The sequence below is a fragment of the Aplidium turbinatum genome, chromosome 12 (genome assembly GCF_918807975.1).
Source record: "Aplidium turbinatum chromosome 12, kaAplTurb1.1, whole genome shotgun sequence".
NCBI lineage: Eukaryota > Metazoa > Chordata > Ascidiacea > Aplousobranchia > Polyclinidae > Aplidium > Aplidium turbinatum.
This window is the reverse complement of record NC_137483.1, coordinates 12,945,639-13,016,888: the sequence shown is the minus strand read 5'-3', so window position 1 is coordinate 13,016,888 and position 71,250 is coordinate 12,945,639. Positions and strand designations below refer to the sequence as shown.

The window sequence follows — 71,250 nt, the reverse complement described above, 5'->3', positions numbered from 1 at the left end:
GGGGATAAGGAGTTCAAAAAATATATTAAAAAGTGTCTCAGAGCAACAGAAAAAAAGTTATTAAAAAATTGACACAAACAGTCATGCATGAATGATTTTGTCGCAGTCGCTTCATTCCTACAACGAGATGTATTCCTTAGGCACCACAAACGTTAAATGCCTGGAGTCATATACAGTATAGCCTAACGTGGAACCGATCATCTCAATGTAGCTAACATCTGGGTACCCATTGCACTTGATGTTAGAATACACGCTTCATTGCTCGGAAAGAGCTCTGATCAAGTGCAAGATGGTCACGGTCCGCCACAATTTCAATAGCATCTCTCACCCAGCATAATGTAGTCTATGTATCTAAATCATGTGGCAAAAAATGGATTAAGTCAGCTGAACTTAACGATAACCTTCTGTAATGCATTTCAGGTTTCACTATTGATCAGTTAGCATTTTCTACTTGTATCTTGTATGATTATATAACGTATTGTATACACTTCTACTGTGTATACAACAAGACATTTTTACAGATAAATGCAGATTCTCAGTGCAGATTCGACTTAATTTATTGGGAAGATGACATCAGAAGATGATGAGGAGAGTAAGGCTGAGTAAGTCCTGAGGTCGAGTAAGTCCTGAGGTAGATGGCTGAGACTCTGCATTTATCTGAAAAAACGTCTTGTTTATGCATCCGTATCAAAAATTAATAGGTATGTTACTTTAAAAATCATTAGGCTGTTAAGCATACTGGGAATAAACATATATCATACTTTATTACCTTTATTCGATTCTTCAATGCATAATTCTTGAAGCGTTTCAACCTCTTTCTATCAAGGGGTCCAAGAGATGCTGGTTGGTTTGTTTCAAGTAATATAAGAAACTGTATATCTTCTGCTTATCTTCTGGTAGCAATGTTTTGTTTTTGTTAATAAGATTTTCGGCATTCTTAGCAGATATCATAAATCGTGTTGTCAGTGTTTCTCGAAATTTAATTAAGGCAGTTCAGATTCCTTTTCGGCATGTTTGTATTTCTTGTATTCATCAACCAAACGAATAATTTTGTTTTGGATATTTTGTTTTGTCATCAGTGGAATGCAAGCAGGCTGCCATACTTTTGCTAAACATACTGCTGTATCCCAAGCTGCAAGCTTCCCACTCTGGTGGTTACAAGGATTTAATTGAAGATGATATATGTATTTCTGAAGAACATCTCCAGTAGTTGGTCTAAATTGTCCTTCCTTAAAATGTTTTAAAGGCTGCAAATTACCTAGCAAACCACCATTGTTCATTTTACTCCTCCTCAGCTCTATGATGGATACATGAATACACTCGGAATATTGGACAGTAGAAGTGTATACAATACGTTATATAATCATACAAGATACAAGTAGAAAATGCTAACTGATCAATAGTGAAACCTGAAATGCATTACAGAAGGTTATCGTTAAGTTCAGCTGACTTAATCCATTTTTTGCCACATGATTTAGATACATAGACTACATTATGCTGGGTGAGAGATGCTATTGAAATTGTGGCGGACCGTGACCATCTTGCACTTGATCAGAGCTCTTTCCGAGCAATGAAGCGTGTATTCTTACATCAAGTGCAATGGGTACCCAGATGTTAGCTACATTGAGACGATCGGTTCCACGTTATACCGTATATGACTCCAGGCATTTAACGTTTGTGGTGCCTAAGGAATACATCTCGTTGTAGGAATGAAGCGACTGCGACAAAATCATTCATGCATGACTGTTTGTGTCAATTTTTTAATAACTTTTTTTCTGTTGCTCTGAGACACTTTTTAATATATTTTTTGAACTCCTTACCCCCAAAAACCCCTTGACAGCAACTTTCACCATTTTTCTAGTATCATTTGGCAATAAATTAACAAAAATCAGTCATGCGTAATCTGGGTACTTAAACGGTCATAACTCTGGTACCGATTGTCCAATTTTAACATTTTTTTTTTTAAATTCTTCAGCAAAAGAAATGCTTTCAGATAATCTAGATATGAGCATACTAAGTTAAAAGTAAAGGGGTTTTAAAGGGAATTTTTGTCATTTTTATGAAAAGTTGTTGCTAAGCAACAGCGAATAACTTCCCAGACGTAGATTGAAAAAAAATTTTATGCATATTTTTGAAATCAGCATTGAAAACCCATGCAGAAAAGTCACAATATAGATGAAAACAAAAGAAATTCCGGGGATTGGGGAGGTCTATTTCACAGTGCCGACTTTAATGCGCAGGCATAAAATTTAGCCATGGCATTGAACTTTTTATGCTCTTCCGATGATGCAAAGTTCTAGATTTTGTTTCATCGCTTTTGATTGTGTTGCACATATCAAGTACCGTAATCTTCATCATCACGACATGGAATAGATATTCCTGTTTATTGAATAAAACTGTTTTACTTGATTTCAGGCCCAGATTTATGGGGGGGGGGCAGAGGGTGCAGGTGCCCTGGCCCCCCGACTTTTGTAGGGCCCCTCTACATGGACAAAATGTGATTTTGTGTTATTATTTTTTTTCTTTCAGCCTTTGAAGTCTCTGCAAAATGCTGTGCAGTGCAGGATTAATACTATTGTAGACATAGAGGTGGTTTTTTCCGCTGTAGGCGCAAAATTTTTGCATGGGGGCCCCTCAATCTAAAAGTGCCCCGGGCCCCCCATCAGCTAAATCTGGCCCTGCTTGATTTGTGCATACAACTGTGAATATATCTCATGAAACTACAGTTTTCTTTTGTTGTGTTTATCTTCATTTACACCAAGCTATACAATGCAATACTGAAAAAAAAATTACCCTTGAAGCACAATGTAACATATATGTTACATGTCGTAAGGTAAAAACTAAACATATTTTGTGAAAGTTTTTTTTAATTGTTGTTAAATTACCTGCCAACAGTTAAAATACAATGTTCAATGTAAAAAAAATAGTCTCAATCTCTTATGTACTTTAAAGGGTTAAAAGATTTATATAGCCTATGCTAAACCATCACAGCACGCTTGGAACTGTGGTACATTTCTGAGTAAACGTTTTCAAGACTTGTTTTTGAAATACAACACACCAGTACCATTCAGCGCTGCTGTGGAACGCATGTTTTCACTTGGAAAGGGCATTATGCGTCCCAAACGCAGCAGATTATCAGACAAACGTTTTGAAATTCTTGTGTTTCTACAAGGAAATAACTATTAAGCTAAAGCAGCTAATTACACTTCAGTCTCAAAATATAAAACCTGTTCTTTATTCATAGCCGTACGAGCCAGGGGGGCAGCCGCCCCCTGTTGTTTCAAAACGTCGCAAATTCGGGCAAAATCTTGCAATTATTAGGGCAAAAATTGCTATATGAAAAGCTACAAAATTGTATGAATTAAGAAAAACTATAAATTAATATCTTTTACCTATCAAACTATAAGTACACTAGTACAGCCTCTTATTTGCACAAGAAATGTGCCGTAAATTTTTTATTTGGCACACCCGTATTGTATTGCATTGTATTGTATTGCATGGTGATCAAACTGTAGTACGAAATGCATTTAACCAACTGCATCATGCCAATTTGGGCAGCCACCAAAATATGTCTCTAATACTTTTGTGAAACTGCCCAAATCAAAACGCAAAATTTGCTATATAGCTAATTTTATTAATTTTCAAAAATGCATCGTGCTGATTTGGGCAGCTGAAAACATGAAATTATTTGATGAAACTGATTAGTCTGTTTATGCAACTGCCCAAATTAGCGGGAGGCAGTTTCCCCAAAATGAACAAATTCATTAATTTTTCCCATATACATAACTGTATCGTTTAGATTTGGGCAACAAAAAAATATAAAATTATCTGATCATGGTCTATTTAACTGTTAGTTTTTCACTATTATCATGCACCGCATACACTATATTTGGGCAATTTCTATAAAAGCGTGCAGATTTGGGCAAATTTACGTTCTGCCCCTCCAAAATGATTTGGTCTCGTACGGCTATGTCTTTATTTATAGCTATTTTAGCCTAAACTTGGTTGAAATAGTTCCGTTTTGTGAGACCCTGGCTAAAATAGCGCTAGAAATTACCGCTGACGCCGTCAATTTCTTTAAGAGCTGACGCAGTAGGCTACTTTACGCCATAATGTTTTTAGGCAATTCGTGCTGACACTGACGCCGTCAACTTATTTCACTGGATCCAGGGATATCTAGAGAAGGGGGTATGAAGGCTCGCAGCGATTGCCTTATTCTCATGACACTACCAGGGCGTTAGTTTGCAGTGCTTTAAACATGTGGTTCTTTTTAAAATCGTAGAAAGTTTTGTAGTGCAGCTGGTAGGCTATAATGAGCTACAGAAGACAGTTAGCAAATGTTACGTAGAGCAGATTTAAAGAATACTTGTTTACAAAGACAGTTGAAAAGTTACCAGTAAGCTGTTTTTTTTTAACAAAGCCTTTGCAGTCAGTGTTGGGCGCGATAACTCATTTTTTAGTTAAGCGATAACGATATAATCGATAAGCGAAAAATACCTAAAGCGATAAAGATAAATCAAAAAAAAGTTAAGCGATAACGATAAATTATCGCCGATGACGATAAATTTTTTTTTTCTTGACTAGCGCTGCCCCATCCCATGCAGCACGAACTGTTTTCATCAACATGACGAATAATCGAACATGATATAGCCTACTGCAAAGGGACAAAACTTTTTTTATGAATAGAATCGCAACAGCGGCAGTGGGTATCGAATCTTCAACCTCTTGATCCAGAATCAAATCATTGAGGTAATCGCCATGCTTATAATTATACCTTCAGATACCAGTTGGATGCTTTTATCAATTGAGTTACACTGCCGCTTACGTGCAGTAGGCAAGATAATTAAATCAAATGAAAATACCATAAAAAATTCCAAACTTTGTATTTTGCTTTCAGCTTAAAGGGCTGTTAACAGCAAAGTCAGCAATAGTTGAAAAAATTCCAAAAAACGCAAAATGCTTGAAAATTTTTCAGTAGGCCTAATCTTAAGCGTTATTGGTAGTAAAAATGTGCAATGTACAATTGTACATACTGTGAAATCCATCAAGCTTGTCAAATTAGTCGTGTTTGTTTTAGAACAATAACATAATTATCGTGATTTACTGATAATTTCAAATAATTTTTTGTTTTCTTTGTGAACACTATCATTAAAGCAATGGCAGAACGCTGAGTTGAGTTGAGAATTACAATATAGGCACTGTATTATAGTGGGAATAAAAATATTTGATTGAGGTAGGCTATGTCGCATAGGTAAATGAGAAAGGTTATACTGTATTTAGCATAATTTTACCACGCAACTCGATGCGCCTATTGTCATGCAAAAACTACTACAAGATGCAAAAAATGTGATGTCGGTCTGCATGTCAAATGCTTCAAGCAATATCATATTTCGCAATGACTTGTTTCAGTGATGTGTTACTTTGAATTGTTGCATGCATTTCATTGCATTGCAATTTGCAACTCTAAAAATTATTGTGTTGTCAGGGCCGTCGCTGCAGGGGGAGGGGACAACGACTTGTGCACACACACTTCAGGCACTGAAGAAGAACTGCTGGTTTCAATTTTAGTTTCATTAACTAGGTGGCTAGTAAAAATATTACTTTTGATGGTCTTTCCACTTGTGTGTTGATCCAAAATAAAATTTATCGGCGATAATTAAATATTGCCTTTAGCGATAAACGATAACTGAAAAAATAATTGAGCGATAACGATAAGCGATAAAAATTTATCGCCGATAATGCCCATCACTGTTTGCAGTAGGCTAGATGTAAAGCAAATATATAGGTAGCCTAGTTGAATTAACAAGCAACCATGAGCATGCAGTGAATATCCAGGCCTGATGCTAATAGCGCAAAGCAAGTTATCATAACAAGATTTATTAAATTACTATCGGTGCCAATTGTCATTTTACGATAAACACAGATTATTTACGATAAATAAAAGCTCTTCTATTGTCAGACGTAATAAAAGCCTTCGTATCCCCTTCTTTAGATATCCCTGACTGGATCCTTCACAATAGCATTTATTGTTTTCTGCGTCATACGCTTCTTCTTCTCTCGTTTGACTTGTCGGTTTGTTGTCATTAGTCGAATCCAGGGCTCACCACGTGGAGGTTGACAACTTGAGCCCCTGCGTCATACGCTAATGGGCTATTGCAATGTAAGACTGCCATAAAAGTAAGCTCTTATCTATGCTCATCCTGTATACACAGGCTATGCTAACGTGAAGCTTAAAATTTGAATGTTTTTTTGGTTGGTTGGTTTTGAATCTTTATCCTCGGACTGACAAAGCCTTCATAGGTTATTCCTGGTAATTTCGCATAGGCTACTTGTAGAGGCTCTTGAGTCTTGACGCAGGGCCGGATACCAAGATTGGGAGAGTGAAGTTTTCCGATTGTTGAATGAAGCACAGTCTGTGGTTGAAGTGTTGTTGTCGGGAAATTATTCCATTCACTATAGGTGCTGCTGAAAGGAGAGCAGTCTTGAAATGCGCTGCTCAAACGCGCACCCCGAGAGTCGAACCAGCGCCGCGTGATCTTGAGCCGAGCGCGTAACCACTGTATAATGGAAACTGATAGTTTGAGTAGTAGTCAACAAATACAGTCTTTTTGCATATTTTAGATGATTTTTAGCTACGTACTTTTTGTGTTATTAAATGTTAGCCTACCATATAAATAATGGACGAATGACATATTTATCTAATTTTCAGCAAAATAAATCAATCAGCCAACCAAGAACACTTTGGGATTGTGTACGACATAAGGAACACTGGAAAAAATACAAACTGATCATTTAGTAAAGATCTCATCGGTTATGATAGCCTACTCTTGCAGAAATAAAGTTGAGCTAGATTTTGGTACTGTGCTAGTGTGCTTGCTTTGGAAATCCAAAAGCGTCTGGCAACACTAGTTATATGGAAAGATTTGTCATTTTTGCTTTGCACTGATTAGTATGATCAATCTATCATTTTATTTTTCGTCATTAACGAGTCTTGGACGAAAAAGATACTACTATCTACAATAGTCGATATAGAATTATAGACCTACCAGTACCAGCGCGTTAATGAACGGGAAAAGGTGGCAAAGCCTTGAAAGGTTTAAAACGTGCCTGAATAGATCATATAGGCTAGTAGGCTATGGAATAGGCTATGTCTGTAGTTAGCATGGCCACAAAACCCAAAAAACAAACAGCAATCAAAACTATCAATTCAAAGGGAACATAGAAAATTCGGCACTTAGGAGACTGTTCAAGTCGAACCGAGGATGTTGCTTCAAAAGGAAGTGCCTGGCCATTCTTTTGAATACATTCAATTCTCGATTACCCAATCAGAAAATTGGCTCAATCAACCACTTGAAAGTTTGCTGTTTAATGCATCCAACCTTAAAATTTGATGAAGTGATTTCAGTTTGTTGTTGTTAGTATTGAGATCTCTTACAATGTTTATGCCAGGTACATAGCCTATAAGTTTGCAGAGATGTACGTATACCACTTAGAAACATGTCGAGAACTGAAATTAAGCTCTCTAACAAACCATGGATAACAAAAGGCGTTCATAAATCTATTAAAACAAAAAACAGACTATTTAGATATTGGATAAAACATAAAAATGAATCAGCAAAGAGGAAATACAAAGCATATTGCAATAAGCTGAATCATTTGAAACAATCACTGAAAAATCAACATTATAAAAAAAAGTTTAAAGAAACAAAAAGTGACTCCAAGAAAACATGGAAGATCATTCATGAGATGATAGAGGGGAAAAGAAATTCGAATAATAAAAAGCTTCCTTCAACTATGACTATAACTGATAAAAGCTATAAAACAGATTCTAATGAATTCATTAATTTATTAAATAATTACTTCACAAATATTGGAACTTCAATGGCAGCTAAAATTCCAAATTCAAATGTAAATTTTGAATCATTCATGTTAAACAGAAAATGTTCTTCTTTTGGCTTTCCTGATATAAATGAGATAGAAGTATCTGATGCTAAACGGAGCCTCAAAGCAAATAAAGCTTCAGGCATTTTTGAAATACCTTCTAAATTTATCAAAATGGCTAATGTAATTATATGCCCTTTTTTAACAAAAGTACTGAATAAATGTGTCTTGCAAGAAATCTTTCCTGATGTACTCAAAAAGAGTCTGATAATACCTGTACCAAAAGTTAGTTCACCTTTACACTTTACAGATTTGCGACCAATTTCTTTATTGCCAACTTTTGCCAAAATTTTCGAAAAAATTCTATATAAACGGATGATGAATTTTATTGACAAATATAATATTTTAACCCCAGCTCAACATGGTTTTTGTGAAAATGATTCAACAAGCTTAGCATTGACAAAAATTTATGATGATTTACTTTCTAACTTGAATGGTCATAAATACACATGCTCGGTTTTTGTTGATTTAAGTAAAGCCTTCGATACAGTTGATCATGGCATACTTTTAAAAAAACTTCATCATTATGACTTTCGTGGCAAGTTTTTAAACGTTTTAACATCTTATCTAACAAATAGAATGCAAAGTACAAAAATTAACGGTAAGAATTCTAATTTCAATGTTGTTAAATGTGGTGTCCCACAGGGGTCAATCCTTGGTCCCTTGCTTTTTCTTCTTTATGTGAATGATCTTCCAAATGCATCTTCTTTTTCAACTACACTTTTTGCTGATGACTCAAACTTTCATATATGTCAGATAAATGCCTGTCATCTCTCCAAAAAAATGTCAATAGAGAAATAGAAAAAATTGATGTGTGGATGAAATCCAATAAACTTTCATTACATTATAGTAAAACTACTTATATGATCCTCTGCAACAAAAAAAGTGCAGCAGAAAGTTTTAGTCTGTCCATCAGTGGCCGATCCATCAAAAGGAAGAAATGTATAAACTATCTAGGTGTAACTTTGGATGAGCGATTGACATGGGATAGTCATATTATTAATCTTAGAAAGCAGCTTGCAAGGCCTGCGGCATAGCATTTAAGCTGAGATACATTGCCCCTTTAACAGTATTACGGGCTTTATATCATGCTTTGTTGCAATCCAAGATCCAATACTCGATTATAAATTGGGGACGAGCAAACTCTACATTGCTTGCTCCACTACAAGTGTTACAAAACAAGTTCATTCGATCCTGCTTATTTTTGCCGAGGTCAACAAATACAACTGTTCTTTATCACCAATTTAATGTGCTCAGAATTGACGATATTATTAAATTAGAAACTGCAAAATTTATGTACAAATATGTGCACAAAATGCTGCCCCGGGCCTTTGCTGGCTGCTTTATTTTTGTAAATGAAATTCACCATCATAAAACCCGTCAGAACCAAAAAAATGATTTATATTTGCCTTCTACAACGTCAAACTCTGGTAAGAAGATGCTATGTTTTAATGGAGTGAAACTATGGAATCAAGTACCAAAAGAAATAAAAGAAAAGTCTTACAATGTTTTTAAATTTAAATATAAATGTTTATTAAAGAATTTGTACAATGATCACTCCTGAAACGTATCATCCGCTTATTTCTCTACACAATGTTTTTTTATGTTGCCCTGTGTTATTCCATTGTTAATGTATTGTTAATTCCATTGTTAATTTTTACAAATTAAAGTGCTGGTATTGTGCTATATATTATATACCGTATGTGTTAATGTTCTTAATTTTGGGTCTTTTGTTTAAATGTTTGGGTGGCAGCTGACTTTGGTGACCTTTTGGTCTTTCGCTGCCATCTTTGTTGTGCGAATTATTTGTGTTTATTGTGTTTTTGCTTTTTGTGTCTTTCTTTTTCGCCAACAAAAATAAACTGAACTGAACTATACGTCGCAAATTCTACTCGGCATACTTGCGGCGTAGACGGGTGCAACTTAGTTCGTACCTTGAACCATTCGTACAGTCAGTTCGTACCCTGAAAAGATCAAGAGAAAAAATTAAAAAAAAGCTGAAGTCGCTGATCGCAGTTTAATAGCACAAAGCCGAAGTCGCTGATCGGAGTTTCCCCAAACAATTTGAAACAAACTCCAGGGTTAGGGTTAGCGGAAACTGCGGAAAAATGTTTGCGGAAACTGCGATCAGCGAGGGTTAGTGTTAGAGCATAGATTACTCTATGGTTAGAGCACTGGCGCCGACTTACGGGGTGGCCACGCCACCCCATAACCGCTGTGGCGGGGTGGCAGCCACCCCGTTTAGGTTACATTACTTACTGCAAATAAATGTAATTCGAACGGACATTTAAATCTTTTTTTGATCATTGGTTTTCGCTTCAAGTCAACGTAAAGCAAGAGGTGAACCAATACAGTATTGCGAAGAAAATGATTGTTTTTGTCACAAGCATGATACTCGTGTAACATCAAGCAAGCTACGTGAAGATTACGCAACACGTGGCTACGAGTTTTTTCCTTGTTGTTGTTGGGATCGTTTTATTTGTTACTTGTCATAAGTCATTCTTACATTTGTTAGGTTTACAATGGGATTTATTAATCAATAAAATACGATCTTTCCATTGCCTCCCTCAAAAATCTTTTTTGAAAAATTTTAAACTGCTCATAATATTATCACTATAAATTATGACAGCTATAAAATACTTGGAAATAAAATTATCTCGATGATTGATAGCTCCACCCAGGGATTCATAGTATAGGGATCGCCAACTCGGCTGGAAATCCGACAATCGGAGTGTAAAAGTGTTGCCAGATATTTTTATATTTTTAGAAAAAATGTTATTTTGGCATTTTTAAAGATTAGTGGTCGCCCAAAGCTTGTCCGTTTAAAACTAACCTGACGTTTAAAGTTGCACAAGATTGAGTTAAAGTAGTTTGCAGTTGTGTTACTTTGCAATAAGAATGTGCTGAATTTATGTGCAAAACTTAAATAAAACTTGCAGGTTTAAAAAAAATTATACTAACCAGTTAAGAAAAAAAAAATTGAGAAACTTAAAAATACACCTCAGGAATAAAGAGCTTCATGTTTTAAGTGTTGAAGCCGGTAATTATTTTTCAAGTTATATGTTTTATGTACAAGAGAGGTTAAATTTGCCAAAAATATGATAGTTTGATTTGTGAAGAATAAAATTACTTTAGATTAGTTTTAAAATATTTATTTACGGGCAAGTTTTGGGCAACTACTACTTTACAAAATGCCAAAATAATATTTTTTTCTAAAAATATAAAATTTATCTGGCAACACTTTTACACTCCGATTGTCGGATTTCCAGCCGAGTTGGCGATCCCTATAGTATGAATCCCTGGCTCCACCCCCTAAATGAATATCTATTTTCAAATTTCACTAAATAAAATGCAGTTTTTGAAACTTTTGAAGTTTTATTTAAAAAGTGAACTTAGTAATGTAGCAGTTTTAACGTTCTGCAAATTTACACGTTTACATGATTCTATTCGAGGAAAGCTACACCCCCTGCCAATTCCCAATAATAAAAGCAACCTTTTTCAATTACTCAAGATTTTGCATTTTAAATTATTTTCCGATTTCAATTGGAGTGTACTGTCATCTACTTCATGCTTTAATTTCTACTTTGTTATCTACTTCATGCAGTAATATTGCGTGTCAATGCGTGACAAACTGTGAGGCGGGAATTTATTGGTCTGACATAAGAGTTGCTTGTTACATCATAGAAAAAATTACGAAAAGTCGTCCAGTAAAAGTTTTGCCGACCTTCCAGTTTTATTCAGCTTAAAGATGCCAACGAAAAAGCGTTCAAAATTGCAGCCCTCCATTGAGTCATTTTTTGTTGCGTCTAGTCAGGATTTCATCCAGCATGAAAGTGACCAAACATCTGAACGAAACGAAAGTGTGCCACTGCCAAAAGGCATTAGCACGATCAAGGAAGTTTTTAGGTTGCTATATTGTGCTATCCGCCACCCCGTGCAAAAATAAAAGTCGGCGCCTATGGGTTAGAGTTAGGGTAAGCGAAAACTGCGGAAAATTGTTTGCGGAAACTGCGATCAGCGAGGGCTAGAGCATAGATTACTCTATAGTTAGGGTAAAGGTTAGCGAAGACTGCAGAAAAATGTTTGCGAAAACTGCGGAAAAATGTTTGCGGAATTTATTTCCGGAATTTATTATGATTGCATCACGTGATGCAATCATAAGAGTGCTGACTTACGTAAACTTTCCTTCGCCAGGTACTTCAAAGGGCCGTCTTTAAATGTAGCAAACCTAGCAAACTTCGCAAACCTAGCAAACGTAGCTGTTATAGTCGTCATCTACGTTGAATATATGTAACTCGTGACCAGCGTCACTACATAATCACCGTTCAGCGTTTTCTGGTACAGACGTTGGAATTGATTACCACCGCACTGCGCGTGTAATCAATTGAGCGTTCTGTACCACGTTCCTTAGTTGATTGTTTTGCGTTTCTTTCTTACTATATATTGCGTTGATTTTATACACTGAATCAGTAAGTAACAAGAGGTAAATGGTTTTCTCACTTGGTTGGCTATCGCTACAATTATTATTGTTTATTTTATATTAAACGTCTGGAAATACAACAGACATTTAACTGGCGTCGCCGGCAGGATTCTTTACAGAATTTCTACAGGATTTTAGAAACATGGAGAAACTGATCGAAGTCCTGCAACAACAAATTGCCAACCAAGAACGCCAGACGAAGGAGCAAATTGCCAGGCAAGAAGAACGTCACCAAGAACAAGTACAACGTCACCAAGAACAAGTACAACGTCACCAAGAACAAGAACAACGTCATCAAGATCAAATTGCCAACCAAGAAAAGCGCCACCTTGAACAACTACGAGAAATACGAGCCCAAACTTCAAGACCACAACCAACAACAATACAACAACAGGTATCTTTACCTAAGTTCGTAACGTTTGATGCCACCACTGAACTGTGGGCAGACTATTGGAAGAGGTTTAACACCTTTGTAGCAGCACATTCAGTCGCACAAGACAAAATGCCGCAGGTTTTTCTCACCAATCAATCACCTACAATCTACAAAATGTTAACAAATTTGGCTGCGCAGGAAACAAACCCAAAAGAAGTCAACGATCTCACCATGACGGAAATTACAAATTACATGGCTCAACAATTCGACCCAAAACGCTTCATCGTGAGGGAGCGATTCCGTTTCTGGAGCGAAATGAAGCGCAAGCCCGGTGAAACAGCTCAAGAACTAGCCATCCGCATACGCCAGGCAGCTGCCACCTGTGACTTCTCGTCCATTTCAAATCCATTGGACGAAGCTTTACGTACTCGTTTTATTTGTTCAATAGGTAACGAGGCGGTGCTTAAGGCGTTATTCAAAATCAGAGCTGATGAACTTACTTTCAAACGTGCGGTGGAGGTTGCATCAGAAACCGAAGAGGCAGCCAAGGTGGCCAAAGAAACTGTTTACGGCACTCCACCAGCACCAGTTGCGAAAGTAAGGACCATCAGCAAACCTCCAAAAACTAGGCAACTTACAGGTACTTTCTTTTCTTCTAAAAATAAAGAATGCTATCGCTGTGGTAATTCCAACCACAACGCCAATGACTGTAGGTTTAAGAAAGCCACTTGCCATTTCTGCAATATTACGGGACACTTACAGAGTGTTTGTCGAAAGAAAGCTAGACAGTTCAAACCTTCTAAGGTAAATTGTATTAAGGAAATTAACATGCTTTCTAGTTCTTGCAGAAAACCTCGAAATTCAAAGTTGGAAGTACCGATCTCCATTAATTCGGTAACCACACACTTAGAACTGGACACTGCTACAAATGGAAATTTCCTTTCCAGCGACGTCTGGACTCGGGTAGGCGCACCTCAATTGCAAGCACCAGTGTCGCAGTTCCAATCTGCTACCAAGCATCTAGTACCAATCACGGGTTCTTTCACGGCCCAGGTAACTTGTCCTTCCACGGGAAGGTCAGATAATATTCCTTTTGTAGTCACGACAGTCAAAGGACTAAACTTGCTAGGTCGTGATGCAATCTCGTCTTTAGGGATTTCTATCGATAAATTCCTTCTGTCTAACTGTTCTACTTTACAGAGTATCCAGTCATACGACAAGCCTGATAAGAGTCTGGAGAAAGCATGCTCCCTCTTATGTGACGAGTTCAAAGATGTTTTTAAGCCTGAACTCGGGTGCTTACGAGATTATGAACTAGACATAGATTTTAAGTCTGATGCTAAACCTGTTTTTCTAAAACCTAGGCCTGTACCTTTCGCGCTAAAGGAGGACTTAGCACAAGCCTATGATTCGGGCATTGCACGTGGTGTATGGACACCAGTTCAGTTTTGCGATTGGGGCACACCGGTTGTTCCAGTCCGTAAGCCTTCAAACTCTTCAGGAGCGAAGGCCAAGTTACGCATTTGTGGCGATTATTCAGTCACGGTGAACCCTTCCCTGGAGACCCATCGTCACCCGTTACCCTTACCAGAAGACTTAATGCAAAAGTTGGGTGGTGGGTACGGTTTCAGCAAGATAGACTTGGCTGATGCCTACAATCAGATTCGACTTGGTCCTGACAGTCGAAAACGACTTGCATTAAGCACTCACCGTGGCGTACTTTTACAAAATGTTTTACCTTTTGGCATATCTTCTGCTCCAGGTTATTTTCAGAAGATCATGGACGACCTTACAGCCGACCTTCCAGGGGTTGCAGTCTACCTAGACGACATTCTTGTCAGTGGCACTACTGCTGAGGAGCATCTCCAGAATCTTAGACGGCTCCTCGATCGACTTCACTCAAAAGGCCTGAGGTGTAGGAAAGACAAGTGTAAGTTTGCACAACCTCAGGTAGAGTATCTCGGACACATTTTGTCCAGGCAGGGCATCTCCAAAGGTCCCAAGGTAAACGCCGTACTGGAGATGTCTGCCCCCACTGACGTATCTTCTCTTCGTTCGTTTTTAGGTTCCTTACAATTTTATTCGAAGTTTCTACCGTTGAACGCTTCTACTGTAGCAGAACCACTATACCATCTCACGAAAAAGGACATTCCTTGGAGATGGGGAAAACAAGAGGAAAACTCTTTTGCTCAGCTGAAGCATCATCTATCTACTGATGAGGTTCTTACACATTTCAATGCGTCACTTCCGGTAGGTATCGCATGTGATGCTTCTAGTGTGGGCATCGGTGCTACTTTGTTTCACCGTTACCCAGATGGCACAGAACGGCCTATAGCAAACGTTTCAAAGATATTAACAGCTTCGCAGAGAAACTATAGTCAAATTCAGAAAGAGGCTTTGTCGATAATTTTTGCGCTAAAGAAATTCTATCAATATCTTTTTGGTAGATCATTCATTTTGGTCACAGATCATAAACCATTGCTTAGTCTTTTTGGCCCGACTAAATCGACACCTTCTTTGGCAGCAAATCGTTTGGCTCGTTGGGCACTCTTTTTGTCGCAATTTACATACACTATTGAGTACAGGAAGACGAAGGATCATCAAAACGCTGATGCTTTGAGTCGCTTACCAGCAGGAGGGGATAAAGTCTTCGATGAAGAGGAAAGTGCGGATGACATTGATATCGTCTGCGCTATCGATGCTTTGGATTTACAGGTCCAGACCCCAAATGCTGCCTCACTGCGTAAAGAATCTTCTAAAGATCCTACCATTTCCACGGTAATGCGTTTCATTCATGAAGGATGGCCGGCCAAGTCTTCTCCACAAGACCCGGTCGAACCGTTTCGTAAGTACGCAGACTCTCTTTCTACTTGTTACGGATGTCTACTTTACGGTTCCAGAGTGGTCATCCCGTCCAAACTTCGTCCTTCCGTCCTTCAATTGCTTCATGAAGGACATTTCGGCATTGAGAGAATGAAGCAGTTGGCAAGAACGTCCGTCTACTGGCCAAACATTGACCGAGACATAGCGGAACTTTGTCACAAGTGCAGTACCTGTGGCGAATATCAACCGCAATCTGAAACCCAGGTCCAATCATGGACGGTTCCAGAAGCACCGTGGAGTCGCTTACACATAGATCATGCGGTAGAATTCATGGGTTACCATTGGTTACTCAGCATTGATGCTTTTTCTAAATACCCATGTATTCATGCTACTACTTCTTTATCTTCAACAGCTACTATCAACCTGCTAGAAGAAGATTTTGCTCATTTCGCCTATCCCCATACTATAGTTACCGATAATGCTACTACTTTTAAATCCACAGAATTTCAAACTTTCTGTAAGGAGAGGGGTATGGTACACATCACGGGTGCACCTTACCATCCGGAAACCAATGGAGCGGCGGAGCGCCTCGTACGTACGTTCAAGCAAGCACTTCGCAAATCTTCCCTACCCCCGAAGCAGGCCGTCTTGGAATTCCTACAGCAATATCGACGCACGCCCACTCCGAGTGGCTACTCTCCAAGCCAATTACTCAACAATCGTCAGATTCGAACCAAGATCGACACGCTTCTCCCTACACCGTCTCAAGTGGTACCCCGACAAAACCCTCACAACACCGACGCCTCCGAAGGTACCAAACGACATTTCAAACCGGGAGATCCCTGTTACGCGCTATCATTCACTCCACGACGGAGCCAGGATCCTCGTTGGGTTCCAGCCGAGGTGATCAAGCGACAGGGTAGCCGAATCTTCCTGGTACGTTTGCTGCCACATGGTCCGACGTGGAGGCGCCATATGGACCAACTGCAACCTCGCTATGCATCATCGGAGGACCAGGAGCCGGGAGATACTCCTGCACCAACAATCGACTCTTCCGCTGTCTCCACCTCAGCCCGAACGAATTCGGACGACACACCGACTGTACCGGAATTCGGGCCACACAACCCACGAAGGTCGAGCCGTCGCCGCAGACCTCCGGCTCGTTTCGGACTTTGAGTTTTATTGTTAATTCGGTGTCTTGTTCATTTTTTATGTTTGTGTATAAAAATTATCGGGGAGGTGTTATAGTCGTCATCTACGTTGAATATATGTAACTCGTGACCAGCGTCACTACATAATCACCGTTCAGCGTTTTCTGGTACAGACGTTGGAATTGATTACCACCGCACTGCGCGTGTAATCAATTGAGCGTTCTGTACCACGTTCCTTAGTTGATTGTTTTGCGTTTCTTTCTTACTATATATTGCGTTGATTTTATACACTGAATCAGTAAGTAACAAGAGGTAAATGGTTTTCACACTTGGTTGGCTATCGCTACAATTATTATTATTGTTTATTTTATATTAAACGTCTGGAAATACAAACCTCGCAAACGTCGCAAACCTAGCAAACGTAGCAAACCTCGCAAACCACAAGGTTGCCAGATGGTATTTTTTATTGTATTCTTTTAAATTTCTTGGCTTTTTATTTATCGGGTGCATGTTTTTTAAAACCCTTTTGAACAAGTTACTTGTTTAGTGTTGATGTTGCAGAAGTTCTATTCTCATCTATAAAAAGATATCAAAATCTCTGCTTTGTTGGGTATGGTTAGTTTTGATATAAATACATTTAAAGCAATGCCTTTGCGATCAACATTTCTGAGATAGCCTATTGCAAGTTAATATTAACGCAATATTTGGTAGTCAGACATTCGGGAATCAGTACTCCATCCCTTAGTTAGACCATGGTTGGGTGAGTTCACTAATTACTGGTTATCTAAAAACCGGGCTGCAGACGATAAATAAAACTTAACTTTTGCAGACGACCGTACTTCCAGCCCTGGGCTACGCAGTGTGACACAAAACGAATAAGTGCCTAATGACAAGTTTTTGTGTGTGTTTAGAAAGTAAAGGATATTTTGTGAACGAAACCGGTTTTTCCAAGGTTTGGTCATTTGAAGTGTGTTTAAAATACCTATATGCTTTGGCTCTTTTTTTGGCTACTTGCAAAAAAATGGTTTGTTTTTGGGATTGGTTTGAAACGTGTTTTGGTTGGGTAATTTTGTGGAATCTGGCAACTCTGCAAGGTTTGCTTCTTTAAATGTAGCAAACCTAGCAAACCTCGCAAACCTCACAAGGTTTGTACATTTGTACAATTACGGGAAAATATTTTTTGTGTTATGAGGTTTTCTCAGTCGCGAACTCCGAATTCCTCGCAAAGCTTGAGAAGGTTTCTGCATTTGAAAGACTACCGCAATAGGTTTTCATAGTCTCCCTAAAGATGATAGATTTAGACTAGCAGCAAGTAATGATAAGGTTGTCTGTAGTCTAGGCCTATCTATTTGGTGCAAACTATGAACAGTTGAAAACCTCATCGGCCATCAATTGTAGAAACCTTTCTCAAGATTTGCGAGGTTTGCTATATTTAAAGAAGCAAACTTTGTAAAGTTGCCAGATTCCACAAAATTACCCAGCTAAAAACACGTTTCAAACCAATTTTTTTTGCAAGTACCCACAGACCAATAGAGTACGTACCGTAGCCCAAAAAGGAGCCAAAGCATATAGGCATTTTAAACACACTTCAAATGACCAAAACTTTTGGAAAAACCGGTTTCGTTCACAAAATATTCCTTACATTCTAAACACACACAAAAACTTGTCATTAGGAACTTCTTGCTTTTGTGTCACACGGCGTAGCCCAAGAACTACGGTCACCTGCAAAAGTTAAGTTTTATTTATCGTCTGCAGCCCGGTTTTTAGAGAACCACTGATCAGTGAACTCACCCAACCATGGTCTAAAGGATTAAGTACTGATTCTCGAATGTCTGACTACCAAATATAAATTGCGTTAATATTACCTTTCAAGTTTCAACATCTCACAAATGTTGATCGCAAAGGCATTGCTTTAAACGTATTTATATCAAAACTAACCATAACCAACAAAGCAGAGATTTTGATATCTTTTTACTGATAAAAATAAGACATCAACACTAAACAAATAAGATAATCAAAAGGGTTTTAAAAAAATTGCACTCGATAAATAAAACGCCAAGAAATAAAAAAAATACATATAAAAAAAATACCATCTGGCAACCTTGTGATTTGCGAGGTTTGCTAGGTTTGCGAGGTTTGCTACGTTTGCTAGGTTTGCGAGGTTTGCTAGGTTTGCTACATTTAAAGACAGCCCTTCAAAGCAAGGTCTAAAAGCGACGCTTCACACGAGAAACTCCCAAGGCGTCAGCGCCGCCATTTTGAACACTGCGGGAGAATGCTTTAATCGGAGTTCCAACGCCTGGCATCAAACATTTCGCAACACATGTTTCGTGCTATTCGACACAACGGGTTTCTTTTATAGATGAAATAACCTAGGCTACGTTGAGTTGTCTTGTCAACGTCTATGCCAGTTTGTATTTCGCCGTTTGAGCTAATTAACAATATTGCTCTGGTAAAATGACTGTTGGATACTTGCTATGAAAGTTTTTCATATGTAGAAAACAGCCTAGTTTCCGACCAGACGTTCAGAAATACAGATGAAAAAAGCCACTATTTTTATGGAAAGGAACATTTTGAACACTGCGGGAAAATGCTTTGATCGAAGTTCTAACGCCTGGCATCAAATATTTTGCCACACATGTTTCATGCTATTCGACACAACGGGTTTCTAACTTTCTTTGAAGTAGGCTACTTTTACTTGTCAACGTCTATGCAAGTTTGTATTTATGTCTGACTTATGCACTTGTTGTTCCAAGAATGGAGAATTTTTTTGCAATGTGAATAAAGAATAGTAGACAGATAAACACGGTTGCAACTCGACTTCCTTCCACTAAAAGGGTTTCTGTGATTACGTAATGGGCGATTTTGCAATTGCATTTACAAAAGCACACAACCCAGCTAGCAAAATCCGTCGTTTTTACATTGATTCAACGTCTGCAGACGTTGAATCGAAAAAACAAGAAGCAAAAAATATACTAGAGTAGTCTATCACGACCGCACTGTTTGATTTGTTGTGATGTAATAATACCAAAAGTAGCGATACGCACGCTGTTACGTTAATTCACCTTAAATAACTCAGGGGGGGAAAGTAAGTTAATTTTGGGTTAACTTTAAAGTAAGTTAACAGCACAAATCGATTTAAATTTCCTGGAGGGTTATATTGCGTAGGCTACCCAGACAGCAAAAATCATCATTTTACATTGATTCAACGTCTACAGACGTGAAGTCAATGCAAAAATAACGAATTTTGATGCCTGCGTATCAATGCCCAAGAAGAAATTTACGTTTGTTTTACATTAATTTGACATCTAGCGACGTTGAATTATCATAAAATAACATTAATTGTTCAACCAGGTACCGGTAACAAATTAATAGCTCACTGCAAGATGATTGCCTCGATTTACGTTTACACTAACATAATTTCGGCACAATTGAGATACTGCGAGCAAACACAACACGAGTCTGTTTGATAAAGAACTAGCTGTCAGAATCGGAATTATCAGATGCTGTATCGGAGGATGAGCTTGTGGCGTCGTCACTAGAATACTTGAAGACGCAAAACTGCCCGTTCATGAACGCGCGATGCCATATGATCGAAAGCATTACTTTACTGCCAAAGAACCATTTATCGAATTTCGTACTACTTTTTTAACTTGACCCCGTAGCTTTACTAATTCCAATTTGTTTCCGTCATAAAATTCTTTACAAATTTTGCGAAATACCACACTAACTTTTCCTTCTGTTTGATAATCTATAGCAGGTAAATTCTACTTTTTAACTGTATCTTCTTTCACCATGATTTATATTCGCAACGACACCGGTAAACAATAAGCATTCGATGAAAAAATAACTTTTGCGTAACAGTAAGCCGGTATTTAAAAGGTTGCAAACTTTTTGCAGTTCACAAGAGCATTGTCAGCGCATAAAATAGCTTGCGTGATGCTCTGGGCTACCGCCGTGTGACACGCGATGAAGAAATTCGTTTGATTAAACATTAAAGCATACGGCAATTGCCGCCGTAATCCAAGGTTTGTTGATTTGGCAAGGGTCATGATTTTGCATACAAGCTAATTTCGAGGGCTGTATACATGTCCGGTAGGTACATAACTTAGCGCTTGATACTCCTTTGCAATCACTCAACCAGCGTGCGATTAAAAACTAAAGTAAGTGACTCTGATACCACCAACTTGTGCGGTAACTCGAGGCCAAATGCTTATAATCTGACTCTTGTGACGTCATATTACTATTCGACAAACAAACGCAGAATTTTTGGTCGTTCGACAAGAAAGAAAAAATCGCAGCCCTGAGCCTAACCTATCCGAGTTAGACTAACCTTCAACTATTTTTAAAGTAGGCCTAATGATAGCTTTATTGCATTAAAGGTTGCAATGTATAGAGTTAATTACAAAGTTAATTACTTTCGCGCAGCCACTTCGAATAATAATATTGCTTTTTTTTTTGCTTGCCAGCCTGCTCAATATAAAGATAGCGATGACTGATATGCATGATATTGATAGAACAGAAATGACTTCTGGTGGTGCTAATGCTTTAAATATTGAAGAGCTTGCGCCTTCATATTTTGTTCCTTCCAATTTTTTCACTGTAAAAGGAAAAGGTTCAAGCAAAGGAAACTAAACTGGATATATGCATGCAAGCGTTGCTTCAATAAAGACATAATCAGGACATCATCCACCAGCTCATCCATTCCATCACCCAGTGGCGGCTCGTGACCTTTGGTGATGGGGGTGCTGCAAATTTAGATGGCAAGTATGACATCATAATGTAACAGGAAAAGACAAGCGCCAAAGGCGCGAGCCTCCTAGGGGGGTCTGGGGGCATGCCCCCCCAGAAAATTTTGCACTTTTATATGCTCTAAAATGCCATTCCTGGTGTTTTCAGGACAAAAAAATGAAAATTTTGAGCAGTTGAAAATGTGGACTTTTAGAACTTTGAAATAAAAAAATTGCTTTTTCTTAAAGGTTGGTGCAAAATAGGAAATCTGAAGTAATAGATGAGAACATTTTGCTCATAACATGAATATCAGTAAATCATTTTATTTTTTGTCATTAACGCATCCGAGACCAAAAAGATACTACTAACTACAATAGTCGATAGCCTATAGGCCTACCAGCACGTTAATGAATGGGAAAAGGTGGCAAAATCTTGAAAGGTTTAAAACGTGCCTGAATAGAAAATCATGTAGTAGGCTATGTCTGGTTAGCACGGCCACAAAACCCAAAAAACAAACAGTAAACAATAAAACATAAACAAGCACAAATGTAGTAATGAATGACATCCTAATGAAAAGTGTTGTGGATTGAATTTGTCAGTTCCAATATTGATGTGGATGAGCACTCAGCAGTAATCATAATAATAATAAGATGGAGAAAGAAAACCGGACATAAAAGAAACCCATCCTCAGGCAAAAGCCTGTTTCGATATGGCCCAGGAGAGCAGATGTTGAGCTCTTTCTATGGTCAAACTGCACACCACACAGTAGCCTACGACGATTGAGGTTTGAGATCCAGTTTAAGTTATTGTTTCTTGTCCTGGTGGGTGATGGAATGGATGAGCTGGTAGATGATGATGTCCTGATGGTGTTGATGAAGCTCTCATCTCCTTTGGTGTCGTGTTAGTTATGGAGTGTTGCGTTTGCTGTTAATATCTACAAACATAAAAGTACAGCACAAGCAGTCAACATTATTGTTAGGTAGGCCTAATCTTTTGTAAAGTATTTCGGATTTCAACTGGAATCTTCATAAGAATGCAAAAACAGCCTTTCTACGTTGTCTTTCTATTGTGTATCCGACCGTTTTGTTTGCTTAAATGAACATTGCTTTAGTTTGTGGACAAAAAGTGACTTTGTATCACTCTTTCTAATTGAAGAAGGAAATTCGTTCCATGTTTTTGCACCTGTGAATTCTATTGAATGCTGAATTACAAGCGTTTTTGAGAAGTATGGAATGTTTAGAGTATCATTATCATGGTTTCTTGTACACATGCTGTGAACCTCTTTGACATATTTAAAACAGTTGGAGAAGCAATCTGGTAGTAAATTGTTGTGAAATTTAAACACGAAACACCATTTTCCAGTTTGAACACAATTGCCCAATTGATATCGGGATCTTGCTACAACTATCATTGTTGGGGCAAAAAATACGATGAATTCAAAGCAGCCTTTTTCTCCTAATTAACAAGTAACAAGGAAGTGTCCAACATGAGAGTGACAATCTAGCCTATACAATATACATTGGTTAAAATTATTTGCAGTATCATATATATAATATACATATAAGCACTGTTTTGTAAATAGTTACCAGTTTTAACCAATTAGATAGGCTATTAATAGGCCTAACCCAAAACATTAAAAGATTAACTAATCAGTACATACTTAACTTTAGGATGTCTTCTGAAGATTTGATTATGTGTGTCTGAATAAATAAATACAAAACTGTTGCCATTGATTGTCCAGACATTTCTTTTCCCAAATTGGTGTTTTGCATCATTGATGAGTTGAACTCTCCACTAAGTAGTGAGTTACTCAGTCAAGGCCATGGATGATCCAGCAAAGTTTTTTTTTTGCTGAAATACAAGATTTCTTGTGGGTTGTCTGACAAATTTTATTATGATGGGTTATTTCATCACTATGAATAACAAATAAACAAAAGACACAAAGTTCCTACAGTGGATGCTGCACATGCACTATAACTAGGGTGGATACAACTTAGGTAAACAGTGGGATAAACTACAAAACATAAGTTACTTATATACAAATAAACTGCTCCATATCAACTGGAACCAAGCTTATTTATAGACAAAATCCACTCTTCTTGTTTTCTTTTGAGAATGACTTTGTCGTTAATGTCTGGGAGATGAAAAAATTGTTCTCCATTGAAATGACGGCAAGAGCATTTAGTGATTAGAGCCTTTCTTGATTGATGGTACTCCTCAGAAAAGTTTTGATTCTTTTTAATGTTGAAAAGCAGCGTTCAAGCTCTGCTGTGGTCCGGAATGGCCCGTTTCGGTGAGTCCGATTCGGTGAGTCCGATTCGGTGAGTCCGATCACCCGCTGTGGTCATAGGAATGGTCAGGGGGAATTTTTACCAGTTTGGAAATTTCACTGAGAGCATCATTTAAATTACTTTTCTGAATAAATGTCAACAATTCAAATAACGCGGAATATTCATGCATGTCCGACCTGCTGCAGAATACTGCAAGTTCAGTTTCAAACTTTTTTTTTTCTATGATGATGATGGGATATGCTTCAATAGTTACTGCCACCTCATGTATGGGCAGTTTATTCTTAAAGCTATTGAAGCTTCTCTTGTTGAACAATTTCGCAGCTACTAATTGTTTGGTGAAGGAATATCTAGCCATTATGTCAACGCATATGCAGTCACACACCTCCTTCGCTTCAGCCATAAGTGTTTTTGAAGAATTCTCACAGTATTATACTTTTGAGTTTCTTATCACAGAAATTGCACTTTTGAAATTGCTTATATATTCATGTACTTTCAACACATCAATATCTCGAGATTGCATTTGGTTGATTGATGAAACAGCTGCAACCAACAGAGCAATTTTTTGTTGGTAAGTTAATGCAAAATACCTGTTGCTTCTGAAATGGTATGATCAGTGGTTGATGTAGACTGTATTTCATCAAGGCAGAATTTTAAGGGTTCCAAATGTTTGTGAACTTTATTAACTGTTCGTATATCAAAGTTCACATTGACAGCACCACGTTGCAGCCTCCCATGTCATAACCTATCCTTCTACCAGTCTACAACTTGCTGCACAAGTAGACTAGCACTTATAAACCATCAACACACAGCCTGAAAATAACAATGCGATGTGGAATTAATGTAAATATGGCAGACCCTGCTCAGCAAAATGCTGATAAAAAATCTAGCCAATTAAGAAGTTGCGTTGTTCTTACAGTTACACCCCTAGATTTTTCACCTTAACTTATTATCACAAATAAACAATGAACCTAGCTTAAATTTAATTAAGTAAGAACGATAATGATAACCTAGTCTAAGCTTTATCTTTTAGTGCAGAAAGCAAAGCACATTAGTCTAACAATGTAACAGCATCAGTCGCAGCCACCTAACATTGTGTTTGAAAACGATCAAGTATACTTGCAACAAAAGCTAGCCTGACAGGCAACTGCAAAATTTGCAGTTCGGAATTGTGCAGTTTTGAAGCAACCTCAGCCAAATATGACGTCACCATTCCTGTTTGTTCTTCTTTTATAAGATTGCAACTGCAGAGCTTGCAGTTTAGAGCTTCCAAAAATAAAAATTTAATAAAATATATAAATTTTTAAAATTCAGAAATTATGAAACTTCTAGTCGGTAGGATCTATAGAGAAAATAAAAAAAACGTAAAATTAATAAAAAAAATAAATTCTGAAATGTGCAGGGGGTGCTGCAGTTCTGCAGTTTCTATAGACGAGCCGCCACTGCCATCACCCACCAGGACAAGAAACAATAACTTAAACTGGATATCAAACCTCAATCGTCTTAGGCTACTGTGTGATGTGCAGTCTAACCATAGACAGAGCTCAACACCTGCTCTCCTGGGCCACATTGAAACGGGCTTTTGCCTGAGGCTGGGTTTCTTTTATGTCCGGTTTTCTTTCTCCATCCTATTATTATTATTATTATGACTGCTCATCCACATCAATATTGGGACTGGCAAATTCAATCCACAACACTTTTCATTAGGCTGTTATTCATTACTACATGTGTGCTTCTCTGTTTTTGTTTTATTTTGTGCTATTTGTTTTTTTGGGTTTTGTGGCCGTGCTAACTACTGATATATATAGCCTACTACATAATTTTTCATTCAGGCACGTTTTAAACCTTTCAAGGTTTTGCCACCTTTTCCCGTTCGTTAACGTGCTGGTAGGTTTATATCGATTTTTGTAGTTAGTATCTTTTTCGTCCCGGACGCGTTAATGACGAAAAATAAAATGATTGATTGATTGGTTGATGTTAAAGGCATACTAAAGGAAAATTTCAAACCGGAATTAAGCATTAAAATGAGTAAACTGAACATTCAAGAATACATTTCAAAAACAATTACCCAAAAAAATTTGTTTTCAATGGCGCTGGCAAGGCCCAAAGTCCAGTGTTTCATTTATTTTCATTTTTTTCAAAATGACCAAAACGTGCAAACACAGCTCAAGAATACGTCATAAAGTCCAGCAATAACAAAAGCCACGTTACCAATCTGATGTTTTGAGCAAACTGTCTGCTGTTTTGATGTTAAAATGTGCTGTTTTGATGTAAATACATACATAGCCTACAGTCAAATCGCCCGCAGTAACAATTATTGCGTGATCGGTTGATTGCTAGACTTTATGACGTAGACTTTATGACGTTCTTTACAGTCGCACGCTTCGTTGCTCAGGCCAATCTCGTTTTGAAAGCTCTGACAAAAGCACGCGCACAATGGTGGTCAGACCGCAATGGGGCAAAATTTTATTGAAAATCGTTTTATGGTAGCATGTTAAACACAAAGAACGTGGAAAATCGCCAAGTCAGGTTTTTCCTTTAATACCCCTTTAAAAGCAAGCATATTGGTGCACTATTGATGATGATGAATTACCGAAGGATTTGTACAAGCCCTTCATAATGTACAATACAACATTGCCTTCATCGGCACCTGTAAAAAGACTGCTTTCTTTGGGTAAGAGGGTGTTGAGCCCAACACGTACTCAACCCTCTGATTCCAACTTTGAGAAAATGGTAATGCTTGCTTCAGCAGTTGGGCACATTGCATGACTGCATTTAAAACTGTGTTTGTGACTCTTCTCAAAAGGATTATTATTGCATGGCTGCATTTAAAACTATGTTTTGTTACTCCTAGCCCTTTGAGTGGGAAGTATTTTTCACTTCTTTGAATTTTTTTCGATTTGTTATTGCCTTGAGCATTCAGAAAGAGTGGTGGAATAATTTTTTTTTTCAATATCGATTACTACATTCTTTATTCTTTACTTTTTTTTCTAGTATCGAAATTGGTTATATAATTCTTTACTTTTTTTTGGCACTATCAAATATCGGCATATTCTTTACTTTTTCACTATCGACTCCCATGCCTGCCTGGGTCTTAAATTGGTGAAATGCATGTTTTCGTTGTGAAAATCATTCTTGAATGAATTAACTTGAAGGGTAAAGAGTTATTGCCAAAAAATGAAGGCACAAAATGAAAAATTGGATATGCTCAGCTCCCAAAATCTACTAGTGGCAAAAAATTCAAAGTGCTCTATCTCGGCATCCAATCAAAATATTTCAATTTTTTTTTGCAATTTTTATCATTTTTTAGTATGTACAAAACATGTCAAAATAAGCAAAATCTGTGACTAGTGGTTACAAGGGGTGGAATTACCCATGTTTATTCAGCTTGAGGCGCCATTGTTGCATGTAGGAAGATAAAATGTCCTTTTCCTTAGTCAAGTTGTTTTGTATAAATTCTTATTTTACTTCACATCAACTGATATTTATTTTAAAGGATAGACATACGGTAATAGGTTAAGTTGTGGATACTTGAAAGTTGTTTGGACATTGGCCATCATGTCTTCATTAAGATTGATTACTCGTAATATTAGTGAGTATACAAGTTAATGCATTTAAACTTTATAATGTTCCAATGTATGTTTTGCCTATTATGATTTTTTTTTAAAGATAGCCTACACACTGGTAAAGTTTTGAAATTAAAAGAAAATGTTGTGTTCTTTGATTAACTTTTATAACTTTTTTATCATGAAGCAAGACAGGCAGTTAAATTTGAAGACAGATGAATCGATACGGTATATTTTATATAATTTTTGGTAACCATTTATAGAAATTTTTCAAATGAGGACTTCAAGAGGCAAAGCCGACTGGTACAAGCCAAAGTTTGCTGGTGGATTAGCTCAACCTCATGGTAAAATTTCTGCTTTATAAACTTAGGCTATTGTTGAACATTTTTAGTGTGTATACTGGTCGATGTTTATTTTATACTCAGTATTCAGCTATCTGCTTTGGAAAACTTATCAGTTACCCAATACCCATTGTAGTTTTTGTGTTTATTAATGCAAAGATGTTTTGAAATTCAAATATATTTTACATGCACTAACGAAACATTTCGATCTTGATTTGAAACATATATTTTAAACAAAAATGTTTTCTACAGTAGAGTTAGTTGACTAATGACATGCTAGCTTGCCATCTTTACACTGCATGCTAGCATTTTGATCATTTGATATATAATACATGTATTTTAGCTTACAACCTTTCTCAGATATGGCTGAAGACAGCACAAAAGCTTTCGTTACTTTTTTTGCTTATGCACTCATTTATTTTACTTTGCTATTTTTTGTCCTTGAAGGAAGCTGCTATCAATATACAGTTGATGATTTCATATTTTTAAAGCTGTAATCATAATCTGCTGTGTCTAAGAATCCTGCCATTATAAATGCATTGTGGTGGTAATGTAGGTGGTTGCATATTAATTTATGTATATTTTACACCCAATTTATATTGATCAGAGATTGGACGTTACTTGAGGCAGCTCATGTATACAGATGGAGAGAAAGTTGTTGCATTTACTCTTTGCTTTACACGTGAGTGTTTTGTTACTTCTGCCAAGTATTTTGATGATATGCTGCAGGTTTATAGTATAATTTCGAATCTGTAAATTTTATATTATGAATATGGGTGATGTAGCCATTTGCATACACCTTAGTTCACATTTTTCTTCTGGCCACTACAGCAATGACAATACATGTCAAACATGGCAGTGGCCTGAAAGAGCCTAGAGAGGTCAAGAAAACAAGATGAATGTGTATCATTTTCAATTATTCGTTTTCTTTAGCTCAATCAATCGACATTCAGCTCTGCAACTGAAGAAAGGATAGGGTTAAGCAAAGTTTGATATTGAGGTTGTTAGCAGCATTCTTCAACGGCTCTCAGTTCAGACACATACATATTTGCTTGAATAGTTTGTTAGCAAATACATAACAATGCGCTGTCAACTTCAACAATTAGATTTTGTCTGTTGCACAACCAGTCAACCATGTCCAATTGTCTATACATAATTGCTTGGATTACGGTAGGTCCAGGAGAGGCTTTCTAAGTCAAAGGATTACCTCACCCACAGTGAATCCATTCATACCTGAACAGATACATAGTACCGTAGCCTCCGTAGGCATGCATTTTAAAACCTAGTTACAGTGATATCTGCTTTATAAACAACCGTAACAGTAGTTTATTTTTAACCCTTCCCGTGAATGTAGGCTTGGAAAGTGAGATTATTGTACCGTACCGTACGGTACAGTATAATATGTTGCATGTTGTGTTCAAGAAACTTGTGAGCACCTATTGAGGCTTACCTGAACTATTGCACACAATCTTAGTTGAAATTTCTTGATATTTTTCTGATATTCTGAAAATATGACTATAAGATTACTTGTTGCTTGACTTTATTCGAAACTACCAGGAATCTCCTCCTGTCAAGGCTTTGTAATTCCGAGGATAAAGATTCAAAACCAATCACATGACGTGCTAATTTTGAAAATGTGGTTTCATTTTTTGGAAGGGGCTTAAAATGTAAATTGCAGCTTGTTATATAATCAACTGTTGTTCTTTGTGCGCAAAAATGCAAATTGCAAATGGTGCTACCCAACCAGGGATTCATGTACCCAACATATTAGATTTTTGGGAACATAACACAAGGTCTCTGGAGTAACCATGACATTCATTTTTTGCAGTTCCTTTTGTTATAACAGCACTTTACTTGAACGATGGTTGGTATAAAAGGAGATATGACATGTGTGAAAAAAATATAAAAACGTGCATGCATTACCCAAGTAAGTTCTTTTTTTTCAATTGGAGATTGTCTTGTTGACTATTGTGTTCAGTTTTCAAAGAGTCATTAAACATACAGTAAAATGTTTATAACATCCCAAACATGGTGACTTAAGACTATGAGGATCAACTCTTTCTGAGAAGCAGGTCACGGTGAAACCTGTTCTTACATAATACATATGCTGCTCGCAAATCAGTGAAAGTTGTCTTTTTGTATCTTTAACGACGTTGCAGTGATGTAAAAAGGCAACTTTTGCGGGTTGAATTGGTCCGATAAATTGTCGCGCTCCTCTTTATACCGATACAATACAAGTGATACGTTTCACTTAATCCAGCGAGCAAATCAGTGTTTGCTTGTGGGGTTGTAATCAGTGACGTACCCAGAAACTCTTTATGGGTGAGACCGTGAGGGTGTAAAAAAAATTTGCATGAGTTTGCGTTAAACCATGATAACTTAAGTCAGTGGTTTTCAACCTTTTTGGTGGAACGGAACCCAATGAAACATTCCAATAGCTCGAGGAACCCCTGTTCAATAATTTAATTGCCTTATGCAAAAAACATCGTTTGATTAATAAAATAAAATTAAAATACTCATGTTCAGATTATTTATGTAGGCTACGATAAAAATACAAACTAAAAAATTACATTTATTCTCATAAAATTTTTATTATTTCTCGGATTTGAATGTAAACTTGCGGAACCCCTAGACTTACTGGCGGAACTTTAGGGTTCCGCGGAACCCTGGTTGAAAGCTACTGACTTAAGTTTACTCTAGAACAGAAACGATAAAACTAAGCCTACGGTAAGTCAAAAGATGTAGGCCTTATCAACTGCACCGTTGCTATTGGTCATGGCTATAACATTGGCGAGTAAATCTAATCGATGTTACATTTTTGGTTAAAAAAATCGAAATTTTGATGATTTTGTATGTAATTGCAATGTAGTCAAGATTATGAATGTAGTGCACATGCGCTGCATACGACATGTGTTGTAGAGCTTACGTGTACAGCACGCGATGTTTTCTGTGGCTGGATTAAGATTTCATTTTTTTGACAAGTTTTACGGTATTATGTTTGAAACACCCTTTAGCGATAATAGCTCGCATGGCCTGTGGTGGCCAAGCGCTTTATGCACAAAACGCTTTATTTCATTTGTGTTATAAAAAAAAAAAAAGAGCAAAGACTTTTGTGGAAAATGAAATGTTTTGAAAACTTCTCAATTTTCGAATTCTTCTCTTCCGCCCCGTTAGCTCTGTGGCTACGGACTCAAGATCAAGCGGCACTGGTTCGACTTTCGGGGTGTGCGATATTACTGCTGGTTGCAATATTACCCAACCGCAGTGACGTTCGGTGGCTTAAACCGTTGGGAAAGCAACTTGGAAATATGCTGCAGCAAGGTAGTAGGCACGAAGGGCGTAACCGTCGGGCGAAGCCCGAAGGCAACACTTCCAGCGGGGGGTCTGGGGGGCCTCCCCCAGAAATTTTTGAAAAACACTTCCAATTTGGTGCGCTCTGAGAGCATTTCCAAAACAAATCAAAAATAAAAATCTGTCAAATTGTGCTTCGCCTATGTCGTGATCATACATCCATTTAATGTTTAGAAGTCATGAACAATCTTAATTTTAACGTTGCAGGACCAAAATCCTGTGTTAGACATGGAATAATAGTTGTCTAAATGTTTAATTCGTCATGAATGTTCATTCTCAGATATTCAGTTAAGCCTACACTACAAAAACTAACACTTAGGCCTAAACATTACAACCGCAAGCAATTTGTACAAAAAGCTGGATAAGTTTGCCTCCTGCGTATAGAAGCTTAACAAACTAAATATTGCATCCGCACCTGAACGTTCATTGGCGAAGTAACGTTATATCAACGCTGTAAAAAGGGCAAAGGCATGGCTATGAAAGCTAGTACAGTAGGCTAAAGTACATGGCGAGGAGACATCAAAAAACAGCAACAAGCTTGTTGGCATTATGATGCTGTGCGTGTACCGTGACGAGAGGCCATTCTGACGAGTTAGTCTAGTCGCTCCAGCGAATGTACGCATTGACGTCACTGGGAAAGCACAACTAACCTACCATAACCATAACACATCTGATTGGCTAAGCAGCTGGTGACGTTTTGCAAAACGATCGAGGATTGGATGAAACGAAGGCGTTTTTTGACATTTTTGAACCTGGGAAAGCAACTTTGATAGTTGCTTCCCTGGAGCTTCAGTAGTTGTTTCTGACAGAAGCGTTTGCGTCAGTTGGCATTTATAGGCAAGACATGCGGTTTGGTGGGGACTAAGACTACTCACAAGCGTTGCGAGTAATTCTAGTCACGAATACAGTAATTTTCAAGTTAAAATAGACGTGATAAAGATAATAAGAAGTTAAACCTAGAATTCAGTCATTATATTTTGCATAGTTTTTGCTAAGGTAAGCACTGCTTTCCTTGCTTTCCCTCACCGATCGTCACTGCCCAACCGTCATGCGAGCATTTTCTGAATGAAAGAACATTTTATCGTTGACGATTGGTAGACTATTGTATGCGCTTGAAAATTATTTGTTACGGTGAAAAGTAACTGGATTTTTAAAGAATTTAGTATAATAATACCTTAATAAAATATTATTATTAATAAAACGTGCAATGTTATTTTATTATTATAAATTATTAATAAAACGTTCAATGTTATTTTCAGCTGCTACACGAGACGAAGACTAAAGACAAATCCAGATGACTTATTGTTTGCTTATTATTTGTGTGTTTTTCTCTAGAATATTGAAAATAAACTGTTACCCTTTAGTGTTTTATGCTCGCTGTTTCGTTGTCTTTATTAGCCTTAGCAAGCAGCTGTTGGCCAAAAAGGAAGTAGGCTAATATCGTTTTTCTTATGTGAAAATATTCATCATCGGGCTTGGAAAGCTTTTTAAGAAGCTCCATCTTGGTAGTTTTGCATACCGTAAAGACTTTCCATCTTTGACGCAGACTTGGTCACCCAGGTTGACATGGCCTTCAAACGTTCTGTTGAAGTATTGTGGTTCGATTTATTTCATCCACGGTGTGTCGCTGAAGAGCTGCCCTTGAAATGCGTTGCTCAAGCGCACTTCGCTTGATCTTTTTCCGAGTCCGGCGCTTACCTCACAATCACATATAATGTTATTGCCACTTTCCGTAGCTTTTTTTTGTATGAGGGTGGCAGCTGATTTAGTTGACCCTGGCCTGTGGTCCTTCGCTGTCATCCTATTATCAGCACCACATTTATATATGTATGCACTGCAGGGTGAACACAAAGTCCCTGGACCAACTTATAAACGATTTACTGGGTATAAATTGATGTAGGCTACGTGCTGTTGTGCTGAACCAAAATAAAAAAGATTCTGAATCGATCCAGATTTGGGACATATTTCATTTCGATTTTGAAATGTGCACAAATCTGTAAGGGTTAAAATTTGCAGCCTTCTATAGAGGTATCACTGTCCAACTTTTGAGTTCTTTGTGTGGGCACAATCCAGCAAGTTTGTGTGAAGCTCGCAACTTGCAAGACATATGTGAAATTCCGCCAGGGCTTCTTGATTTTCGTGAATTTGGCAAACGTGTTTTGAAAGGTTATTTGTATTAAAATTAGGTTACAGTTACTAGCCTACTACAAACTTGTAAACTACAATAGGATTGAGATATTTATCGCAGCAAATTCGAGGTCATGACTCATGAAAGTACAGTTCATCATGCGAAGGCGTGTGTCATAGCCTACTGTATAATAATGAGCAATGGAGAAACGGTGAAATAATAGAAGCGTTGCATGAGTTTTCACTGGAAGCATATAAAAAATTGGGAGCCCAAATTGGATGTTTGCATCGGGCCCCAACTGACAAGGTTACGACCCTGGCTTACTCATTCTGGCCTGTTCGAAATAATAGTTTACCTCGCTTGAATACTAAACTCTTCGTTTTAGTTTTGTTTTCAAAGAAAACCAATTTCGTTTCGATTAATAATATGACGTGTTTGCGAAGAGTCCAAAATATTCGAATGTGTCAGCAAATTGTTTGATCAAAATTAGTTGCATTTAATTTAAAACTACTGTGCCAGATGATTCAATCAGTGAGTAAACATTAGATATTCGCTGACGAGGATATTATCGGGTTTGACAAACTTGTTTTGAAGATTTAACTCTTCGAGTGCTTTTTTAGTTAAGCTTAAACCTACACTAACGTTTGTTTGTTATACTAGCTATTATAGCGACGTCCACGTACTAGCCTACCTTTTTTCTGTAGGCGACGACTCTGTTGCGCGTATTGTTAGCCTGTGGCGCGACAGCGCTGCAACAATTGCCTGCTTGCGAGTGGAATGCAGACTGCCTACAACACAGCGAACTTTACTCTGAAAAAGAAGAAATATTGTCAATGGCCGAACTGAGCTTGTGGTTTAAGATTCAAACAAATAGCCAAAAAATATTACATTTTCATCAGTTATAATATTTTAGAACAGGTAGTTCACTGGCTGCTTTTCCTAGTTCAATGTTTGTGGTCGGAAGATGTGATTTAGGATCAGATGCACCAACAGCACATTTTATCAAGCTAACCGTCTAGCTCTAAACAGTTAACAGAGAGTCAGTTTGTGCGTACTGGTAATTCATCTATCAATCAGTAGGCCTATAGGCGAATTGAGGTTTGTGCATAAGAGAAAAAATAGATTAGGCCATTAGGCCTACAATTAAACTTCTTAATCGGTCGATATGGGTCGATTTGCTTTATTCGTAAATAATCCACTGTTGGAGCATTTATTCCTTAGTTGCTATTGGTGCATTGCGTAGTCTCCTGACAGCTTAATCTGACGTATCTAAACTTTTTGTTTAGTAAACTTAAAAATGATGGAGTTTGATTTAATTCTGAGCAAGTTAGGCCAAGGAAAATATCAAATTTTAGTGTTTCTTGCCTTTTGTTATTATAATATATCGTTTGGATTCAACGGATTAGCGACTGTTTTCATCGCATATCAGCCAGATTATAGGTGAGTAGGCAACTAAATAAGCCTACAGTAGCTTTCAAGGCCCAATACATTCATAGGCGTTATGAAAATCCATTGTAGGCCTAATAGTGGTCTGCAGCTAAACAAGTTAGACTACGTTGGTGGCCCACTAGCCTACATCGATTCAGCAATTAACTAAAAATAACTTTTGCTCTACAAGTTACCAATGCAAGGTTTCCTAAAAGTTACTGTTATGAGAGAATTTGACAACGGCGGAATGATTGTGATAGCCCCTTATTGCGTCATTGATTGATTGAGGGAATCTTTATTCTCGGACTGAAAAGGCAGTTTTGCATACTTACACAGGCTTTGAACCACTGTCGCAGGCACCGATATTTGTTAGAGTGAAGTTTCCGATTGTTGAAGTGTTGTGGTCTGTGAGTCATTTCATCCACTACGTCTACGCGCCACTGAATGAAGAGCTGTCCTTGATATACATTTGCTCAAGCGCACATTCCAAGCGTCCAGCGCCGCTTGAGCTTGAAGTTTCTTCGTTCATGAAGTCAATCGCTTAACCAACTGAGCTATCTGGGCGGACATGATTTGTTAGCATTTTCGCTTTTTTAAAAATACCGTGGAAACAGCGATGATTTCCTTGTACCGTACGCTTTTCTTAAATCTATAAATTGTCGTTCAGTTTCCATCAACTGTCGTTTGACCAACATTCGTTAGACAAACTGCCGCTTGATGAACTGTCATTCGACCAACTGCAGGATCTTGATCCTCATCAGCAACAAATTGCTCTTCTTTTTTTAAGATGCAATGTTTCACCACTAGACGACAAAAATGAATATCCAAACTTGACTGAGGCTGACATTTTAAACTTCACCACCCCACACGAAGATGCTTCGACAGAAATTTACGATGGATGCTACAGGTTATTTTAAGTGCAATGAGTTGACCTATTCAAAGTAGCCTAGCCTATATAACATAAATTTTACTAATTGAGGTAGAAAGTTTCATATCAAGCCAAATGTAACCAGGTTTCAAGCCCAAAACCGCATAGTCTGCCTTTGGATTTTACAGTTGGCCTACAACGAAAGTTAAATTCAATAAAAGCAATTATGAACTATAAGCATACGAAGCCCATTAACGCAATCAGATTCAACATGTTTCAGTTTATTATAGTAAAATTTACAAAAAACAAACAATTACATTGAAACAAATCTCAAACATTTTCGACATCCCATTTAATGCAGTGACCTTTGAGATTCTCGTGTAAATTGTTGAGCGTTGAGTCGAAAACGTTTGGAATTTGTTTCAATCTACTTTTTTATTTTTGTTTTCTGTAAACATTGCTATAAGAAACCGAAATATGTTAAATCTCGCTACGTTACACGGCTCTGTTGTCTATGGTTCAACAAGACAAACTCTCTACCAAAGCTCTAAAAACAATGATAATAAAAGTCAAAGGATGTCAAAACCCGTAGCTTTGTGGAAGTTTTCAAAAAGAAACGGGTGCAACCATAGTTAATAAATATACCGGTGCAACCAACAACCAAGGTGGAATAAAAAATTATTTTGTTGCTAACTTGTGTCATAACAAATTGGGCGTTATGGTAGCCTATACTTTATTTACGCAGTAAGCCTAGACTACATAACACCCAGAAAATAAACCGACAAACATTGCAGATATGGTTATAACTTGAGCATTTGCGAAGTGGACACATCTTGTGTTAACACATCAAGTCAGTCGATTGTTTGTGATCAAGGATATCACTACGATCGCTCACTATTTACTGAAACTGTTATTACGGAGGTAAGTGCTGTAGCTTACACATTCATTAATCTAAATAGGCTGCAGTTTTAAACAAAGTGCATCGTTGCATTTTCATTAAGCTTATTGACTTACAGTGCCGGGATATCTAGGCCAGACTGCCCAGATTGCAAAAATTTGTCATTTTTGCATTGATACAACGTCTGCACACGTTGAATCAATGTAAAAATGACGGATTTTGCGGTCTGGGTGGCCAGCGATTTTCAAACGTTTTTGTACTAAGCCACATTTAAGAATTTCGGAATTTATCGCGGCACATTGACTTACTTAGTCAATCTTTTTTTTCGAAGTATTGCTTTTCACTGACTTTTTGATTGAAACTGCTACGTTGAAGCATGGCTCCAGAGATGTCTGTAGAAACTATATAGGCCCTACTAGCCTATCCATTTCAGCATTATGGAAAAACGTGTTATATACAACTCTGACGTTATTAATGAAAATAAGATAACATAAAAGCGCAATTCGAAAATAAGGACATTTCTTAAAAACACGGACAGTAATATTTTCTAAGATGTAGTTCTTCAAGGACAAATCTCATAAATAAGGCATGGTAGCCTTGCTCATAAAGCTTTCTTTAAAAAGATGCAGAAAGCGATATTCTATTGTTGGAACACATCAGAAAAGCGTAGCGTGGCATGAATGTCATTGTCTTCACTTTTTTGCTGCCACTGTGATTAAGGTATCGCGTTTTTTTTTCTTATTAGGCCTACACACTTTTCTTTTAATATTATCAAACAAGAAACAACTGGCTTATAGACTAAAGGGGCAATTGCTTGCTCGCCATGTAGGCCTAGGCCTACTTAAGCCTACTTGTAGCCTGCAGACTGAACTTTTTTATAAAAAAAAAACAAAAAAAAAACATAAATGCAACAAAATAGCATCAAATTGTACAAAAACGTATCAGGTCAACCAAGAGTGTGGTAAACACAAGTTTGTAGGCTAGCTATTGTAGCTAATCGTTTATTGCCCATTGGGAGAGCGTATTTTTTCCGGTACCCGGTCAGTTGGTCGACAGGACAATTGGTCGACAGACAATTGGTCGACAAGACAGTTGGTCGACAAGACAGTTGGTCGACAGGACGTTACGTCGACAGAACGATTCATTTTAGGGTTAGGGTTAGTTAACTAACTTTAACCCTAACCTAACTCTAACTCTAACCCTAACCCTAACCCTAACCCTAAAATGAATCATCGTCGACCTAACGTCCTGTCGACCAACTGTCTTGTCGACCAATTGTCCTGTCGACCAAATGTCTGTCGACCAATCGACCGTGCACCTTTTTTCCATCCTCACATAATTGGAAAAACACATACGAAACTTATGTTACAGTTTGACATGGTATGTGACAAAAGTTACTTGAATTCCCTGTCTACATCAATGTATTACGTGGGAATGTTGATCGGGTCTGTCATATTTGGGAATATATGCGATGCGTAAGTCATTTTACTCTGCTTTGAACAATAGCCTACACGTTTTTGTGAACTACATAGTACATATGTAAAAATCGTAGATATTTAAGATTGTGTATAGAAAATAATATATCAATATACCTACGCTTTGCCAAAAAGGTTATAGTTATCTCTTTCTGCTACCATTATTTCTTATTGCTGATTGTGCTGTTATCCGATCTAGGCGCAAATTTGTAGATTGCAGGTGGACAGACTCAGTAGTAGTAGAGAATTTAAGCAAACTATTCTCTTCAAAGCAAATTCTTCTCCTAAAAACTTTTTTTTATCATGTTCTTGTTTTCAATATCCAAAGCAGAGGCCTGATCTATTGGAACGGTTGGGGGCAATCGCCCTCCTACAGCATAGAAAAGTAACTGGAACTATCGTGTTTTTTGTAAGGTTGTATTAATGTAGCCCGTATTATTATTTTGTTTTGGTAAAATCGCCACCCCCTTAAAAATACTTACTGGATGAGCCCTTGATTTAAACTAAATTAGTTTGAATCAGATTTGTTGAGGAAAGGGCAGGATCGGATTTAGATAAAGAGAGGCCCAAGGGTATTCTCCTTTTGAGACTCTTCCCTTCACCTTAGCAGCCATGGAGACGAGTATTTTAAACAACCACCACGAATAATACAGTAGGCCAGAGGTTCTCAACCTTTTGAGATTCAAGGACCACTTAAAAAATTGTGTCTCAGTCACGGACCACTACTCCCCTTCCTCCTCCCCTTGTAACGAACAAATGACACTTATTGCTTGCTAAGTCATAAACAGTAGCTAGTATTAGAAAGAATGCTAAATTTAGAGCTAGCCTTGAGCTTGCACATTTGAGCACAGCATACATCCAAACGAGGAGTAATACGTAAAGACTCAATCGGAGTTCATCTTCGACTTTAAGTCGTGAACGATACTTTGTTTTTATTGTAACCAGTGCAGAAAATCCGCATTTCACAAAGATAAGATGTCGCAAAAGGTAAAATTATTTTCATAGCTTTCTGAGACAGTTGTGGATGCTCGTGTGAAGTTTCAGCTTGTATCCATAATTTCATCAAGCTCATTCTCGGATGCAACATATTCAAAGTAGTGTCACAGGTCAGTTCAATGAATTGGTTCAGTTCTAATGTTGATAAGTTTAATGAATCAATGTGTGCAAGAAACAGACTGGAAACTCACGAAAAATTCTGAGCGTTGAAATCACCAAAGTAAAAGTTAAATTGATCTTGCAGTGACTGACTATGGTCAGAAATAAAATTCATCTAACAGTTGTTTATTCATTTCAGCATTTTGTGGTTTCTCAGTGAATTCGTACAAATTCAATTGATCAAACATGTCAAAGTTACATTGCAATAATCTTGTCTTCCAAAGATCAAGTTTTTTCGTAAAAGCAGACAATTTTTCATTGAGGGTAATTAAATTTGTCTGCTTTCCTTGAAGCGACGAATTAAGTTTATTCAGTTGTTAAAAATGTCAGCTCGGTAAGCCAGAACAGCAACCCAAAAGCTATCGTTGAAATGAGCAACAAGCTTGGATTTTCTTTTCTAAGAAACTCTCTCACAGCATCACGTAACTCAAACAGTCTGACACTTTTCCCCTTGAAAACCAGCGAACTTGAGTATGCATCACAGCTGTTCATGATCAAGATCCTTATTCGAACATGATGAAGCAAAGAAACGACAATTCAGTGGATGAGCCTTGATAAAATTAACAACTTTGATGACCTGATCAAAAATAGATTTGAAGGGTTAAAAAACAACGATTTCAGACTTTGCACGCGGACTACCAGGCAAATGTCCGCGGACCACTAGTGGTCCGCGGACCGCAGGTTGAGAACCGCTGCAGTAGGCTATAGTGAATTAGTGATGGTGGCACATTGCACACAAGTGTCCTTTATGTGACAAACGTCAAGAACCGGCAATTTACGATCAGACCATGGTTCAAACCAGTAGCGTAGCCAGGAATTTTGAAAGGAGGGGGGGGGGTTGCCGACCCAGCGGCGTCAAAGAAATCCTCCCCTCCGAAAATTTTGAAAAATTACTTTGAATTTGGTGCATTCTGAGAGCATTTTCAACAAAAATGTGGGTATGAATACTCCTGCAAAATGGTGCTGTCCGGTGGCATAGCAAAAGAATAAGATCATGTTTTCTTCGGCATTTTTCGGAAATAAAGCTAAGTCTCTATGTTTTCTTGTTGCTAATTCCTGGCTGAGATGTTGGAATGTTTGGTATTGGCAAAACTCGCTCTTTTAATGCAGTTTTGTTTAAAATTGGGCAATTTTTTTTTTAGACTGAAAGCATCATTCTCAAGCATAGAGAGACTAAAAGCATCATTCTCAATATCGTGACGTCACACGCGTGCCAAAGGGGGGGTTGTAACCCCCAAAACCCCCCCTTGGCTACGCCACTGGTTCAAACTAAAGATAGGCAGATGCCTAAAACATTAAAAGACGAAAAAACTGTGCTGTGTAGCCATACTCATGTAAAATCCTTATTTTGCTATCTGTTGTATCATGACAGAATCGGCCGCAAGCCAACATGCATTATCACGTATGCACTGACATTGGCTTGCATGTGCGGCTTGAGCTTTATCCATTCAGTTGAACTGTATATTGTCTTAAGAATGGGCACTGCATTATTCGGTTTTGGGACATCTATCGCTGCCTTTGTATACAGTAAGTCAAATTAATGCTAAGTATTAATAATAACACTTCACAAAAACGGTGCTAAACAGATCTCATAGTCATGAGGCTATTTTGTGTAGTTTTCTATTTTTAATGCTTAGGCTATGTGGCAATGTTGAGGTTGAGCTGGTTAAAAGTGTGATTACTGTTCTACTTTACATAAGTTCATTCTCTAACTGTTGTATTTACTGTGTGTTCTTTTGATGTTCTGTAGATAAATTCTATCGTTGTTATTCTTGGTGTGGACACGATAATGTGTTGAAAGCGTGCAATGTAAATTTTTTAGTAATTTAGTATTTGTGCATGTTTGAAAATGAATGTGTTGAAGCCGCTGAGGTTTGGATTTATATACTTGTGATATCAGACGGTACAACCCTCTGCCAAACTTTATCTACCCTATTACAAAAGATGCTTTGGAAAAACAAATGCTCTGAAAAATATATCTAGCCTACTGCACATACTGATAGGCCTACATAACATAGCCTACTAACATATCTGCAACTCAAAGTTAACATATAAAAAGCAACTTATTACCTAAAACAATCCAGCGTTTTATTATAAACGTACACGTAATCATTCCTCAGCTGAAAAGACTTTCTTTTTGTATTCAGCAATGGAAATAGTCACCGGTAAGTGGAGAACAATCTGTGGATTAAGTTTTCAAGCGACCTTTGCAGTTGGCTATATGATCATGGGAGGAATTGCTTACCACTGGAGAAATTGGCATGAAATAATGGCAAGTTACTTATTTAGAATTAGATCATAATTAATTAATCAATTCATCGTCTAGGGCTAGGCTACGTATAACAATTATGTGGTTGGCTTTTGTTTGCACCTTTATTAATGTGAATTTTTTTAAATTTGATGTCAAGGTTTTTATAATTTTTTTATCTACTTTCCATATTTAATCTTTTCCAGCTCATATGCACCATCGTTGTATCTCCTTTTCTTCTATTTGCAAGTATCATCCCCGAGTCCCCTCGCTGGTTGTTTAATAAAAATAAACTCAAAAAAGGAAAGAAAGTAGTCAAAGTGATGGAACGAATGAATGGCGTTGACCTCGATGACAATACATGGAAGGAAGTATTGAAAACAGAAAGCGTTGTAAGTGAATGCAACTAAACAAGAAAATGGCGTTTAAACAACCAAGTTAGCCAACTTAGGGTGGAACTTTTCTATTTTTTTAACAACTTATATGTTTGACATAGACTTCATGGTTTATGAGCACTGATATAGCCAAAACGTTATAGGTACCACGAATTGAAAGAAAGTCATAGTTTCCAGACTTGCTATGGTAGGCACTTAAACATAAAAACTTTTGGTAAGACAAATGAATCATTGGACCAATCATAAGTTACAGGTAAAACACAGGAAAAACGCAAACTTTTCTGATAGAAAGCTAAATCAGTGAGCGTTGCGCCATAGCCAGCGTGTTCTAGTGGGTTAAGGCTAGCTAGAACTGAGCGTTGCGCGAAAAAAAAAGAAATTATGGCTAGTGGATGCATTTCAATGACGTGGGTTCGATTCCCATCTCTGTCATAAGTATTTTTTCTTCTCTAATTACCAAACAAAGTTCAAACTAGGATCAACTCTCTGGCTGAATGCTAGAGTGGTCACAACTCACGATTGAACGGTAGTCACTTAAACATATCTTCTAATTGGTTGGCGGTGTCTTACAGGGAATTGTCATGTTTAAGTGGTTACCCAATTGCTATCGTATACCATGTGACAGAGAAGAAAATCCGTTCGACCAGCAAATAAAAACTACGTTTTTATTATCTTCCGCCCCGTTAGCTTAGCGGTTGAGCGCCCGGCTTAAGATCAAGTGGCGCTGGTTCGGCTTTCGGGGTGTGCGCTTGAACACCTCATGTTAGGACTGCTCTTCATACAGCGGCACCTGGTGGATGAAATAGTTCAGACAACAACACTTTAAACTACGATGGAAATTTCACTCTGCCAATCGCATTATAATTCGGCCTACGCTTGTTTTCTGAGTAAAGCCATCTTACTTGCAATTGGGTCGTACACCGTCGTAGCAAGAATTTCTAGATGTTCTTTAAGGAATTTCTCAGGAACTTCTCAGGAATTTCTAGATTGCCGCCCCAATAGCTCAATTGGTTAGCGCGTCACTTCTGGAACGAAGAAGCTTCAAGATCAAGCGGCTCTGGTTCCACTCTCGGGGTGTGCGCTTGAGCAACGCACGTTAAGGACTGCTCTCCATTCAGCGGCATCTAATGGATGGAATAGTTCCCCGGCAACAAGACTTCAACAATCGGAAACTTCACTCTGTCAATCTCGGTGACCGGGCCTGCGCCAGTGATTCAAAGCCCCTACAAGTATGCGAAACTGCCAGGATTAAGCTCTGCAAGAAGCTTTCCCAGTCTGAGGATAAAGATTCAATCAATCAATCTTGATTTCCCTGAGTCATAGCTTTCTAGCATAATAAGCGATACGGTGACATATACTTTTTGTTTTGCTGTTGATACCATGATATACTACTGCTAGTAGGCTATATATGTTATCAATACCTACACGATTTGCAGGAAAAAGTGGAAAACACCAGAACGCACAGTTCCATCGACTTGTTCAAAACAAAAGAAATAATGATAATTACGCTGAAAATCATGTTCAACTGGTGAGTTGCGCAACCAGATTGTTAACATTGCTTGCGTGACAAAACAAACTAGCTTACCGTACGTAATATCATCAAATACCAGAATAGTAGCATAACCGATAAAGTCAGAAGAGCAGTTTTTTCCATGAAAAGTGAAATACAACATTTGAGTAATAGAGTTCTCCTTTTGCTCATATTTTACTTTTAAAGTAGAAAATTTGCACAGACCATTTGCTTCGTGTATGATAGCCTACCTGGTAGGTTTATTTCTGCTACTTTTGCTTCTTTGTACAAATTTTATTAGTTTAGCCCCGAGGTGCCAAAGTGCGGCCCGTGGTTACAAATTTTTTGACACCCCTGGTTTAGCCAGTAGTTCTCAAAGTTGTTTTGATGCGACGCTTGTAGAAAATACGTTTGGTCTTGCGAAGCATAAGCAATGAGTTTTCAAGACTCATATATTAGGCCAGGGACTGATTACAAATTAGCTAAGCAATTGCGTCCTGACAACCCAGATGTTAGCGATAAACTTATAAAAATGACGCTGGTAAACTTTCATTCGACAAGGAATAAAGAAAGTTGCATGGAAACAACACTATGGGCGACTTCTTAAAGTAGAATTCCTTTGGAACCTTGACGATCTCTGGAAAGAACTTGTCTTTCAGGATCCTAGTGTAATCATCAGTGAGATGCTCGAAAATGCTGTCATTAAATTGCGGGTCAGAAAAGTTACTGAATCATCAAAAATAGTGTAATAGATGCTCAAGCCCACAGGCAAGAAATACCGATTATTTGAGATCTTGCGAAAGCCACAGTTCTGAATGGCCTTATGCCAGCAGACTGAGAAGAAATATACGTCATCAACATCTTTAAAGGAAAGGGGAATAGGGGCAATAACAGAGACCCAAAGCTGTTCAATCAGACTATGAAAACACTTGAGAGGTGATGGAGAAACTGATTAAGCAACAATTGCGCATCGACGACCTAGTTAGGTTTCATGCCAGGCCGAGGTACAACAGACGCCATCTTCATCATCCGTCAGCTCCAAGAAAAACACACATCTGGGGAGAAAATTCTTTATATACGGTACAGTAGCTTTTGTAGAACTCAAAAACGCCTTTAATCGAGTGTCAAAGAAGATGATCTGGTGGGCCATGCAAAAGCTGAATGTTGAGAAATGGTTAGTAGTAGTACGGACCGTAGGCTACAATTAAAGTAGGCTACGGTATTTAGATGCTATAAGAGCCGTGTGCGTGTAAGAGATAGATAGGCTACAGTACGGTAACGCTTTCAAAGTGGAAGTAGGTGATTTTAGATGCGCATTAGGACTTTATAGCATATTGAACCCACTGCCCTTTATCATTGCTCTGGAAGCTCTCTCACTGGAGCTGCACATTGGCTGCCTTTGGGAGCTGTTGTACGTTGATACTCTTTCCATCATAAACACGTCAATTGAGATATTAGTTGACAGAATTATCATCTAGAAGAAGAGCATGGAAGCAAAGAGTCTAAGAGTGAACATGAAAAAGACCAAGGTAATAACTTAACCTTTTAAACTCTCTGAGAAGACCAGGAAAGCATACTTGTACAGTATATGCCTAAGTTGAACAGGAAAAAACTCCACCAAATGCTTTTGCTGGGTCAGCAAGAACTGTAGTGGAGTCTAATGGTTCTCTCAAACAGTCCCACGATACTCATGCCCACGCAGTAAGGGCACAGCAAGACCAATAGACTGTACGCCAGAAAGCCAGTTTAAGGTTAAAGGTGACATACTTGACGTGGTAAGCTGACTTCTGTTACATTGTAGTCAAGATACTATGTTTTACAGTGGGAGTGTGAACTGGCAACCATAACACGGTACAGGTGAACCTAAAAAAGTTTAAAGGATTCATCCTCACAAACAAGCAACTTCCTGGTTAAATCAGAGATCAAGTTTACTCCAGCTGTGTGAGGAGTGTCATGTTCTATAGTTCTGAAATATGTGCAACACTAACGGACACAGTCAATCTCCTACAACGTAACGAGAAGGCCATGATAAGATGGACCTGCCTGGTAAAGCCTGGAGATAACATCTAGTTTGAGACTCTTATATAATAGCTCAAAATAAAAGACATTAAGCTACCGAAATCCTCCAATTGGGCGGACTAAAATGGCTTGGACCCGCTCATCGCAGCACAGACTTGATGTTGCAGGTGAAATGTAGCCTATGACTTTTACTGCACAGCAAGATCAATCCTGGCCAAAGCTCTCTTGAAAAGAACCCATGATGATTTTGTACTGGTTTTGGACTCCACCTACCCAGTCCCACTACCAATAGCCTACACTAGATCGCAAGCCTTGAAGAGTAAGACTTTGTTCTCGACTGACAGATAGGCCACACCATCGACAGGAAGATTAACTCATGGTCTGTAATTTGTATAATCAAAAACGGGTTAATGACGATGATGATAAACTTTCGTTAAACGTTCTAGGTTTGTCAACAGCTTGGTGTATTACGGAGTATCGTTGAATGCTGGAGCTTTAGCTGGGGATCTTTTTGTCAATAATACTCTGAGTAAGCAGTTTTCATTAAAAGTCGCTTTGGTAGGCTACACCTACAAACTTCTCAATGTCTGTCTATAACAGTGGTTCCCAACCTGGGGTTCGCGGTCCCCTTGGGGGTCCGTGAGAAAGCATTTGGAGGTCCGCGATTACCTTGATGAATTTCGAAAAAAAAAAAAAACGAAAAGCGACCTTTTTACTTTCATTTCTTTCTTTAAATGCAAATGTGTCAAGCTCAAGCCCTCGAGGATAAACTGTACCGGTATGCATTAAAATAAATCTGCTGCTGCCTACAGTGTGTACATTGACCTTAAACTTACCACAACGCATGTCGATTACAGTCAAATCAGGATTAGCTCGTCTATTACGTTCCGTAATAGAAAGCAGAGAGAAAAATTTTGCGCACATTTGGAAACCCTGCAAATCTCATTTCATCGTTATTTTAATTTAGAACACCTGCCGAACGAAGTTGAAACATGGATTCGAAATCCTTTTCTTTTTGACTTAAACAACATTAGCGATGACGATCTCAGTAAAGATGACCTAATTGATTTCAGATCAAAAAAGTTATTACGCATTGAATTTCATTCAATAACTGTGTTTTGGTGCTCACAACTGCAAACCTACCCATTCTTGGCAAAGCAAGCGATTGTAGTTTTGTTACCATTCATAACCACTTACCTTTGCGAGGCAGGATTCTCAGCTCTTGTTACAATAAAAACTAAACATCGAAATCACTTGGACGTTGAAGATGACATGCGTGTTGCATTGTCAAAAACTCAACCACATTTCAGTCGTTTAGTTCAGGAAAGGCAACAACAGCCTTCTCATTAAATTTGCTTAGCCTACGTTGAAAAAGTTTCGGCATGGCACTTTGGGTCACCTTAATATTCAAATACTGCTGACATTTCTTGAACAATTCATTTATTTTCTTATTTGAGCAACAGTTTAACCTGATGTTTGCCGCAGCAGGAGTCATAGCGGCAATGCAATATGACACAGTACAGTAGTTGAGTAGCATAATTATTACAATAGTCAATAGTATGTTAATTGAGTTTCAGGAAAAATTTAGGTAGGGGTCCGCAGAATTAATAATTTGTCCAAAGGGGTCCGTGACAACAAAAAGGTTGGGAACCACTGGTCTATAACAACAACCATTCAGCATATTATACCATCAATATAGAACTCTCAGCTTGTTTAAAATAGAACTATAAATAGGTTATAGTCATTTGAACAATAATTATTTTGCATATAGGTTGTTTGCCTATATTGCAAATGATGCTTTGTTTGTGATCAAATCACGAAATAAAATTTTATTAATTTTGCAGTGAAATGTGCTTCCAATAAGCTATAGTTTTTTTTATATTATTATTGATACGTTAATTGTTAATTCAAAGATAAGCCTATCTTTCATAAGAATATTTTGATAGAACAGGTTCAACAACACGATGTTTATTTTTCAGATGGTGTATTTGAAATTGCAGCTTACGGCTTTTGCATCCTAATAATGGATAAAACAGGAAGAAGACTGCTATTATCCGCACTTATGCTGGTGGCCGGAATCGGGTTATTGGCAAGCGTTATTGTCAATGTTTATGCTGCAGAGAATCAAAGTATATAAGCCTACTGTTAAATCAAATTTATATATTTACCGTAGCCCAGTGGCGTAGCCAGAAAAAAAAATTGGGAAGGGAGCAAATATTTGATGAAGTGAAGAAAACGACAAAATGTTTGATTTAAGATATCGCCACCTGATGTGCAGTCGCGTATCCTGGTGGGTTGAGTTAGGAAAGCAATAAAAGTGGTGAGAGGTTAGAGTGTGCCTTCGGCACGCGTATTCTAGGGGGTGCGGGGGCATGCTCCCCCGGAAAATTTTTGCACTTAAATAATGGATTATAGCGCTTTCTGGAAACACTTTTAGGGTAATATTTGTATGAAATTTATTAGCAGATAAACAGCTACTAACTTATTAAAGGTAGCTCTTACACACGAACGGGCAAAAACTGCGGCTAAAATTAGAGAACACCAAAAACTCAGCTACACAAAAGCTCAAAAACTACACAAAAACCCAACAGAGTAAGCGACTCTGAAATTGCTTTCACAAATTAGTTAAAAGAAGCGTAGGCCTAAATCGCGTAGACTTTGCACGATTTACGATTTGCAAAATTTATTGGTGTTTTTCTGTGTATCTAAAACAAGTCCTGGGGGGTGTTAATAGCCAGATGTCTTGGAAAACCATATAAATTTCTACAAATTTTATTATATTTTCAACAAAGGGCTCAACTTCGGAATCCAAACTTTGAAAAATTTGGGGGGCATGGCCCCTTTCGCCCCCCTGGCTACGCCAATGCCGTGGCTTACTGTTGGGCCTGGCCCACCCACTTTTGAAAGCCAAATTTCTTTGAAAAACTAGCGAAAACAGAAAATCAGAGAGGGAGTTTCAAAAAAAATGCCTTCACTCATTTGATACACACTATAGTTTGATTAACTTTGATAGCTCAATAATGAAGTCCAATCTTAAAACTTTTCTGTTGAGCCCACTATTTATGGGCAGCAATTTAACAATTTTGTGATTTTTTTGGCCAAATTGGGTCCACAAATGAAAATTTTTCGCTTGTTGGCACGAAAAGCAATCATGAAAACACAATTGTATAAACGGTTTAAAGTATTAGGAATGCAACAATGTTATAGGGAGTGTGGGGGCTTTTCCCCCCAGATGTTGGATTGACTTTGACTGCTGCGCCTCTGGGCCCACCTACTTTTAAATTGGTTCCTCCATGCCTGGTTCACAGTGAACGTAATTGTTTTTTTCTAATGTAATGTCATGTGACAAAAAATGTGTGTTGAATTAAAGCTATAGGTCTGTAGTATTTGTAGCTTATGCTAACACTGGGATTGCCTTGTTGATTTGATTTGTCAATAGGAATAACTTTACCAAACCACGGTTACACAAGTTACAAAATGTTCACATTTTAGCACTTATCACTCTTGGAGTCGTGTTTGCTTTCATTGCTAAGTTTGGAATTTCTGGATCGTTTGCTGTTATTTATAACTTCACAACAGAGTTATATCCCACCGTGGTGAGGTGAGATATAGTTTGCTTTAACTTAGGTAGGGTAGGCCTAGTAGCCTAGTTTATTTTTCATAACATTTCATAAGTGTCATTGCAATTCATACTTTTTTGGTGGAGTAGGCTAGAACCATCACAACCGTAAATGTTAAGGAAATAATTTATTACAAATCAATTCCCATTTTTGCATTTATGCAAAGATTCCGAGTTAAATGCTTAGAGTTTCTTGATTATTATTAACAACTTCAACTTCGTATTTAGCCTACCGGTACCATAATTTGAAATCTCCCGAAGTGAAAATAAAAGTTCATTAGGCCTATTATAAGAATTAGAAAGAGGTTTATAAGAGAAGCTACTGATTTTTTAATTCTAAGAAGCTGATAATTTTCTCTTGTTGGCTAAAAAATCGGTTTAGTTTGTTTTTATTTTTAACCATCACAACGGAAAACATTGTGTGCCAAACAGTAGCGTATTTAGGGGGGATGATAAAGGGCGATGACCTCCCCCTAATGATCAAAAAATAAGTATAATTTTAACCCAAGTAGACAAAATTTGAACCAATTAGCAGCCATTTTCACCAAATTTGAGCTTTCTGTGTACTACCGTTGAGACTACCCCGTGTGTAGGTACTACCCCTAGACCACCATTGGCCTCCAGCCGCCAGTCCACCGCTACGCGGCTGACTGACACAATGTCTTTCCCCTCCCCCCCCCTAACAAACTTTCTAAATACGCCACTGGTGCCATAGCTGAGGTCTAGAAAAAAGATAAAACGACAGAACGCGGACGTTATAACATGCATGATACCAAAGCAGGACAATCAGTTTAAAATATGGCTCGTTGGCAACACCTCAGTAGAATTTAGAAAATTTAGAAAAAACAAACAAAGAGAAAAAAGGCAAGTGAATTTTTTATTTATTTATGAATAAAAAAAGTAATAAACAAGACAAAATAGAAAAACATAGACAAAATAGATAGCTTAATTAATGCAGACTAATCAGCTTGTATCCACTGTAGTCTGTAGATCTCTTATCTTTTGTGATGGGCTAACCCGACAAACTTTTGAAGACATAACCTTTACCCTCTTCCCAGACAACTACTTTATCCGGCAAAGATCTGGTCAGAACCGCATCCATATCGTGGCGTAGGAAAATAAAATTTGTTCAACTTTTGTGTTTGCAAATACGCAATACTTTTAACAAACAATTTACAATTTTCTCAAATAACTGAACATTTTCCCAATTTTGCAACACTTTTTGATTGATTGCCATAATCATCGTAATGTTGAGAAATTGGTATTGCAGAAGCAACGGAGTCGGCTTGGGTTCACTAGCAGCAAGAATCGCTGGAATTGTGGCTCCTTATATTATTTCGTTGCAGGATTACACGAAATGGCTTCCCAACACCATTTTTGGAGTTTTAGGTCAGATATTGATCATTTCTTTGACCTTTGGACCGATGCAAAGCCAAGTTGAATAACACATAGGCTAAACAATTATTATTTGTGGCCCCACGGGCAATAAATTTTAACAGTGAGTTACAAATTTAAAGTTAGGCTACTAGGCTATTCACGCTAACTTATTTGTATTAACAGAAGTTTTCCTGTCTAAAAGTTCAGTTCACGGGCACTTTGTTTACCAAATGTAATTACAAATGCATAGAATTTACTTTGAAAGCCTTTTGTACTGCTTAGCTATTGTAAATCGAACAAAAATTTTGCAATTGCAAAGTCTTAAATTTTACTTGCAGGTGCTTGCTGATGTAGCGATCCATTATTTCAACATATAAGTTTTCCTGCCTTTTACTAAAGTTTCTGTAATTTTCCATGCAACTGCTCCCAAAGAAAATAGAAAAAAGGGCGCACACAATAAAATGGTTTGTTCGTCCTTTGACGAGAGCTCTAACATATCAAACCAGCTCAATTAGACAAAGAGCTCTATCAAATCGGACCAGCTCAAGCAGAGCTCAGTTAGACCAGTTCAGCTCTCAGAAAAACATTAAATTGTTTGTTTAATTAAAATGTAATAACTCGTGATAATGTTTCACGATCATGTAATTTCATTATTCTGTACTGTTTAAATTCAAATTGTGTTATAGACCTACAACATTATACGAACACCTTCTGATAACTTAAAATTATAATTCGAATAACAATTGTGTGGAAATTAGATAATGGAGTCAGATAGCCAAACTAGCTAAATTAGATAAATATAAATTTCATCAGGCAGTTAGACAGCCTTAATAACAAACCATTCTCATACTTAAACATAAACCATCCTTGTACGTTAAATAATAACCTAAATAAAATGTTACCACACTGACAGCTCAACAGTTTGGTGGAACGGACAAATCAATAACGATTTTCGTTTTGCATTAATTTGTAGGTCTTGTAGCCGGAGTGTTAGCTTTGCGATTTCCGGAAACAAATGGCCATTGCATGATGGAAACTATTCCTGAAGCTGAAGAATTCTACATGAATGGAAATAAAAAGGATAAAATAATAAAGTACGGTATCCAAGTGTTAGCTATTAATCTTTACTTAAAGTGTTGCCAATCTTCTTTCTCGCACATCTTATTTTTTATTACCGTACATAAAAATTTATTGGCCATTATTTATTTTAAGAAAAGCAACAACCACAGAGCATTAAAATGATATGGCTCCAGTATTAAGTTATTCTATGGACGATGCTGTAGCCTGTAGTAGGCTATAACTTTTGTTGTTTTTCTTGCATACTTTTTGTGAATTTGGAGTGATTACATTGTACTTTTTCAATTGCAGAAATACTTCGTCCGGTTTTTCCAATGGACAAGATAACAAAACCTTTGAAAAAACGCCTTCAGTGGTGTGTGCTGAACACGCGTTTTGAAGATAACTGCAGTGCAAAGCTCTAATCATGAACTTAGGCTACTGTTGTAACCTATACGTTGTGGTGATTTTTTGGGTTGCTAGACATCAATGAAACGTTGAAAAATGCTTTTCAAACGATTGTCCCAAAATGATGTCAGGTTTTAACCAATTTTTAACTGTGTCGATGTTTTGCTTTTAAAGCGCTCTGTTTTAATTGAGCATTCTGTCCTAATTGAGGATTGGGCCATTAACAATGCCAATCCAAATATTACAGTAGCCTATGATTGAATTGATGTCAATAAAACTAACGTTGTATATATAAAAAATTTAATGCAAAATTTATGTAGAAAAATGCATACGGTACTGGGTTTATTTCGCATCCTGGAATGAACTTAATTGGCCTAAGGCCCTAACACAATGGGCTAATTTAAGGACCAATGATTGTTTTGTTTTTTGTCCAATTTCGATTGCTTTGTCAAATGCTACAATGCGACTGAAAAAAAAAAGAGAAACAGATGATGATTGTGTGCCGAATCTCACACAGACTTTGGCGATCAGGGTCGATCCAGGTCTTTCGATTATGTGGCATCCCTATGTATAAAATGATTGATTTTATTTGTAAATTGTGTTTGGAGCGATTTCGCACATAAATAAAGTGCAATAGTTTTTTGCGTTTGAAGAATTTTTCATATCTTGGATTACAGGTCTATGCAATAAAAGTTTCGGCTAAAAATCAAAACAAATTTATTTATTAGATTTAGCCCAAGAAGGTTTTGCTGTTCCTTTAACTTTCTTCAATAGGGATAAACTTTAACGAGATCATAAAAATGCTTCCACACAATATGATGGAAATTGTTTACAATTGAGATGCTAGAATAACGGACTCAACTTTTCTCTTTTTGTTGAGCTATTGTGACTGCATGTTGGAAAAACGCTTTTTACAAAATAATAATCATGCTTTTATTTGCGCGTATTGCGATAACATAGGCCACAGTTGGTCACAGCGGAAAACCATATCTTCGTGGGAAAGTTGTAATATAGGCTAAAAGTCCCGAATCCTTTCGTCTGTATGCAATAACACCGAAAAAATACTCTTCTGAAAACGTTATTTTACGAATTGTATTTCAAGAAAGAATATCCACAGACTGTCGAAAAAGGAGACGCAACACCGTAGCCTACCCCCTAAAACTTGTCACCACAATACAGATCAGCCTACTGAGGATAAAAGACGGAAATTTCGTCTAGTTGGTAAGCACAAGCAAAACAGTTTTAATATTCGACCAACCTTTCTAACGAAAATTCTAAAAATGACGAATTGATTGCGATATTTCAAATGCACGTAACCAGCTTCTGTGACGTAGGCCTAATAGTAGCCTACACATGCATTGTTATGCAATTTTACATGTGTTCAAAAGGGTTGTGCAATGTTTTACAGGTGTTACGAAAGGATGATGAAATCTCTGCTCATTATTTAGTAATATTCGATGACGTAAGACGCCAGGTTAAGTAGACCTGAAAGGTTTTATGTGACGTTTGATTTGGGGAACGATTTAGGCTAGTCTTAGAGTTAGCTGCTCCTCTTATTTTGGCTTGCCATTATGTGTCTTTGCCGAGATACAGCCGCCGCGTGCTTTGGAGAGGTGCCAAGCCCACGTCCTTTCGAACGTCGCGCAGACGTTCTCATTTTCTACATTGAGGGCATGGAAAGCAGCTGATTCGATGGCCGATATGGTCTTTCGCTGCTTCCGATCGGTGGTGGAATTTAAATTGATATGGTGCCATTTATTCGTATTGTTTATGATTGTACCGTACTATTTTCGCAACAAAAAAAATAAAAGTTTTCTCTCTTTCGCTCTCTTTGCACAATGCAATAAAAATTGCACTATTCAAAAGATGTAGAAGGAATCCCCTTTCAAGCGGTAGTTTACATCTCGTAACAGTTGAGTGCACTTGTTGTCAAAGAGAAACTACGCTAAGTGCTAACGGCTCTTCTGGTACAGGCAGCTTTGAATTTTTAAAGTATTTTGTTTCAGCTGAGCTAGTGAACTGCAGTTTGTTTGTTGTTTTCAGAATGATTAAAAAATCTTTGAAATAATCAGCATAATCCTTTTAAAATATGCCTTGACTGCTATCTTTCAAATTTTTTGGAATTGATATGTTTATGTTTTGATATGACATGCAATATCTATCTTTCAAAGAAGGTGTGTCCTATCATTTATTTTGTCATTAACGCGTCAGGACGAAAAAGATAACTACTAGTTACAATAGTCAATATACCAGTACGTCAACAAACAGGAAAAGGTGGCAAAATCTTTAACGGTTTAAAATGTGCCTTATGGTACAAGTATATGTCTATAGCCTAGTTAGCAAGGCCACAAAACCTAAACAACAAAGAGAAGCACATATGTCCATTGTCCCATCTATTGAACTGGCTCAATAAGAGATTCTTAAGATTGAAACATTGGCCATTGTCTGCAATTATTAGCGTAATGTTTATTTAGACATTTTCTTTAAACCAATAAAGAAGAGTTAAAAGTCAGGTAATTTTCAGAAGCTACATGCACTTTCATTTGGTGTTTTGCAAGATTATGTAATCGCACAAAGTGTTCTATGGCTTAGAAAAAGTTAAAAAGATGTATGTGTAAATAACTGCAGACAGAACGTCACAATTTCGACCGTAAGGCCCTACAGCCGCCGGTCGAAATTGTAGGGTCTCCTCAGTGCAGTAAATCGTACACTAGACAGGAACGCCTTAGTACTATGTAGGTAATGCAGCATGGGATTTTTCCATTTGTGTTATGCAAGGAACCACATTTAAGTTCTTTCACCCATCTTGCCAGACTGCTCAAACTGCCGGAGCGGTGAGCTATGCGCAATGCAACAGCAAGATGTGTATAAAAAAAGTTAGAAATAATGAATAAGTTAAATCATGTACATAATGTGCATGAGAAAGTAGAAAATTCAATCACTTTTAAATGTTTTGCAAATTTACTACACTATGCTTTGTTTCTAGTTAACATATTATTAGAGTTTCCCTTGTATTTCTATATGAAATACAGTAGAAATCGCCTATAACGGCACCTCTAGGGGATTTGCAAAAACTGACGTTATTGCCGAATTGACGTTATAGACGAACTACCGCAAACTATTCCACAACTGTCTTTTGATTAAAGAAAGAGGTGTATAATCCAATCAGGGTTACTGTGTACCACCAAACTGACAAAAGGCAAGCAGAAAATACAGTAAACAAGGAAATTGTTTAAAAAAAATAACCTACAGCGAAAGGTACAGGAAATTTGCGCAATACAGCTCGTTACATACAGTAGTAGGAAAGTTCATTGTTTATTAGCAAAAAAGGCATTGATCTTGAGCTGTTTCGGTTTTGACACGGATTTGACACAGCTGTAGAGCTGCTTTTTACACGTGATAGTTTTTCACGCGAGAAAAAAAAAAGTTAATTGGTTTATAGGCCTACAATACTGCACGTAGGCTACATTGTACAACTGTTGCTTTGAGTTGTTTAAAGGTCAGCTGTAGAGCTGCTTTTTACACGTGATAGTTTTTCACGCGGGAAAAAAGTGAATTCAGTTAAAGTCCCTGCTCAAACGACGTAGGAAATAAAGGGAAGACATTTTGCAAGCAGCAGCGCTAACTGGATTAAAAGACTGACCGTTCGTGGTGAAGGTGATGGCTTAAAGGGACGTTATAAACGAACAAAAGACGTCTGGGGACCAATAAAGGATGCTGTTACATGCGAATTGACGTTATAGGCGATGCTGTTGTAGCCAAACTACAATGTATGTAAAAGATAGGAATTCTGCCGGGACCGAGCGAAATGTGACGTAATAGGCGAATTGATGTTATAAATGAAGCCGTTATAGGCGAATTCTACTGTAATAAAGTTTGTGTTTTTTCTTGAGAAAATTTTTCTTTAGGTCAAATTATAATTAAAATAATGAGTTTTTTAAGAAGAATTATTTTTTGCATTTTTATATAAGTTAAATACACTGTTAAAAATCAAAGTCCAACTATTGTTTGAACTTTTCTTGTAGTGGCCAAACTATGTTATATTTTTTTAAAAGAATACTTGATAGGCTAACTACTCTATTCTATATTTTAGCAATAACAATTTTGTTAAGTGAAAATTTTTTTTTACTCTTAACATGTAAATCCCTTTAAGTAGTCACTATGGATGACTTAAAAGCTGTGATATTGCCTACTAAGTCCATGCAAAAAATTGTCACTGCAATTGCAACCAAGGTGACTTTTGTAATTTAGTTTTCTAATTAGTTTTTCTGTATTGTCTTGAATGTACTTACTGAATTAGTATTTAAAGTAACTCTTCCATTGATTTTGGTTTTTAGATCTTGTTTGCAATTTAGTACCACCTTTATTATTTGAGATGAGGAGTGTTTAATACTTCAAAGTTCAAATTATTTATCTTTTTTGGCATCACATGACTTATTTATTTATTAATTAATCAAGCATATTTAATATGTCCGCCTCGTTAGCTCAGTGGTTACGCGCCCGGCTCAAGATCACGAGGCGCAAGTTTGACTTTCGAGGTGTGCGCTTGAGCAACAAATTTCAGGACTGCTCTCCATTCAGTGGCACCTAGTGAATGGAATGATTCCCCGGCAATAGCACTTCAACAATCGGAAAAATTTCACTCTGCAATCTCGGTAACCGGCCCTGTGTCAAGAGCCTCTACAAGTATGCAAAACTACCAGGAATAACCAATCAAGGCTTTGTCAGTCCGAGGATAAATATTCAAAAACAAACAAACCAATATCTAATTTCTTGTATTTCAAATTGAATAATGCACTTTATATCAAATTGTAAAACTTGCAATGGTACTGTCAGTTGAAATATATCACCAATTATTATTACACAGTATAGGCTACCATGCTACATTATTAAACCACAATAAGCTGATAACATTGATTAATTTGTTTTAAATGCCAAAATGCACTCCTCAGCTTAGCAGTTGCAGCTTACAAGTTTTGTGTTAGTGACATTCACAACAACTTTTGAAGCTGGTGCACAAGTCTCCGCCCTGGTTAGTGACGTTAATATACATCAAAGATTGGAATCAACCAAGACATACCGGTATAGGGTGAAGTGTATGACGGTGTGGTGTTTTGATCAAGGTAGAGACTTGTATACCAGATCCCAACTTTTGTTTTTGATAACTTGTCAAATCGATTCTGTTTTAGCTCTGAAGTTCTTTTTCTATTCAAGGTCATCCATCTGCTGATTTCCTCCTCAGGGGTAGATGATACCAACCCAATTGAATCAGCAACGCATAATGAAACATTATTTTCTGGACTTGTTGCATCATCAGAAGCTACATTACTAGCTCTGAAAGAATTAGTCAAGGTTAGAAGGATGTTGCTATGCAACTGCTTGATAAGATTATGGCCACAAAGCCTGATTTATTTGTATAAACAAATTATACAGTATGTTAGAGTACTGCAGTTGAATAAAACCACAACATGAAACATTTCACAATTGATCTTTTCATTTTATAATTTTCACTTAAAGCTTATTTATTGGCAGTAGTGGGTCATAATATTTGAATAACAATGTTACATTGAGCAACATTAGTGGTGGAAGCTCCATAACTTGCAAGTGACAACTGTGCGACACAGGTTTGCAGTGGTGTTTAGGAAGCTTATCACCTCACTAAAAGTTTGTGCGCAATAAAACATACTTAAAAGTAACTCAGCATGAAGTTATTAGTTATTTGTATAAAATGATGAAAAATTGTAATAATAATTTGGAACCAGACAAAAATAGTACGATTAAATGGGTTTGCCTACATTATGACAAACATCATTTGTGTAATTTTGGAATTTATCATTATTCAGATTTAGAATTAAGCAAACATACACTTGACATGTATAGCATCTTTTTTGATCATTCCCTGTTAAAAGTGCTGTGACATTTATAGAATATTGTACAATGCTGATAGCTTTAAAGCGATCAAGCGAATTTTATGGTATATACAAAATTTTGAAACACATGTTGTTTATTGTTTGGAAAGACCAACTTCATAAAACTTGTTAAATGAAGGTTACAAGTCGGACAGTGACTTCTGAGTATTCAGATGATGAGCACATTGTTGAGGAAGTTGACATTGCTGCACAAAATCTTTTAGTCGCTGGAGAGAATCTTGTACTTTGTTGTCAGGTATTTTTTCTTTGGAGAGCCTTTTTTGAAGCTCAATCAGTTCTGCTAATTTTGGACCACTGATGTAGACTCGGTGATGGGTTTAAATTCAGTTCTGGCCTGAGTTTTAAAGTACCCCTAAAAATCGTGTATTGAAATGAAAATTGTTTGGTACAGTACAGTTCTCTTTATAGAATATATTTTTTGTGTATATAATGTTTGTGTTTGTTTGTGTCTGTATCTTCTCGAATGTAGGTACTGGCTTCTACTGGTGGCTCTGTAGATCAATCTTCTGGTCATCATGACTTGCCATCATCTATCTCCAAGTGCTTTCAGGTACAAGATTTTACTTCGTTTCTATGGAGAAGGTAGCTTATGTAAGAGTATTTTGATAGTACATGTTAAGAGTACTATGGCTAATATGATGTGCAATTTTGCATTGCAGTATGCTAAACTATACTCAACCAAAGCAGCCTGTCTAAATAGAGAGTAACTTGACTATCATGTATATCGTTGAAGAGCTTGCCAATTGCTGGTAAATCTTGATTTGAAGTGTGTTTGTAAATTATTACAACTTTTAAATGGAAGTCTGTTTTTTGCATCTATAGTGTCTTGTGATCCTTCTTCTCTGCGTGGACAATGCGGAAGTCCGACGTCTTGTAAACCTTCACAACATCACATTGGATCGGTTAAATCAACTTTTCTCATCAAATACTTTGGAAAAACTTGTCGGTAATGTGCCATATACTACGCCACTGTCACTGCGGCAACTTCTCTGACATGAGTGATCGTTGCCGAACATAAAATCGCTATTGTTTTGTGGATGAACGACACCGACTATCATAGCCGTTGTAATCCGCTATGTTGAAGTATCGATTTCCTGATGTGTGTTCGTGCGTATTGAATCTCTTGTAGCCAATCTTCAGCATTTTTTCCTAACCCATCTCGGGATTTTTCTAAGAGTTGATTTACAAATCGGTAAAAGCTGGTGGCGCTTTTAAACAGGCAGGCAATTTCTACCAAAACTCATTTCAATTTCATGTTTGTTTCAAAGAAATTTATTCTGACATTTCAGAGCATTTCAATTCATTTGCAATTGCGGTGCATAACTTCCACACTAGAGCCACCCGTAGATGTGATGACCTTTTATCTTCCACGAATCACAATAACATGATAAAAGGTTTAACAACACTAAAGCATTCCATGCCAATGCTAACAACGGCATTCAGTCTTGCTATCAAGTACCCAAAAAATGAAGAAGCGGTTTCGTCAAAAATATTTGCTTCTCAACAAGTATGTTGTTCGTACAGTTAAAGTTTTTCACGTATTGAAAGTTGGTGTATGGATTTAAATACATTTTTCTACTCATCCAGCATTAAATTTTTGAAACTCCTGATAAATTATTAGTGCGGTTGCGTGGCGTTGTAGCTTTTGCTTTTATTTTTCTCGACATGATTTTTAACTGCGTCTGGTACAGCTAAGAATACAATTCGAGTTTTTCTAACGATTTTTGACTTCATAAATTGTAATAGGTTGTTGATTGTTGAATGAGTGATCAATCGTTTTAGGTGGAAAAAACTATTAAAGACATAGTTGCTATAATCAAAGCAAGGTCGGACGAGCTCGACTTTGGAGGAAAGGAGAAAATAGGTCTCTTTGCTTCTCACATCCAGTCCATTGAAAATGTGCTGCATCCACAAAACAGATATGATTTGGTGGCTTTGGAATTGGAAACGGTTGTCCAGTCATTGGTACAACGGCTTATGGCTTTGTCTGTTTTTGTCACGAAAAAGTAAGTATCTTATTGGTTCAGTGTTGAGAGGAACCATTATCTTCTACCAGGCCCAACCCAAGTTGTGTCTGTGATTAACGCGATACAAGCGAGCAAAGACAGGCCTTAATTTCGATTGGAACGATTTTGAATGCTTTTAGACTTGGCAATTATCACAGTGTTCTGGTGGTTCCGGAAGTTTTTAAGCTTTGACAGTTATATAATTTATTCAGTCAATTGTGAAAATTTTTATTCTCGAAATGAGAAATACTTTGTGTAAGCTTCATCCTTGCAGCTTTGCATGTTTTGGAGACTTTGAACCACTGACGCAGACTCTGGCATCGTGACTGGTAGAGGGAAGTATCCGCTTGTTGTTGAGATGTTGCTGTATAATGTTAATGTATATGAATTATTCTATCCATAAAGTACCGCTCAATGGAGAGCTGTCCTTTAAGTGCGTTAAGCGCACACTTTCACAGCTGAGCCATCGTTGCTTGAATCTTCCCGTTTCTTTGTTTGCAAAGTCGGGTGCTTAATTTTTAACTTAAAGCTGCAAAATCGGTTGGTAAAACTTGGTTGAAATGCGCTGGATAAGCGACTAACATTCGATTTAGGAAGTCAGGCAATTAAAAATTAATCGCTGGGTTAAGTTATACTGCTGAAGTTATATCGCTTACTATGAATGTTGTTTAGTGCACCCCAATTTTCAAAGAAGTCAAACTATTTGGTGAAAGACTGTCGAAAGCTGATTGAATTGGTTTGCATTGTTGTGAAAATGGTGCCCTGCAAGGCGGCGGCGTCGTCAGATCAGGCCGTTCATCCACTTCTTGCTCATGCTGAAGACACTTCCGAATACGGTTCTGTATGTCGAGTGGCGCGGGGAAAGTTGAAAAGCCTCACCAAAAGCACCCACTCCATTGTGATCTCGCTTCTGTCTCACTTTCTCACCATTACCACCGAACCTTTGGTAGAGTTGAAGAGGGTGTACCTCTCTTGGCAACGTAATACGAATCCAAACTCGTTGCTCAAACTGAAATCGTGCGTCGGGTGTTTTGAAACCCATTTCAAAGACATTGTGCAAGTGGCAAGGTTCATCGGTATGTGCTGCGATAATTCCTTTGTTTACAAGGAGTTAGAAACATGCATTGTGGACTTCAACGAATTGTCCAGTCAACTTATTGAGCTTTGTGCTGCATCTTTCTCTCAATCTGACGACGAGTTTGATGATTCCAAAAAAGAAGTCACTTTTGCACAGTTGGTAAACGATTGGCCGGGACTCTTGAAGGCGCTTTTGCACTGCTGTGTGTTGTCATTAGAAATACCCCAACTCACAAGCGGAATTGAAAGCGACGTTTTGAGGTAAATGGAGCGGAACTTTGTTTAAAAACGGCTTTTGTACCAAGTGTGATTATTATCTAGAGTTTGGCTGCATAGCCGAGTGGTGAGAGCCCTTGTGTGGCACTCGAAAGGGCGCCGGTTCGACACCGCTCAAGGGCATGTGCGCTGTTTTTGGCAAGATACTTAAAGGCATGCCTGAAGGTGGGCACGAAGATTAGCTTTTTTGCTTATCCGTTTACTAAATCTAAATCTTCAACTACCAGGCGTAAGCCTAGATATGACAACAAACAACAACATATCTTGACTTAAATGAAATAACATCTTCGAAACATTGCAGCGAGTTTGACAAATGCCACGAAGAAATAGTCAATCTAGACGAAGTTTCTTTATCGCGGCACGTCATAAACGCCACAGGAAAGGCTAAGCTGCTGGCCACGGTGGGAGACAGTGTGGTTGCCGGAAGCTCAGACCCTGTGTACAGAAACGGAGTCCTCTCTCATATCAAACAGTTAAATGATGTGAGTTAGTTTTGTAGCAATGGATATTGCCATTTTCATGCAAGCCTACGTTTATCAACAGACTGGAAAATTGGCTCACTTTTGATCACAACTGGTATACTTCATATGTCAACTTCAAATAGAAAATACAAATAGATATTTTGTTTATAGGCAATTGCTCACGTCATCGCCAGTGCTAATTTATTGATTGAGGACACTGCAAGATTGGCTGCTCAGGAAGCGTTTCTTGCTGCTGCCTCTTCCCTGAAGAGTAGAGTAGGCGATGTATGCGTTGCTCTCGTATCAAAGTCTAACCATCCGCAATTGACAAGCGAGGAAAGAAAAGGTTTAAGAGACTTTTCTGACCCACAGAAAATATCAGGTAAGCTTGAGAATTTCTTTTTGTTTGTTTGTCAAAATTTGAATCTTATTTTGTTACTTGACTTTTTATCGATTCTCCCATCTCTGCTGTATCACAGCATGTATTGAAACCTGCAGTTTATACATTTAATAAAAGGAATCTTTACAACACAATTCAATCAAGCTATAAGCAGCTCTTTCAAACCTTCCAAAGTCATTAGTTTTCTCACAAAAAGCAAACACGTTTTTCATCATCACCGAAGTTGTACTTGGTTTCAAACAGCATCAGTTGTACTTTCGCGAAGCTGAAACCAAATTTTAGTTGACAATACCTCACTTAAGCTTGTATTACAGGGATGATCAAGCAAATGCATTCTCTAAATCAAAAACTAGCCAACTTGGGATTCGAACCAAATACCTCCCCGATTCAATTTTCTCCACAATCACAAAATGCATCATTCACAGAAGACATTGATGAAGTGCTTGGAACGTCTGGGTAACTGTTGTGAGAACTCAATGATTTGTTTGCGTCCGTTTTTGATCATATGTGTTTGTGACAATGCTTAATTTTACCTTCTGTCACATTTATTCTAAATCAAATTCCTCTGATAATAATGGTCCTATTTAAGCCGAAAGCGTTCGTGTTATTTGTTTGTTTTGTCATTTTGCTGTAATGAATTAAGATATCGGTAATCCTGAAACGTTTCTTAGATGTATCATTCGAATAATGGTAATGTTGATAATAAATATATGTTGGTGTATAAAAACATACGCTAACACTGGTTGCCGATTTTTGACCAAAACCCAATGTGTAACAAGAACGAGTCTAACTCGACTGACAAGCGTCTTCTGCAATACGTTATCTTGTGTTGAAAACATTTTTTTTTGTGTTTGTATTTTCAAGTCCTCCAGTCAACATTGACAACATTGAAGGAAAATTATGCAAAGAAAATGTCGTGTCATTTCAACAAGGTACGCACCCGCTTATAGAGAAGTTGCTGGAAGTTTGTGGCAAGCCGAAAAAAGATTGCAAACTAGTGCTGGAAAGCTTATCTGATGTGAGTATCCGACAGATTTTTGGAGAGATCAAACCTGCACTAGTGCTTGCCGGAAACAACCTAGCTACGTCGTTTAGTAGAAAAAACAGGTTTACTCGAGACATTTCAACACATTTGCTCGAGTCGATTAATATCCTTGCTTAAATATACTTACTCGATTTAATTTAATCACGCCTCTAAATAAGTTATTGACTCCTTTGAGGTGAGATTGTTTATTGTACTGTAGTCTACACAGTACCGCACGTTTGAACTGACTCGACAAGTGTGTTGAGCTGACTCGAGCTAATATGATACACAAAATCACATACAAACTGATGACGTTAAACTGGAGATGGAAAACAACTTTAAAAACTCGGTTGCTATGATGTAACTCCGGTGCTATTGAATATTCTTCCAGTACCGACTGTACCTAAATTTTGAAAAACACATGTGGCTTTGGATTGTAGGGATTTTTGAAAGTTTCGTGGTTTTGTAGGTGAAACGAATAGATAATTTTCCTTTGGTTAATTGATTTGTTTGAAACGTTTTGCACATTTTGGCAAACTATTTCACATGATTTTCAGGTTCAGAAGATGACGCGTTGTCTGAACGACATTCTTGATGATTCTGAATCCCTTTTCACTTCATCGTCTTTAAGTGTGGCTGATGTTCTGACTTTCCCAGTATTTGTGAATACAAAGGTAAGATGTGAATGTTGCATGGTTGAAAATTATGAAGAATTGGTGTGTTAATAAAATAAGGTTGTGCTATTTTCCAAACTATTCAACTTAACGCGGTTTTCTAGTCCGTTTCTGAACCGTACGGCTTGTTACCTTTCATGTAGAAGCGAAACTTTTCTTTGAGTGTGGAGTGAGAAGACTTCGTAAAGTGTCTTGTTCAAGAGCAGAACGAAAGGTACCGAGCAAGGAATTAAGCACGAGACGTTTCGATTTAAAGCTCCATGCTGGTCAAATATGCAACTCTTCAAAGTAATGGGAGTGAAAACATTTTTGAATTTAAGATAATTGTTTAGGAAAATGAGACGGAGACGTTTCCCATTCCCGAAGTTGTTTCTACCTGGAGGAAAAATCTGAATGAATCCTGCAGTTTGATAGAAGGATGCATTGAAGACGACGACAATTTTGAGCTTGAAATGTTCAAGTCTCTGTGTGAGACCTGGTCAAAATCTTGCAGAATTCTGAACGGCTGTTGCGTAAAAGTCTTAAAAATATTTTCAATTTGTGTACGAAAATACATCTCCGTATCCGAATCTCCATGCGAATCAGTTGATGAGAATTCCTCCACAACGTCATCGGAAGAAGACTGCAGTTCGTCCCCTGAGATCCATTTCCCCATGGATAAATCTCACGGAGATCTTCTCATGCTTGGTCGAATCAACGAAACCCTGTCCGTTCTTTTGTCAGATGTTATCACTCTGTACAAACGAGAAATAGACAACAGTTACACCAAAGAGAAATCTACGCCTTTCGCGACACGACTCGATGTTCTACTGACTCGCTCAAGAAAACTCTCCACAGATCTTACTGCAGCGAGAGAAGTAAGTTTTCATTGAATTCAGGAAACGTGTTTATGACTTCCACATGGCTTTTGTGTTCACTGGTTCCCTTTATTTTTAGCTTTAGTACAATACTTGGTTATATTTTACGAATGGAATTCATTTTTTCTTTTTAGAATCTAAAGCAAAAGACCCAAAAACTTGACAGTGGCATTTCCCTTGAAAAGTATGACGTATCATGGCTACACGTACACTCTCTCGTTACAGCATCTAAGGTATTTTATAATTGTAATAGCTTCTTTATAATGGCTCAGAGCTAATATTGCATTTATCGTTCAAAAGACTGTTGTGTGAAAAGGTCCACTGTAAGTGTAATGGTTTCTGCTTAAGCGTGTTCAGCATTTCCAAACATGTCAGATGAGATAATTGGATTATTACCAGACGGTTAGTCCATTTATTAGAGATTTACATGTTTGTTCATTTTTAAAATTTTTATTGGTTTGGGTAGGACCCAAACCGTTGTTCGATTTTATGGACAATAACGTCACTGACGCTTTGCCAATCAATCTCAAATTCATGGAAATCAGAAAATAAAATCTATTTTCACTGGCAGCTCTATGCTTTGTCTTCCATCGTGGAAACAGTGATGAAGATGGTGATTGGAGTAAGAAGCGTCTTTTTTCCGATCGATTATTTTCTCAAAGGAGACTCGAAGAACCTTCAACTGTTGCGTAAATACAAAGAAAAAATGGGCTCTCTGGCCGAGACTACAGTCGACAAAGCTAACCGAGCGCTGAAGAAACACAATCTCGAAGCCGAAGAAATGACTAAAGTATGAACTTTTCGTTGTGCTTTGTAGACATTTTCCTTTACTCGACCGATAATGATACATTTTTAATCACGGCTTTTTTTTAAATCTATCGTAGGTAGGTATGCAACTCACACGCATTACAAATTTTTATACTTCACCAAAATCAGCAGCGATTGCAAAATTGTTGAAGTCGAGTGTGATTGTTCAATGTTCATACAGGACGCCGCCAACAAAACTAACTTCTGGCGCACAGGTTAAAAATACGGCGTCTAGTTTAGGGATATTTGCAGCACGAAACAGTGAGCACCCGCTTCTTGGAGCGGGGCTTGCTCATCAAGGGCCAACTTTTCGAATGAAGTTGTGAGGGCAACAAGATTCTTAGTGACTTTTTTTCACTGCCAATTTAATCTTTTGTGATTGTTTCCAGCTATGTGTGGCGGAGCGTGGCCGATTAATACGGGAACTGGACCCGAATTCCAACGACTGCATAATCTACCTGCTCCTTTTCAATAACAAATAAAAACTTGTCACTTGTGGCACTGCATACACGTTGTACACATTTTTTTCACAGGTTCACAAAATTCGAGATCGGATCGAGGCATCGCGTCAAAGCATAGAGAAGGTTTTAGAATTTATTCTCGCTCAAAAGTAACTTTTTGAGTTATTCACTCAGATAATTTCCTATTTTATATATTTTTCTTTTTTATAAAGCTCGACTTAGTCATTTGTTTATAAATTTGCATTTTTAAAATTAAACTATTTCAATAATGCTTCTCGTTACTTTGGCTAATCCTCTGAGAACCATTGTAAGTTCTTGCTAATGGCATCAAGTTTAAAAAGGATGTGCGTGTTTACTGTTTATGCTTAACGCTCTGTTCAGCGCGTAGGCGAAGCTGAGAAAATAACGATTGATATTGTCATAGATCTATATTTTCAACAGGGAGTGCCAAGTAGTACCGAAAAGCCATAGCCTAAAAGCTTTATTGACATTGCATCTATCGATGTAGCCTAGATACTGGCACGTTGTTCAGTTCACAACACCAACAATCCAGCTACATTTGGCTTACACGATTCAAAACTTACGCGATTGTTTCTCGTAGGTTTTCTGAAATACTCCTCAAACATCATGGATTTTTGATCTGCCACCTTATTTTTCTACATCAACGATTTTCCCTGGAAGTAGCTAGAATATTGCTCGTAATCAAGGCCTTGGCTCTTCTCTCTGCATCGGACTCGGACCAGAAAAATCAAGGTTTGAACATCTTTGCCACAATTTATCATCGGCCTATTTGTGCTGTGCAGAATACGACGTGATCACAGTTATCAAAAAGGGTGAACTTTCATGTTAGTTTAATCTGGAGAAACTTCCAGCGAAAATTATGGCTTACCGTATAACGAATTACGGTACGGTACTCCGTTTAGACACCGATACATAATCAGTTCCAAAAATTACATTTCAACTGTACTGTTATTTAATGCATTTTCTAATGGGAAGTAAGAAAACATATTTCAATGTATGCTTGACATGAGCTATGTAGACGGCACTACACTTCTGCTGTTGAGAATGGAAAAGTGCCATCGATAAGACCAGTATTTTTGTTTTTAAAAAAACGAACACCCCTTTAAGGTGCATTATTTTTATTTAATGTCTGTAATAAAGAGAAAGTCACCGAGACTACGCGACATAGCCTACCAAACGCAAACATTCTAACACCCAAATGAAGACTTGCTGGAGTAGGCTTCATGTAAGAGGAATGAAGCTAAATACTGCGTTATTTTCAGCCATCGTCTACTCATCATTTCCAACAGTTAAAGACGGCAAAGCTCCAGGTAAGATGAGTGCCACCTGCAGTGCTCAAGTAGCAGCTTTACTCACTCTGTGCTCCTTGCTTCTGCGTTGTAATAGGAATCCCCTCTAGAGCATCGTTCACACCTGCATTGCCGATTCGTTGCAGAAATCTACAGCCCGATGAAAGTGGAATCGTTTTCAGAGCGACTGGCGGAGTTGACAAAGCAGCGGAAAGAACGGGAAAAGGATTTATTTTACCTCCTTTCCGACATCGACAATTTTCCGATAGAACCAAAAAAAGGTTTGACACGAGGAGACTCATAAAATACATTTGAATTTTACCAGTGAGCCAATGCGTGCGTCGGCAGCTTAAAATAAATGTCCTACAAGAACAAGATGTACTGCCTTTCGTGAATTTATTTCTATCCGTATTCCGTAGCCTTCATCTCTATCATATAGTAATTCCTTTAAGGGTGGAGAGATTTTACTGTCAAAAGTAGGCTACAGAACTAACATGGTAATTGTGCAAAAACCCATCTTCAAAATACCGGGTTCCTCCACACGATAAACTGATGCTTTGTGATTATGTGTATTTTTGTTTTTCAGCTCAAATCTCTCTACCGCGTTTGAATGACAGTGAGTGCTGACTTCAAGAATATGCATTAAACAAAAACCGTCCTGCAAGAAGAGATGATATCAATTCAACATTAATTTTCCATGAACCATACACTAACAACGTCATAGCAATTGAATGTAACTACCGGTACTGTGCTAATTGAATGATAAATCAGGGATACAAATGGATGGTGGAGTAGAAAAAACTGTACTTTACTGTTGCAGATGAACTGTAGGTGGTTGAAAAGTGAAGTTATGCAACTCATCATTTCGATAACAGTCGGTTCCATAGAAATGCCATCTTATTCAGCTTATCACAGACGTATTTTAGATTACGCACACCATGTTTTTGACCCACCCGGCCGCGTACTTGTAATCTGTAGATCGCTGCAGCAGATGGGGTGTTTTGACAGGTAGACATTTTAACATATTTTCCTATGAACCAATCATTGTCACCCTTTTAGCACTCAGCCAGAGAGTTGATTCTTGCTTTAAGCTTTGTTTGGTAATTACATAAGAAAAAACAGTAATGGAAGGGATGGTAATCCAACCCAAATGACTACTTCCCTCACCCTCAAACCGCTAGGCCACGTTGCCGACGGCGAAACGTTCACTTATTTTACTTTCTAACGTGCATGAGTCTAATCTTGTCTTCTGATTGGTTAAATGGTTAGTGATGTGCGCCATTCGTTTCCGAAGATGGCCAATGAGACTGAAATCAAGCTTTTTTAGTGTGGGCTATGATCAGTGTAGGCTACATGAGTGCGAAGATGACTGTGCGGTGAAACTTCTACTTGTGAAGGATGGTTGGCTAGGATTCTTGTTTAAGATTGGTTTATAAACCTCATGCAACGACATGCAGTTTACAAATACGCTACCTGGTCACCATGCACGGCAGTCATATTGTAGATTGCGTGAAAACGTGCAAAGGTGTAACTGGAACTCATTTTGCTATAATGATGCAGTAAAAAAGTCGTCGACTCCAACACTTGATTCCTAGCATCGGGGATCAAAAGACCAGGTTCTCGTTACAGGCCACTCAGTTTTTAGTACCCTACCAACGAGAGTAGGATGGCCAGTTCCTTTATCTTGGCAATTACGTCCACGTACTCAAACATCCCGGGTAGAAGTGAGTGGCGATTTTTCGACCAACTTAAAGTAACCCGGAGTCGAATCAGGACATGATAAGAAAGCGTTATCCGTTGTGTCATGGCACCGCAATGCTGCTGTAGTGCTGTACCTACTTATTTTCATCTTTCGATTGTATGCTTTATTATGTAATGTTCAAAGACAATTATGCGATGTCAGTCATTTGAATTCAAATTATATGCTTGCTGTCAGTAGCGTTGACAAGGGTTACCCGGGCCCGAAACCTTGACACCACCGCGTATTCTTTGGATATAATGCTTTTGAGAAGAAGTGTCATGATTTGGGGCCCGAGGATCTCATTGGTACTGGGCCCAACATGTCTTTATGACCGTGCTTGCTGTACTGTACATAAAAATTAATCTATCGTCAGTGATCAAACTAGGCTGTGTAAAGTATTTGAAGAGTTTTAATTCAAGTGAAGCTGAATCTGGCCTGTTCACCTTTTGATGACTGTATGCTACCAACCTGCCACAAGAACGTGACTAAAATATTTTCAAGAGATCAATTTACAAATGATCATAGAATATCACTGAGTATTTTCACAGTGACTACTACCGCTGACACGAGGCGTGTGTTGGGAAACAGAACCTTACAAAATGCTTTCTCAGTTCAAGAATAACCAATTTCCCCGTCGGTTGTGCCATTGGAGGTGGGTAAGTTATAAAATTGTCAAATGAAGTCGTTTTCATGCTGTTTACCTCTCCCCACACTGCTATGACGTTTTTCTTGTGACCTGCATTGAGCGAAATAGCGCTTCTCAGTGTTAGGTCGCGTCGTCAACCAATAGCTGTCAGTCGCAGCAACGACGGATATGTGCCAGAATAAGTTGCTTCGTAACGCTCGAGTTATCGCAGAAACGGGCATTATCAACTCATCATATTTTTACACGTTAATTCACTGATTTAAATACGAAAATTTTTCGCACTCACGACTTACCTAAAGGAATGGATTCTAATTGCAGAAATAGGTTGCAAGACTTACAAAAACATGACAAATAGAAGTATGCATTACACAAGACATGCATTTTCTAACAAAGATAAATACAGTAGCAGCTTGCCGTATGTTAAACTTGGTGGTTCATTGAGGACTTATTATACAGGTTAAAATTACGTCACAGGCAGTACAGTATTTGCTAACTAGGCATACAAAACTTGCAGTAATTGAGAGCGTAATACAGGACATTGAGCCCATGCTTTGCTTTCTTTGGCAATAATGCTTCTGACCAAAGATTTGGTGAACTTTGGAAAATACGGTTGTTGACAAATGTGGCCGAGAATCAGCGAAAGTCCCCTCAAGTCATCAACCGGTTCAAGCTTTTTGTCCTCGCTTTTGATCAATCCCATTTTGACAAGAATTGCGTTCAAAATCAACATGGGCGTGTTTGGATACTTGTCCAATGCATCGAAGGCCAATATGTCGACACATTGATAGACAGCATTCCGGAGAACTTCGGAGGTGGCTTCCTCACAGGTGAACATGTTGGCAAGGCAACCTTCATCCAATAAATCTGAAAAACATTGGTAATTTATTTGATCTGTATTTTAAGACCCTGAGAGTTGTAAGACCCTTGACTGTATAAGATTAGGGGTTGTCAATAAAAGATGTCCGCAGTCAGGGGGGTTGCAAATAGCGGATTTTTCTATGACACAGTGCGGTGATTTTGGGGGGAAGCGGGTCATTTTTTTGCAATTTTCTGAGGACATCCTTTCATGGATAGCCCCTAATCTTATACGTGAAGCGGCTGCAAGCTGGGCAAACAGTAAAATCAGCTTATATTGGCTCATTCGGTTGTGCTTTGTGGCAGCTAAAAAAATGTATATCGTATAAGTTAAAATAACTTACCGATTTGTATATCTCATTTATTATTAAACAGCATTACGACAATAATTTAAAAATAAAAATTTATATCCCATGTTAAAAACACACGCTATACCTGCGAGGGTAGCTAATGCATTAGCTGTCGCATTAGCGTTCGTAACAAACTCAGCAACTTCCTCTAAAAGTTGCCCTCGTTGATCGGCTGTCATGTTCCGAATGCTGGTTCGTGTCACCGATGTAAAGAAGTTTTTAGCAGTTAAAATAACCGACGGCTCTGAAGAATCGTTCTCTTTGAGTGGCCTTACACTACCGTTCACGATTTCGTCAACATCTCCATGTGATGATTCATCTGCACCAGAGTCACTCTCATCTTCAGAGGCAGAGCCTTCATCGTCACTAAGAGTACCGAGTGCATCTGGACATTGGAATTCTCTTGCAAGATCCTTGACCTCTTCCACACCATCTTCACCAAACTGGTTACCATTTAGTTCTAACACTTCAAGAACTTCTTTTTTAGCTAATGCTTCACAAATTTTCAGTCCACCCTCCAGTTGAATTTCACCGAACGATAAAGTCAAGCATTTCAGATTGGGATTTGACTGCATGAGCGCTTTTGCAATTGCTTTGGCTCCCTCTGTCCTGACCAAACAATCTCCAAAATTGATTATTTCCAAACTGTCAATATTTTCTATTCCTTCTGCCATCGGAATGGCTCCATCCACGGTGAACGTATTGTCATTGAGATTGAGATGACGCAAATGAGGACTGCACTTAAC

General features: G+C 37.8%; 6 protein-coding genes across 6 annotated transcripts in view; 5 read left to right on the top strand and 1 right to left on the bottom strand.

Annotated features, from left to right (window-relative positions):
- Positions 1–12,250: 12,250 nt before the first annotated feature.
- LOC145781222 (uncharacterized) lies at positions 12,251–13,914 on the top strand. Its single transcript, XM_082593000.1, has 3 exons — positions 12,251–12,815; positions 12,993–13,847; positions 13,894–13,914. Exons 1-3 carry the CDS (start codon positions 12,564–12,566, stop codon positions 13,912–13,914), a joined length of 1,128 nt encoding a protein of 375 aa, XP_082449126.1. The 5' UTR covers positions 12,251–12,563.
- An 804-nt stretch (positions 13,915–14,718) lies between these two features.
- Positions 14,719–17,074, top strand: LOC145781070 (uncharacterized). The gene is made up of 2 exons (XM_082592808.1): positions 14,719–15,639; positions 16,120–17,074. Exons 1-2 carry the CDS (start codon positions 14,817–14,819, stop codon positions 16,791–16,793), a joined length of 1,497 nt encoding a protein of 498 aa, XP_082448934.1. The 5' UTR covers positions 14,719–14,816; the 3' UTR covers positions 16,794–17,074.
- A 10,206-nt stretch (positions 17,075–27,280) lies between these two features.
- On the top strand, positions 27,281–32,413 carry LOC145780509 (uncharacterized). The gene is made up of 5 exons (XM_082592127.1): positions 27,281–27,379; positions 27,617–27,697; positions 28,302–28,376; positions 29,523–29,621; positions 32,305–32,413. The coding sequence occupies exons 1-5, from the start codon at positions 27,346–27,348 to the stop codon at positions 32,325–32,327; spliced, it is 312 nt and encodes a 103-aa protein (XP_082448253.1). The 5' UTR covers positions 27,281–27,345; the 3' UTR covers positions 32,328–32,413.
- A 2,057-nt stretch (positions 32,414–34,470) lies between these two features.
- On the top strand, positions 34,471–52,178 carry LOC145780897 (organic cation transporter protein-like). The gene is made up of 14 exons (XM_082592554.1): positions 34,471–34,613; positions 35,389–35,508; positions 36,264–36,390; positions 37,739–37,842; positions 40,370–40,524; positions 41,145–41,269; positions 41,452–41,637; positions 43,077–43,168; positions 45,616–45,698; positions 47,149–47,298; positions 48,662–48,770; positions 50,059–50,177; positions 51,139–51,259; positions 51,534–52,178. The coding sequence occupies exons 1-14, from the start codon at positions 34,471–34,473 to the stop codon at positions 51,619–51,621; spliced, it is 1,722 nt and encodes a 573-aa protein (XP_082448680.1). The 3' UTR covers positions 51,622–52,178.
- A 3,612-nt stretch (positions 52,179–55,790) lies between these two features.
- LOC145780600 (uncharacterized) lies at positions 55,791–67,625 on the top strand. Its single transcript, XM_082592226.1, has 21 exons — positions 55,791–55,862; positions 56,844–56,981; positions 57,678–57,794; positions 58,029–58,109; positions 58,382–58,505; positions 58,849–59,066; positions 59,342–59,565; positions 60,238–60,903; positions 61,220–61,400; positions 61,551–61,761; positions 62,094–62,235; positions 62,644–62,797; positions 63,361–63,477; positions 63,810–64,334; positions 64,469–64,567; positions 64,906–65,124; positions 65,675–65,751; positions 66,204–66,355; positions 66,886–66,933; positions 67,059–67,193; positions 67,499–67,625. The coding sequence occupies exons 1-21, from the start codon at positions 55,791–55,793 to the stop codon at positions 67,537–67,539; spliced, it is 3,741 nt and encodes a 1,246-aa protein (XP_082448352.1). The 3' UTR covers positions 67,540–67,625.
- A 2,034-nt stretch (positions 67,626–69,659) lies between these two features.
- Positions 69,660–71,250, bottom strand: part of LOC145780761 (ran GTPase-activating protein 1-like) — a 3,385-nt gene continuing 1,794 nt past the window's right edge. The window contains exons 3-4 of the mRNA XM_082592389.1: positions 70,590–71,250; positions 69,660–70,163 (exon numbers count right to left, since the gene is read on the bottom strand). The exon at positions 70,590–71,250 is cut by the window's right edge and continues 121 nt beyond it. Coding sequence (XP_082448515.1) covers positions 69,793–70,163; positions 70,590–71,250 — 1,032 coding nt within the window. The 3' untranslated portion in view covers positions 69,660–69,792. The remainder of the gene's footprint in view (positions 70,164–70,589) is intronic.

Coding starts and splice junctions, on each gene's coding strand:
- LOC145781222 (XM_082593000.1), top strand. CDS start 12,564: ATGGAGAAACTGATCGAAGTCCTGCAACAACAAATTGCCAACCAAGAA. Junction 12,816..12,992: donor CAACAACAATACAACAACAG/GTATCTTTACCT, acceptor TTGGCTGCGCAG/GAAACAAACCCAAAAGAAGT. Junction 13,848..13,893: donor CGGGTTCTTTCACGGCCCAG/GTAACTTGTCCT, acceptor TTCCTTTTGTAG/TCACGACAGTCAAAGGACTA.
- LOC145781070 (XM_082592808.1), top strand. CDS start 14,817: ATGTCTGCCCCCACTGACGTATCTTCTCTTCGTTCGTTTTTAGGTTCC. Junction 15,640..16,119: donor AGACCCGGTCGAACCGTTTC/GTAAGTACGCAG, acceptor TTAAATCCACAG/AATTTCAAACTTTCTGTAAG.
- LOC145780509 (XM_082592127.1), top strand. CDS start 27,346: ATGTCTTCATTAAGATTGATTACTCGTAATATTA. Junction 28,377..29,522: donor ATTTACTCTTTGCTTTACAC/GTGAGTGTTTTG, acceptor CATTTTTTGCAG/TTCCTTTTGTTATAACAGCA. Junction 29,622..32,304: donor AACGTGCATGCATTACCCAA/GTAAGTTCTTTT, acceptor TGTTATTTTCAG/CTGCTACACGAGACGAAGAC.
- LOC145780897 (XM_082592554.1), top strand. CDS start 34,471: ATGATGGAGTTTGATTTAATTCTGAGCAAGTTAGGCCAAGGAAAATAT. Junction 40,525..41,144: donor TATCGCTGCCTTTGTATACA/GTAAGTCAAATT, acceptor TTTTGTATTCAG/CAATGGAAATAGTCACCGGT. Junction 43,169..45,615: donor CTGAAAATCATGTTCAACTG/GTGAGTTGCGCA, acceptor TAAACGTTCTAG/GTTTGTCAACAGCTTGGTGT.
- LOC145780600 (XM_082592226.1), top strand. CDS start 55,791: ATGGATGACTTAAAAGCTGTGATATTGCCTACTAAGTCCATGCAAAAA. Junction 55,863..56,843: donor TCACTGCAATTGCAACCAAG/GTGACTTTTGTA, acceptor TTTCTATTCAAG/GTCATCCATCTGCTGATTTC. Junction 59,067..59,341: donor AAATATTTGCTTCTCAACAA/GTATGTTGTTCG, acceptor CAATCGTTTTAG/GTGGAAAAAACTATTAAAGA.